Here is a 72,089-nt window from a genome sequence, read left to right as displayed (position 1 = left end):
ACGTGGAGTAAGGGAGACGCCACAGGACAGTACTGAGTGGAAAAGAGTTATTTGGAGCGATGAATCACGCTATACCCTGTGGTAGTCTGAAGGAAGGGTCAGGGTTTATCGAATGCCTGGAGAACTTTACCGGCCATCATGTGTAGTGGCAACAGTGCAGAGCGGAGGAGGTGGTGTTGCCGTAGGGGTGTGCTTTGCGTGGTTAGGATATGGTCCCTTCATTGTGCTTAATAAAACATTAAATCCGGAAGGATGTGAACACATTTTAGAGATTTGTGCAATGTGTACAGTAGAGGAACAGTTCGGAGATTATTGCTGCATGTATCAGCATGAGAATGCACCCTGTCATAAAGCAGCATCCCACATGCAGTGGTTCGTGAACCATAACGATCTTGAAATGGACTGGCCTGCCAAAAGCCCTGACCTGAACCCAATGGAACACCTCGGGAACGAGTTAAAACATGAACTTCTCTCCTGACCCCAGCGCAAAATATCACTACCTCCTCCGGTTTCAGCTTTTGAGGAAGAACGATGTATCATTCCTCCACAAGAAATCAGACATCTCATTGAAAATGTCCCTAGCAGAGTTCAAGCCGCCATAAACTCGAATGGTGGACGCGCTCCGTATCAATATCTACCAATAGGTATTCGGATACTGTTGATCAGATAGTACCGCTCTGACAGCAGGCAGTCCAGAGACTCAATGACTCAAAATAATCAGAAAGCCCACAATAATTGGCGGGAATTATAAATTTAATTTACAATCTCGGTGATAAGCTCATTATTCTCTACTACAAGCACGCTCCTATACATAAAGTTCTTGCTTCTCACCGATAACTATCGTCAAAAGACGAGCAGCAGGGAAACTGCTCACAGACGCATCAAGTCTAATCTGAAGCCTAAACAGTATAAAGCATACAGAACGTTGTAATAAAAATCGTAAAGCCATGCCCGTGATCATCAAAATTAGTCACACGCTTTCCGTTTTGTGCAGCAATACGAGCACTACGATTGCGTTGAAAGAGCTCATGTGGATACGGTGTCGGAAATACAAAATCAGCAATCTTTTATCATGATTCAAGAACTTAATAATATTTTTCTGCAGCAGTCAGCTCCCATGCTGCAAGAAACAGTCGCTCGAAAGAAACGCTGGAGTACGTATCATACACTGGTACTTTTCATTTAAAATAAACACAACACTGAAAGAAATGACGAGAACCTCCTGTAGGCGATAGGAAATGGTGGTATTTCAAAGTGCGACGGGGCAGTAAATAATGAAGTGCGGTTGAAGAGTTCACAGGAATGTGCATATACAAATGTTGGTTAAAAAATTTTATTGCAAATTTTGGCTCTCACGTAAGTCTCAGGGGATGATTTCCACACTTATTGCATTATTACACTGTTCCACACCCGCCCATTAGTTATAGTTTTTGAATTAATTATTCACTCAGACATGAGTACAGTTTATGATAGGGAACAAAAATTAAGCGATTATTATAGCAAAATTAGTTTTTCACGACACAGTTCAATCACTATTTATTGGCGTTGTCCATTTCTTTTACACAATGAAATTAGCAATGGTAAGACGGATTATAGTTTTACTTTAACAATAATTTGACTCCGAGCCCCCAATGGCAGTAATGCAGGCTGCTATAAATGAAAATTACTTAATCAGTTCGAACAGGACCACAAGTCCCACTGTCCTCTATGTTCTAAAAGTTTTGGCGCGAAATCACAGTTCGCCACATGTTCACTTACGACGATATATACCTCGTAAATCGCACTCACACAGACAATCGTAGCACTTCCAGTTCACCAACTATATGCTTGCACACTTATACTATTAAACAATACTCTTTGTCGAAATAAATCGGCGCGAAAAAGAATTCTCAAACGACCACATGGGCCACCCTCAAGTGGGGCTCGCTCGCCATCCACCCTCCAAAACGACTGACCAACGACTGACCCCTGGCCAAGATGGCCCCTCGCTTACATTGGCTCGGGTGTCCATCCCCCTGGTTATTTAAGTACCAATCTCACCAGTTAAGGTTACAAATTTTGATACATACATGCCTCAACAGAAATAAGTACACCATCGGAACCGCGCTGCAGATACATCTTATTTACTATAATTTCTACGATTATTATATCTCCCGTAAATCAAGTTTTAGTTTTTGAGAACTTTCACCACTTAGCGCAAATTTATTTGTTTACATTTGTGCTTCAAAGTTTTTTGACTTAGAACTGCATATAGCACCGTTTTTTAGACGGAATCTATAATGATCTTTATATTGCGCTGCTCAAAATCTTCATATATTTAATAATTTATTAATTATGGGCGATAAATGTTAATAATAATTTGCAAACAATGAAAACTATTGCAAGTTAAATGTATAGTACAACTTAACTAGTGTGATGCCACCCAAAATATTATATAGTGCTGTTCTTTACGTCATGAATTTTCTATGGAATTTTATGAACAATTTTCCCTCAAACTTTGTTTATTGCTCTTTACGGGCTTAAATATTTATGAATCTTAAAATATGACTACGGTCTCGATCCGCTTTGACGAAACGTTTTTAATGAGTACTCGCTCATGCCTGTAAGTTGTTGTTTACTGTTTTTATTAATCTTTCAGTATTAGTGATACTAACCGATTTTGATGTTACTATAACTTTTGCGTCTCGTGACTTGAAATAAAGATCGATCTTTCAGAAGGTGCATATTGCTGACCACAATCCACTGCCACATCGCTCTTCACTGTAAGTTACATAGTTTTTGCGTAATTTGAGAAAAACCAAACAATGCCCCAAGCTGCGGGCCACGTGGTCGCTCGGCGGCGGAGACCATCCCACCGACCGTTGCTAATATCGCGAGGGAGCGCCACGCGCTTCCACGAATCGCGCACCATATAGCGCGCTCGCTCTCCACAAAGCAATCCTTGCGTACTAGAAATATTCATCTAGTAACGGGGGTTTGTACCGTCACAAAGGGAAGCATACACCCTACATTCCACCAATTTTCGCATGTTTTAGTACATACTATATATACCAAAGCTGCAGTAGTACAATGCATTCCTCAAGCATTTTCTAGAGATAGAGAATCAATGTCTTGCGTGCGAAGCCATCATGTCGAAAGTTGACATAGTGAGAACCATGCCTGTAGTGAAATTATAAACCTTAAGAGTCTTACGGGTATGATGAATACAATGCACTAGCCGCCGAGCAGCTTAAGCGAAACGTGTTAAAGCAGCAGTCTATACGTCTCCCTACACTGCGCTCGAATACTATAACGAATAATGTTCTTCGTAAAGGAACAATAGTAACAACAATGTTAGTTAACTTGTCAAACAACAATGTTAATAGCAGTGTTAGACTGGCGGGTATATACACTCCTGGAAATGGAAAAAAGAACACATTGACACCGGTGTGTCAGACTCACCATACTTGCTCCGGACACTGCGAGAGGGCTGTACAAGCAATGATCACACGCACGGCACAGCGGACACACCAGGAACCGCGGTGTTGGCCGTCGAATGGCGCTAGCTGCGCAGCATTTGTGCACCGCCGCCGTCAGTGTCAGCCAGTTTGCCGTGGCATACGGAGCTCCATCGCAGTCTTTAACACTGGTAGCACGCCGCGACAGCGTGGACGTGAACCGTATGTGCAGTTGACGGACTTTGAGCGAGGGCGTATAGTGGGCATGCGGGAGGCCGGGTGGACGTACCGCCGAATTGCTCAACACGTGGGGCGTGAGGTCTCCACAGTACATCGATGTTGTCGCCAGTGGTCGGCGGAAGGTGCACGTGCTCGTCGACCTGGGACCGGACCGCAGCGACGCACGGATGCACGCCAAGACCGTAGGATCCTACGCAGTGCCGTAGGGGACCGCACCGCCACTTCCCAGCAAATTAGGGACACTGTTGCTCCTGGGGTATCGGCGAGGACCATTCGCAACCGTCTCCATGAAGCTGGGCTACGGTCCCGCACACCGTTAGGCCGTCTTCCGCTCACGCCCCAACATCGTGCAGCCCGCCTCCAGTGGTGTCGCGACAGGCGTGAATGGAGGGACGAATGGAGACGTGTCGTCTTCAGTGATGAGAGTAGCTTCTGCCTTGGTGCCAATGATGGTCGTATGCGTGTTTGGCGCTGTGCAGGTGAGCGCCACAATCAGGACTGCATACGACCGAGGCACACAGGGCCAACACCCGGCATCATGGTGTGGGGAGCGATCTCCTACACTGGCCGTACACCACTGGTGATCGTCGAGGGGACACTGAATAGTGCACGGTACATCCAAACCGTCATCGAACCCATTGTTCTACCATTCCTAGACCGGCGAGGGAACTTGCTGTTCCAACAGGACAATGCACGTCTGCATGTATCCCGTGCCACCCAACGTGCTCTAGAAGGTGTAAGTCAACTACCCTGGCCAGCAAGATCTCCGGATCTGTCCCCCATTGAGCGTGTTTGGGACTGGATGAAGCGTCGTCTCACGCGGTCTGCACGTCCAGCACGAACGCTGGTCCAACTGAGGCGCCAGGTGGAAATGGCATGGCAAGCCGTTCCACAGGACTACATCCAGCATCTCTACGATCGTCTCCATGGGAGAATAGCAGCCTGCATTGCTGCGAAAGGTGGATATACACTGTACTAGTGCCGACATTGTGCATGCTCTGTTGCCTGTGTCTATGTGCCTGTGGTTCTGTCAGTGTGATCATGTGATGTATCTGACCCCTGGAATGTGTCAATAAAGTTTCCTCTTCCTGGGACAATGAATTCACGGTGTTCTTATTTCAATTTCCAGGAGTGTATAATCAAGGTGTAACAAGGCACCGTAATGAAATGAAAATTTCTTCAGCGATATGCTCATGCACACATTAAAAAGATGACATACTGAATCCATTGCACTACATATTCTTTGTTGTCACTGGTGAACCGGCAGCATTCGCAGCAGCGTCCATCACAAAGCATGAAATACATGGTACTTTTTGAACGTCGCTTTATGAAAGGCACAGTTTGTTTTGTAATGTTAGCAGAACATACTCTACCTTTACATTTAAAAAGAAGGACAATTTAGAAATAGTTTTTGTAGTAATTCCTGAGTATTTCAATATAGCTACGAACACCGGAGCTGACAACTGATGTAGTAATAGGCAGTGTAGATTAGCACAATCTCCACGAGACGATACTTCTCTCCGGCCTTTTGACATTGTATAGGTATTATCCAGTGTCTTCAGGAAAAGTTTTGGCCAGTTTGGACAGTACCGCTGCTCGACAGCTGGCATTCTCGTATGACACTGAACGGGCTGCTAAAACTTTGAACTTGGACGTCTAAAGAATGTTCAAGAGGGTCATAATATAGACCATCATCTTTATGTTTGTGGCAATAGCTTTTTCAAACTCCTATATGGATATTTTCCAGAAATTTTGGAAGCAAACGTTCTTGTAAACTACGAGAATTCGTATGTCTTGTGCGATACTGCAGTTCAGTGCATAACTATCCAATACCAATGAAAATTCTTTAGCTTCTTCATCTAATCCTTTTGACTGACTCTTAGTGACAATGAATCACAGAATAGTGGATGATTGTCAAGACTGTATGATAAAAGCGACCTGCTCTTCAGCACACTTTCACTTAGAATTCTTCGATTACATCTCGATTTCTTGTTTGGCCTTTTTATGGAGGATTGGCTCTGATCACTATGGGACTTAGCTGCTGAGGTCATCAGTCCCTTAGAACTTAGAACTACTTAAACCTAACTAACCTAAGGACATCACACACATCCATGCCCGAGGCAGGATTCGAACCTGCGACCGTATCGGTCGCGAGGTTCCAGAGTGTAGCGCCTAGAACCGCTCGGCCACTCCGGCCGGCTATGGAGGATTGTTTGATCGTTCCATCTCATACTCTTCTGCAGGACACTTCCCCATATTTGACCATTTTTATTGCGTCCACGGTATTTCAGAACTTAGTACGTTGGTGTTCAGATAGCTCGAATGTTAATCAATCACTGATGTACCAGGGTTGGAACTTAAAAAGTGGCAACTATATATTGACAACCGATACAAAAGAATTACATGTTTTCACCTGTTGAAGTAATCTGGTAATCCTAGGGCTGTAGTATGTGCGACAATGAATGTAGGATTTGAAGGTATTATTCCTTTTGACGTATTCATTTTTCTCCAAAACAGGTCAGTCCGATATTTTGTGGGCTATGACATCAGAGTTTGTTCAACAAAATCGACGTCTGTCGTGCTGAAGATAGTTTTGGATACTAATTTATATTTGTTATTCGTCCATAACACCTTGATTTGTGCTGCCTTTACTTTTAGAGATCTGAAACTGCTCTCATCCGTGATCTTTTAAGCTTCAGATGCTTCTTACCTCTGTCAGTGTTTGAGTCCTCTAAGCGGCTTGGATATATTATGTGCATAGATTACTGTCTGCAGCAATGTTTTAGTTTATTCTGATTCTCAGTGTTGATGTCATGCTGCAGCAACGAGTTAGTATCAGTGCCTTGTACATTCCGTAAAAGCTTTCAAAACCATTTTTCTCTTTTAGCAGTATAACATCTAGCGCCAGCGCGTCAGCCCGAAACTTAACAGCAGAGAAGGCTGCGAGACGACGTCAGCCAAGAGAACGCTAACTAGGACGACACCACGACAGGAGCGGCACCTATAGGAACATAATATAAGCGCTGCTCCAGCTAGCCTCGGCCGTACTAGAAGAGTCACGCTAGAAGACGAGCCGTCATCCACATTCTTTGGTAGTAACTTACGTTTTGGTTGCACGGAAATTGCACACTATGTGATCGAAAGTATCCGAATACCCCCAAAAACATACGTTTTTGATATTAGGAGCATTGTACTGCCACCCAATGCCAGGTACTCCATCTCAGCGACTTCAGAAGTCAATAGACATCGTTTGAGAACACAATGGGGCGCTCCGCGGATCTCACTGACTTCGAACGTGGTCAAATGATTGGGTGTTACTTGTGCCATACGTCTGTACGCGTGATTTACACATTCCTAAATATCACATGGTCCACTGTTTCCGATGTGATAGTGAGGTGGAAACGTGAAGGGACAGGTATAGCGCCGGCCGGGTTGACCGAGTGGTTCTAGGCGCTACAGTCTGGAACCGCACGACCGTTACGGTCGCAGGTTCGAATCCTGCCTCGGGCATGGGTGTGTGTGATGTCCTTGGATTAGTTAGGCTCAAGTAGTTCAAAGTTCTAGGGGACTGATGACCATAGTACTCAGAGCCATTTGAACCATTTGACACGTATGGCACAAAAGAGTACAGGCCGACCTCGTCTGTTGACTGACAGAGTGCCTATAGTTGAACAGGGTCGTAATGTGTAATACGCAAACATCTATCCAGACCACCACACAGGAATTCCTAACTGCATCATTATCTACTGAAGGTACAATGACAGTTAGGCGGGAGGTGAGAAAACTTCGATTTCATGGTCGAGCAGCTGCCAAACGACGCCTCGCTTGGTGTAAGGAGGGTAAACACTGGACGATTGAACAGGTAAAAAACGTTGTGTGGAGTGACGAATCACATTACACAATGTGGTGATCCGATGGCAGTGTGTGGGTATGGTGAATGCTCGGTGAACGTCGTCTGCCAGCGTGTGTAGTGCCAACAGTAAAATTCGGAGGCATTGGTGTTATGGTGTGGTCCTGTTTTTCAAGGAGAGGGCTTACACCCCTTCTTGTTTAGCGTGGCACTATCGCAGCACAGGCCTACGTTGATGTTTTAAGCACCTTCTTGCTTCCCAGTATTGAAGAGCAATTCAGGGATGGTGATTGCATCTTTCAACACGATCGAGCACCTGTTCGTAATGCACGGCCTGTGGCGGAGTGCTTACACGACATCTGGAATGTACTGGCCTGCACAGAGTCCTCACCTGAATCCTATAGAACACCTTTGGGAAGTTTTGGAACGCCGACTTCTTGCCAGGCCTCCCCGCCCGACGTCGATACCACTCCTCAGTCCAGCACTCCATGAAGAATGGGCTACCATTCCTCAAGAAATCTTCCAGCATCTGACTGAAAGTATGCCTTGGAGAATGGAAGATGTCATCAACCCTAATGGTTGGCGAACACCGTATTGAATTCCAGTATTACTGATGGAGGGCGTCACGAACTGTCATTTTGTAACCTCTCCCTCACTTATCGACCTTAATGACAGTGAAAAATTAATCCGCGTGCACCTAATGGAAATTTGGGAAAAGCAATCGTCACTGACGTTAATTTGTCGGTAAAGAGGGAGGAATCGGTTACATATAAATGAAAGGAAAAATGCAAATGAAATTGGTGGAAATTAATTTTGAAAAGGGGTAAAGTTAATAGAGAAAGTAAATGTGCGGTCGTTACGTTAACAATTAATTGGCGTTAATTAGATATTTGAGATTTGGGGAAAATTACGGTCGCCAGTCCCATGGACCACTACTATAATAACTGAAAATGAAAGATTAATGCACATATATTTAGCCCTAAAAGCGTGGCAACTGAAGGTTGGCACGTGTTGTGTGAAAACTGAATGTTTGTTAGAAGTAATAAATTTCTCTACACTCTGACTTAATTTAGCAAAAGAATTAATAAAACCGAAAATTGAGAGTTAATTTAGTGACTGAAATTAGTAGTGAACTTTGTTGCTGAAGCACTACGAAATTCAATAAAATAAGGTTAGTCTTGGGCTACCTCGACAATCATTACAAAAGCTACTTGAATTTACGCAATTTAGAAATAAGAGATTTAACTTTGAACTTTATTAAAATGATACTGATTAACAATAGTAAAATTTAGTACGTACCAAGCTGAGCTGCAGTCACAGGTAATCTAAAATATGGTAAAACAACTCGCATTCTTAATTTGTGCTTGTGTAATCTAAATATTGTAGCCAGCTATGAATACTTTAACTGAACTTTGAAATTAAAGCAGCGAAATGGAATGATATTACTTTAATGCTGGCGTTTGAATTTCAACGACGCTCGGGTTCATTCCGAAAAAGGAAGGGACCCTGCTTGGTAATGCAATTGGGACAATGGGCAACAAAGGTTCATGCTACGTTGCTGTAATTTAGAAACAGTTTGAAATGCTGAGGTCTGCCATACAGTTCTAAAACTTTACGTGCTTCCAGTCTTCCTTGTTGATTGATTGAAGGTTTGAAGTCGTCGATCGAGGAGGTGGCGACAGTCACTCATTGTCGGCCGTCGCTGTTGCAGAAGCTGGATGCTGGCGCGCCTTCTTCTCGACACGGTCACCAGGCGAAACGGGCTCTTGGTGTGCGCCAGCTAATGCTTCCCGTCCGCGACACCGTGCCAGAAACCATCATAGCAAGTCGAGCGCAATTACATGCTGCCAAACCCCGAAAGCGCGGCAACTCGCGGGAGCGTCACACAACACATTTATTCCACCGCCCTGCCCCAGCCAGACTCTGCTCTGCCCGCGCTCCACGCGGCAGAGTTAACACTACCAAAGATCCTGAACATTTTGGTTCTCCACACGACCTATCGAAGTCATCGTTCGATAGCATAGTTTTCCCTAGGCCAGACCCAGCGAAAAATACAAATAATATTTACAAAACAAACCAGTTATACATCGACATAAATGCACATATATATACACTCCTGGAAATGGAAAAAAGAACACATTTACACCGGTGTGTCAGACCCACCATACTTGCTCCGGACACTGCGAGAGGGCTGTACAAGCAATGATCACACGCACGGCACAGCGGACACACCAGGAACCGCGGTGTTGGCCGTCGAATGGCGCTAGCTGCGCAGCATTTGTGCACCGCCGCCGTCAGTGTCAGCCAGTTTGCCGTGGCATACGGAGCTCCATCGTAGTCTTTAACACTGGTAGCATGCCGCGACAGCGTGGACGTGAACCGTATGTGCAGTTGACGGACTTTGAGCGAGGGCGTATAGTGGGCATGCGGGAGGCCGGGTGGACGTACCGCCGAATTGCTCAACACGTGGGGCGTGAGGTCTCCACAGTACATCGATGTTGTCGCCAGTGGTCGGCGGAAGGTGCACGTGCCCGTCGACCTGGGACCGGACCGCAGTGACGCACGGATGCACGCCAAGACCGTAGGATCCTACGCAGTGCCGTAGGGGACCGCACCGCCACTTCCCAGCAAATTAGGGACACTGTTGCTCCTGGGGTATCGGCGAAGACCATTCGCAACCGTCTCCATGAAGCTGGGCTATGGTCCCGCACACCGTTTGGCCGTCTTCCGCTCACGCCCCAACATCGTGCAGCCCGACTCCAGTGGTGTCGCGACAGGCGTGAATGGAGGGACGAATGGAGACGTGTCGTCTTCATCGATGAGAGTCGCTTCTGCCTTGGTGCCAATGATGGTCGTATGCGTGTTTGGCGCCGTGCAGGTGAGCGCCACAATCAGGACTGCATACGACCGAGGCACACAGGGCCAACACCCGGCATCATGGTGTGGGGAGCGATCTCCTACACTGGCCGTACACCACTGGTGATCGTCGAGGGGACACTGAATAGTGCACGGTACATCCAAACCGTCATCGAACCCATCGTTTTACCATTCCTAGACCGGCAAGGGAACTTGCTGTTCCAACAGGACAATGCACGTCCGCATGTATCGCGTGCCACCCAACGTGCTCTAGAAGGTGTAAGTCAACTACCCTTGCCAGCAAGATCTCCGGATCTGTCCCCCATTGAGCATGTTTGGGACTGGATGAAGCGTCGTCTCACGCAGTTTGCACGTCCAGCACGAACGCTGGTCCAACTGAGGCGCCAGGTGGAAATGGCACGGCAAGCCGTTCCACAGGACCACATCCAGCAGCTCTACGATCGTCTCCATGGGAGAATAGCAGCTTGCATTGCTGCGAAAGGTGGATATACACTGTACTAGTGCCGACATTGTGCATGCTCTGTTGCCTGTGTCTATGTGCCTGTGGTTCTGTCAGTGTGATCATGTGATGTATCTGACCCCAGGAATGTGTCAATAAAGTTTCCCCTTCCTGGGACAATGAATTCACGGTGTTCTTATTTCAATTTCCAGGAGTATATATATATATATATATATATATATATATATATATATATATATATATATATATATAGTAAAATAATTACAATATGTAAAGACACAGAAATGTCATATCTTCAGGTAACAAATTAAGGAAAAAAAATTATAGTACAATAGATGGAAATAGCAGGATATGCATTTCTGGCGTTACAATTTTCAGCTAGGTGTCCGGATACTTTTGATCACATATTGTATATATCGAAGGACATTGATTATTTGCATGTCACCAATTGCTTGCGACACCTGTTTATGGAAAGGCAAGTATTGTCAATTCAATGTACTGTAATAAAATCCCTTCGTAATATATTCTTGAATGTTGTCTAGCTATCCGAGAAAACAGCTTCCTAGGCTCCGTATATTAGATGAGTGGGCAGGATTCCACACCTTTTGTTTCCATCTTGCATCTCACACCGTTTTATTTGGAATGTCACCGGATCATTCACCTACAGGGTGACAAAACTCCTAAATCCAACTTTGAAATGATGCTGTGCTGCCTGTTTGTTTCTCTGGCTTCGACTTCCTTTGTTGAATCCAATCTCGATATCTTTATGACAAGTAATTGCAGGAACTGCTAGTTATTCTGATTCCATAGTTTTGTTACTGTTTCACTTTTTCATCTGTAAAATCCGTGACTGTAAACATTGATGACCATTATTTATGAGCAGTCTGGTATTCCATATTTCTTTACTATCGTTGCAAAACTGTAAAATTTTGGCTACACTTTATAGAGTTCATGGCATTTCTGTATGCTGCTATGTTCTATAATATCATATACCTTTCTGTAACCTACCCATAATACACATAATCTCACCAGATTTTTTATTTTTATTTATTTAATTATTTTTTTAGAGGTTGTCTGGAGTGAATACTCTGCTACAAAACAAAGGGGCGATGCTGTATCATTATTCATGTGAGTACCACGATCACGTCGAGTTGACGTTGAGGGACAATCACACGTTCGTTACACAGCTCGCGAAAGGAGGTAACGGAATTGTCTTGGTGCTCGTACAACGTTATGTGTCTATTCAGCGAAGAAATTTACGTTTTCATTTTTTCATCGAAAATCAGGTTACAAACTTTCATATCAGTACATCTCACACCACCATAGTGACATACCTACGTCTATCTAAAGTATGTTATAATAACGACAGCGTTAAAAACATTTAATCCAGATTATTGTGCCCAAAAATTTGTGATCGTAAAAGCGACTTATCACTTTGTGACACCTTCAGCTAGTCAGCGACAGGATGGAATATACAAGACACCATAGTTTACTGATGACTTTTTTGGAGATATCAATAACCAGTGCCAGTCACTGGTTCGAAAATATATTTACTACGCCAATGAGACATTATATTCTAAAAAAAAAAAGAAAAAAAAAAAAAGTAGACCAACGCCGGCATCCGTAACTAAGTTTAACACCCCCTGAAACCTTACCTTGTGTAAGAAGAGTCAGTTCCTGTTTTCTCCCCGCAGGAGGCGTTAGAGTAGTGCGCAGTTACTCAATTGCTTATAATACTGCTCAATAATCAGCTCTAGCTGCCCAATTTCCGCTATGTTTCTGCGTGGGTCTCCTCTACAGTTTTCAATGTCAGTATATCCGTTCTTTTATCTTCAAAAGAGAAATATCCTGAGGAACGAAAGTTTAATACAACTTGCGCTTACATAATTTAAACAATGGAGTTCAAATAAACCCTAAAACGGTGTCACACACTCAGTCTACTCAGTCGGGGTTAATCCGCGTCGCGTCCGTCGCATTCTATAAGCTACACTTGTGCCTCCGGGCACCTCATAGAGCTCAGCATTCTTTTGCTGGGTACGTGCGTAGTGAACCCAGGTTTCCTGAGCTAAGGATGGTTAGCGCTTCCAGCGCTTGTAACCGGAAGCATGCTTCAGCGACCACTGATGGTGCGGCGGTAGAACGTTGTGTCATGGGACTGGGGAACTTGGCTTTACCGTCGGAGTCGCGGGAACGGTACAAACTGTTAAAAAAAAAGTCCTCATTCTTTATGTGTGCTGGGTGTCGATGAGATGCATGTCTGTTGAAGTGGAACAGTCTTTAGCGAGAGACCTCTGGGGAAACTGCCATACCTCAGGCAAGAGGGGGCTCTGCTGGGTGGACATCTGTTACCTCAGCTGCACGTGGTACGCCAATTGAGCCTGTTACTAAATCAAAAACCTCTTGCTGTGGATCGGGTGGGCTGCTGGTGAGCACTCATACTCAACCCAACAAGACAATCCACGAGATTAGATCTCCCGAGAAAGCTGTTCCTAAATTTAGGTACAGTTACAGGGTGTATGGTACGTGGCGGATGGTATCCTGTATCACTGCGAGTCATTTCCCTTCCTGTTCCAGTCTCTAAGAGATCGAGGAGAAAACGACTGCATATATGCTTCTGTACAAGCCCTAAGCTCTCTAATCTTGTATTCGTGGTCCTTACACTAAATGTAAATTGGCGGCTGTCTAAACTTTGTCAGAAGTTCTCGGAAAGAACGTCGCATCCACATTTGTCAAGATGTCCCCGTTCTACACTCAAAAAACTCTAGGTGGTATTACGAGTGGCCTCAAGTCAGTGAAGATGCTTCGAAGTGGTACGTTATTGATGGAAACTGCCACTTGGGGACGATTACAAAAACTTCTTAAATCTACGTTACTGGGTGAATATCTCATAGTACCTGAACTACACGAAACCCTAGATTCCAGCTGTGCGGAGGTGTCATTGGACGACCAAATGGACAAAGACATCCTTGTCTTACAGAAGAATGGTAGACGAAGGCGTTACGAAAGTGCAGAACTTGCTGAAGGAAGAGAATAGAAACCTTCAATGTACACCTGCATTCACTGTCAATTCACGTGTCTTACGCACTCAAGATAAGGCGGGTTTATTACGCTTAAATGTTCGCCAAAATTTTCCAAATCCACTGCGGTTTATCAAGTGCCAAAGATTTGGTCATACTGCGGTTGCGGTTAATAATGATGTTGCTTGTGGGGACTGTGGCCAAGAATCTCTTGAGTCAGGTATAGAAAGAAGATCTTCACCAGTATGTATTAAATACTCGCACTGACATCCAGTTTGGGACCAGAAAGTGCCCCGCCTACAGAGATGAAAAAAAATCAAGAAATTAGGGTTAGGCGTCGTGTAACTCACGCGGGAGCGAAGACTTTGTTTAAAGTCTGCTCCTGTTGCTGCGTGTGCCAGATGACAAGCTCCAGTAGACCTGCATCTGCTAGAGAATCAGTTTCGCAAACTTCTAAGACTGGTATAGTGCTGCCATTGCCTGAAAGTTACCACGTAAAATCAAGGTGCAGTGGAATGGGAAGTAAAGCAACAGTCACGAGATAAGCAGCCACTCCTGCTGCTGACGATGCATGAATTCTTGAAGCGACCCCGACTCAGATGATACAGTTCCTGAGCAGTTCAAAGAAAACTTAAGTCTTACTTTAAATAGGCACCCCACTAATACAATTATAGCTGGTGGTGACTACAGTCTACCCTCAATATGTTGGCTAAAATATATGTATAAAGTCGACTGTAGGCATAAAAAGTTGTGCGAAATTGTACTGAATTCCTCCTCAGAAAATGAATTTGAACAATTATTTCAGGAGGCCCTCGATATGTAAATTCCTATAAAAACGTACCTAAACTCTTAGCAACAAATAATACTGAGAAGGTAGGGAGCATCATGACGGATATAGGGATTAGTGACCACAAAGCTGTTATAGTGAGATTGAATACCGGGAATTCCAACCCCATCAAAAATAAAAATATGTTTAAAAAAGCAACAGATAAAAATTCGCTTAGCGCTCTTCTTAGAGTCAGTCTCCAGTCCTTTCCAATATGACTGTGTATGTTCGAATTCAAAGAAAAAGTAATCACGACCGTTCAGAGATACGTACCAAATAAACTAATAAGAGATGGTAACGATACCACACAATACAGAAAACAGGTCAGAACACTACAGCAGAAGCAACGTAAAACGCATGCTAAGTTTAAAACAACGTAAAATCCCAAAGACTAGCCAAGTTTTACAAGTGCTCGAAATTTTGGGCGAACTTCAATGCGAGATGCTTTTAACAATTTCCACAATGAATCTCTGGGTCGAAAACTGGCAGACCACCTAAAGAGAGTCTGGTCGTACGTAAAAACACCACCAGCAGCAAGACGCAATCAGTAATTCCACTGCGCGATAACAGTGGTGATATCACTGACAACAGTGCCACTGAAGTAGACTTACTGAATACGGTTTTCCGAAATTACTTCGCTAAAGAAGACGAAGTAAATATTCCAGAATTTGAGTCTAGAGCCACTGCCAACAAGAGGAACTTTGAAGTAGATACCCTCGGTGTAGCAAAGCAGCTTAAATAGCTTAATAAAAGCAAGACCTCCTGTCAACATTGTATACCACTCAGGTTCCTATCAGAGTATTCTTATACAATGGCTCCATACTTAGCAATCATACACATTGTGATCAAAAGTATCCGGACACCTAGCTGAAAGTGACATCCAAGTTCGTGGCGCCCTCCATCGGTAATGCGGGAATTCAGTATAATGTTTGCCCACCATTAGCCTTGATGGCAGCTTCCACTCTCGCTCGATCGTGTTGAGAGGTGCAATCGCCATCCTCGAATTGCTCTTCAACAGTGGGATTCAAGAAGGCACTTGAAACATCAATGTAGGCCTTTGCTGTGATAGTGCCACGCAAAACAACAAGGGGTGCAAGTCTCCTCCCTAAAAAACACGACCACACCATAATACCAACGCCTCCGAATTTTACTGTTGGCACTACACACGCTGCAGATGATGTTCACCGGATATTCGCCATAACCACACTTTGCCATCGAATCGCCACATTGTGTACCCTGATACGCCACTCTACTCAACGTTTTTCCACTGTTCAATCGTCAGGTGTTTACGCTCCTTGCACCTACCGAGACGTCGTTTGGCATTACATTTACTGGAGTCATATGTGGCTTATGAGCAGCCGCTTGACCATGAAATCCAAGTTTTCTCACCCCCCTCCTTACTGTCACAGTACCTGCAATGGATCCTGATGCAGTGAGGAATTCCTGTGTGCTGCTCTGAATAGATGTCTGCCTAGTGCACATTACGACCCTCTTCAACTGCCGGCGGTCTCTGTTAGTCAACCGACGAGGCCGACCTTTACGCTTTTGTGCTGTACGTGTCCCTTCACGTTTCCACTTCACTATCACATCGGAACAGTGGACCTTGGGATGCTTAGGAGTGTCGAAATCACTCGTACAGAGGTATGACACAAGTGGCACCAAATCACCACATCACGTTCGAAGCCCTTGAGTTCCGCGGAGCGCCCCATTCTGCTCTCTCACTATGTCAAATGACTACTGAGGTCGCTGATATGGAGTAGGTGGCAGCCCAATGCACCTAATATGAAAAGCTTATGTTTTTGGCGATGTTCGGATACTTTTGACCACGTAGTGTATACATCAGCACGTTCATCGAAGGTCCGTACCTAAAGACTAGAATGTTGCACAGATCACACCCATAACCAAGAAAGAAATTAGGAGTAATCTGCTGAACTACAAGCTCATATCACTACAGCAGATTTGCAGTAGAATTTTGGTACATGTGCTGTGTTCGAACATTATGGATTACCTCGAAGAAAAAAAAATTGACAAATAGTCAGCATGGATTCAGAAAATTACGTTCTCGTGAAACACAACCAGCTTTCTATTCTCACTAAGAAGTAAGTGCTATTGACAGGGGATGTCAAACTGAATCTGTAGTTTTAGATTTCCAGAAGACCTTTGACACCATTCCTCACAAGCGACTTCTCATCACTCTGCGTGCCTCTGGCGTATCGCCTCAGTTGTGCGACTGGATTCGTGATTTCCTGTCAGAAAGGCGACAGTTCGTAGTAATTGACGGAAAATCATTGAGTAAAACAGAAGTAATAATTGGTGTTCCTCAAGGAAGTGTTAGATGTCCTTTACTACTCCTGATATACATAAACGACATAGGAGACAGTCTGAACACCCCTTCACACTTTTAGTATATGATGCTGTCGTTTACCGTCTTGTAAAGTCATTCGATGATCAAAACCAATTGCAAAATGATTTAGACAAGATATCTGTGTGGTGTGAAAAGTGGCTATTGACTCTCAGTAACTGAAAGTGTGAGGTCATCGACATGAGCAGTAGAAGCAATCCGTTAAATTTCGGTTACATGATAAATTACACAAATCTGTGGGCTATAAATTCAACTAAATACTTAGGGATTACAATTAAGAATAACTTAAGGTTGAACTATCACATAGATTACTTTGAGGGGAAAGCAAACGAAAGATTACGATTTATTAGCAGAACACTCAAAGTCCAACAGGTATGGTACAGAGCCCGCTTACACCAAACGTTTCCGCCCTCTTCTCGAGTAGTGCTGTGCGGTGTGGGATTCCCATCAGATTGTCCAGACGGAGGACATCGAAAAACTCCAGAGAATGGTATGTCGTTTTGTATTATCACGATATAGTGGATAGTGTGCCACTGATATGATATGCGAATTGGGGTGGAAATCATTAAAACTGGTGTCTTTAGTTGCGGCAGGATCTTCTCATGAAATTGCAATCACCAACTTTCTCCTCCAATTGTAAAAATAAAATTTTGGCGCCCACCTACGTAGGGGAAATGATCATCAGAATAAAATAATCGAAATCAGTGCTCGAACGGAATAGTTTGTGTGTTTGTTCTTCCAGCGCGCCTTTCGATAGTGGAATGGTAGAGGAAGAGCTTCAAGGTGGTTCGATGAACCCTCTGCCAGGTACTTATTTATGAATTTTAGAGTAATCGTGTTGATGTAGATGTAGAACTCGTACCTTTAAAGGGTACACCAAGTGTCACTAGTCTACCACAAATTACCTTTCTTCTTCAGCAAGGTGCAAAGAGAAAGGGAAGACAAACCTCACGAATAGGTACGGACATACTACTGTGGAATTTACGAGTAAATGGCTTCGGTAATCATGTGGACGAACTAAAGCTCCTAACACAGTCTAGACCAGCGAGTCTGTGGCCTCAGGGGCTATCACCAATACAGAAAACATGACGTAAGTGGCGAAAGGGCTAAGGGCCAAGTGACAATGATCCTCACTGACACACTTCACTCCTCACCTGTCACCCTAACCAGCACACTACAGGCAGTTGCCGCGACTGTGCATTTTGTCTCATTTCAGGTAACACTGTGTTCGAATTACCTTCTGTCACGTTAATCAATGCAAAGCGAGGCACTCTTCTTGCTGATCAGCCAGCCTCCCTTACCTACATCTACATCTACATTTATACTCCGCAAGCCACACAACGGAGTCAGGCGGAGGGCACTTTACGTGCCACTATCATTACCTCCCTTTTCTGTTCCAGTCACGTATGGTTCGCGGGAAGAACGACTGTCTGAAAGCCTCCGTGCGCGCTCGAATCTCTCTAATTTTACATTCGTGAACTGCTCGGGATGTATAAGTAAGGGGAAGCAATATATTCGATACCTCATCCAGAAACACACCCTCTCGAAACCTGGCGAGCAAGCTACACCGCGATGCAGAGCGCCTCTCTTCCAGAGTCTGCCACTTGAGTTTGCTAATCATCTCCGTAACGCTATCACGGTTACCAAATAACCCTGTGACGAAACGCGCCGCTCTTCTTTTGATCTTCTCTATCTCCTCCGTCAACCCGATCTGGTACGGATCCCACACTGATGAGCAATACTCAAGTATAGGTCGAACGAGTGTTTTGTAAGCCACCTCCTTTGTTGATGGACTACATTTTCTAAGGACTCTCCCAATGAATCTCAACATGGTACCCGCCTTACCAACAATTAATCTTATATGATCATTCCACTTCAAATCGTTCCGCACGCATACTCCTAGATATTTTACAGAAGTAACTGCTACCAGTGTTTGTTAAGCTATTATATAATCATAAAATAAAGGATCCTTCTTTCTATGTATTCTCAATACATTACATTTGTCTATATTAAGGGTCAGTTGCCACTCCGTGCACCAAGTGCCTATTCGCTGCAGATCTTCCTGCATTTCGCTACAATTTTCTAATGCTGCAACTTTTCTGTATACTACAGCATCATCCGCGAAAAGCCGCATGGAACTTCCGATACTATCTACTAGGTCATTTATATAAATTGTGAAAAGCTATGGTGCCGTAACACTCCCCTGTGGCACGCCAGAGGTTACTTTAACGTCTGTAGACGCCTCTCCATTGACAACAACATGCTGTGTTCTGTTTGCTAAAAACTCTTCAATCCAGACACACAGCTGGTCTGATATTCCGTAGACTCTTTTTTTGTTTATCAGGTGACAGTGCGGAACTGTATCGAACGCCTTCCGGAAGTCAAGGAAAATAGCATCTACCTGAGAGCCTGTATCTAATATTTTCTGGGTCTCATGAACAAATAAAGCGAGTTGGGTCTCACACGATCGATGTTTCCGGAATCCATGTTGATTCGTACAGAGTAGATTCTGTGTTTCCAAAAACGACATGATACGCGAGCAAAAAACATGTTCTAAAATTCTACATCAAATCGACGTCAGATATATAGGTCTATAGTTTTGCGCATCTACTCGACGACCCTTCTTGAACACTGGGACTACCTGTGCTCTTTTCCAATCATTTGGAACCTTCCGTTCCTCTAGAGACTTCCGGTACACGGCTGTTAGAAGGAGGGCAAGTTCTTTCGCGTACTCTGTGTAGAATCGAATTGGTATCCCGTCAGGTCCAGTGGACTTTCCTCTGTTGAGTGATTTCTATTGCTTTTCTATTCCTTGGACACTTATTTCGATGTCAGCCATTTTTTCGTTTGTGCGAGGATTTAGAGAAGGAACTGCAGTGCGGTCTTCCTCTGCGAAACAACTTTGGAAAAAGGTGTTTAGTATTTCAGCTTTACGCGTGTCATCCTCTGTTTCAATGCCATCATCATCCCGGAGTGTCTTGATATGCTGTTTCGAGCCACTTACTGATTTAACGTAAGATCAGAACTTCCTAGGGTTTTCTGTCAAGTCGGTACATAGAATTTTACTTTCGAATTCACTGAAACCTTCACACATAGCCCTCCTTACGCAAACTTTGACATCATTTAGCTTCTGTTTGAGAGATTTTGGCTGCGTTTAAATTTGCAGTTAAGCTCTCTTTGCTTTCGCATTAGTTTCCTAACTTTGTTTTTGAACCACGGTGGGTTTTTCCGGTCCCTCACAGTTTTACTCGGCACGTACCTGTCTGAAACGCATTTTACAATTGCCATAAACTTTTTCCATAAACACTCAACAGTGACAGTGTCGGAACAGAAATTTTAGTTTTTAATTGTTAGATAGTCTGAAATCTGCCTTCCATTACTCTTGCTAAACAGATAAACCTTCCTCCCTTTTTTTATATTCCTATTAACTTCCATATTCAGGGATGCTGCCACGGCCTTATGATCACTGATTCCCTGTTCTGCACTTACGGAGTCAAAAAGTTTGGGTCTGTTTGTTATCAGTAGGTCCAAGATGTTATCTCCACGAGTCGGTTCTCTGTTTAATTGCTCGAGGTAATTTTCGGATAGTGCACTCAGTATAATGTCACTCGATGCTCTGTCCCTACCAACGGTCCTAAACATCTGAGTGTCCCAGTCTATATCTGGTAAATTGAAATATCCAACTAAGACTATAATATGCTGACAAAATTTATGTTAAATGTATTCCAAATTTTCTCTCATTTGTTTGCAACTAATGCTGCTGAGTCGGGAGGTCGGTAAAAGGAGCCCATTATTAACCTAGCTCGGTTGTTGAGTGTAGCCTCCACCCATAATATTTCACAGGAACCATCCACTTCTAGTTCAGTACAGGATAAACTACTACTAACAGCGACAAACACGCCACCACCGGTTGCATGCAATCTATCATTTCTAAACACCGTCTGTGCCTTTATAAAAATTTCGGCAGAATTTATCTCTGGCTTCAGCCAGCTTTCTGTACCTATAACGATTTCAGCTTCGGTGCTTTCTATCAGCGCTTGAAGTTCCGGTACTTTACCAATGCAGCTTCGACAGTTTACAATTACGATACCGATTGCTGCTTGGTCCACGCATGTCCTGACTTTGCCCCGCACCCTTTGAGGCTGTTGCCCTTTCTGTACTTGCCCGAGGCCATCTAACCTAAAAAAACCGCCCAGTCCACGCCACACAACCCCTGCTACCCGTGTAGCCGCTTGCTGCGTGTAGTGGACTCCTGACCTATCCAGCGGAACCCGAAACCCCACCACCCTATGGCGGAAGTCGAGGAATCTGCAGCCCACACGGTCGCAGAACTGTCTCAGCCTCTGATCAGACCCTCCACTCGGCTCAGTACCAAAGGTCCGCAGTCAGTCCTGTCGACGATGCGGCAGATGGTGAGCTCTGCTCTCATCCCGTTAGCGAGACTGGCAGTCTTCATCAAATCAGATAGCCGCCGGAAGCCAGAGTGGATTTCCTCCGATCCATAGCGACACACATCATTGGTGCCGACATGAGCGACTACCTACAGATGGGTGCACCCTGTACCCTTCATGGCATCCGGAAGGGCCCTTTCCACATCTGGAATGACTCCCCCCGGTATGCACACGGAGTGCACATTGGTTTTCTTCCCCTCTCTTGCTGCCGTAACCCTAAGAGGCCCCATTACGCGCCTGACGTTGGAGCTCCCAACAAGCAGTAAGCCCACCCTCTGCGACTGCCTGGATCTGGCAGACTGAGGGGCAACCTCTGGAACAGGGCAAGCAGCCATCTCCGGCCGAAGATCAGTATCAGCCGGAGACAGAGCCTGAAACCGGTTCGTCAGACAAACTGGAGAGACCTTCCGTTCAGCCCTCCGGAATGTCTTTCGCCCCCTGCCACACCTCGAGACAATCTCCCACTCTACCACAGGTGAGGCATCAGCCTCAATGTGGGCAGTATCCCGGGCAGCCACAATCGTAGTCCGATCAGGGGATGCGTGGGACAAACTGGCCATCCCCGACAAAACCCCATCTGGACCACCACAGTGATGCCCATTGGCAACAGCCTCAAGCTGTGTGACCGAAGCCAACACTGCCTGAAGCTGGGAGCGAAGGGATGCCAACTCAGCCAGCCTCCTCTCCTCCTCTTAGGCGATTTCAGTGTACATGGCACTCTGTGGGGTTGTCACTCCATCCATCCAATAGGTTAAGTGGTTCAAAGTGTGTTAAGATCTGAAACAATATGCCTCCTGAATACGGACATAGTGACACAACGCACATCAGCGGGGCCATTCTCCGCCATTGATCACACAGTTTGCTTTCATGCTGTCACAGATTCTGTCCTGTGGGAAGTGATGGACAATCTCCACTGCAGCGACCTCATTCCTATTTTCCTCCACCTTTTGCAAAGAACTGAACCTGAGTGAAAACCACCCAATTGGATGTTCTGCAAGGCTTTATAGCCAGTCCGTTACATCTGTGTGCCGGGAAAACGTCCGAGAGATTGGTTGGATCACATTACTGATGTGATCCACTCTGTCGCTAATGAATCTGTGACAAAGATATTCGGGAAAAAGATTGTATGTCCATTAGCGGCCATATGGGACAATGTAGACCTGAAAGTCACGCCCATGGAGATCGCACAGACCATGGCACGGTACGTTTACAACATAATATAGTCCATAATTTAAATTCCGAATTTCCACACCTATGATTAAATTCGGTAGAGGGGATAAATTCATTTCGACTATAGTAATGAAGAGGCCTATAACCTTCCCTTCTCCATATGGGAATTGGACACAGTTCGCGAAACCAGCCCAGAGCCGGTCTTTGTACTGTATGGCATGCTGCGACACCTTAATCATGAATCTGAAGTAATCCCTCTTGTATTTTATAATCGGATATGGGGTGGCGGTCTGTATTCCGAATCTTTGAGGGACTCAACAATGATTTCCATTCTAAAACCTGGCGAGGACAGCATACGCCCTAGGAGCTACAGTAGTTTCGCTCTTACCAGTTGTGTCGGAAAGCCGCTAGATACACTCATACCTTCTCTTGAGTCTGGAGTGCAGAAATCTCACAAGCTGCTTCCAGTCAGGGTTCAGAAGATAGCGTCCCGCTCTTGATTCCCTCACCCTACTGGAGGCGGCTCTGAAGTAGGCATTCCTACAAAAGCAGCATTTGACATCACTCTTTTTCGTCACTGAAAAGGCATACGACACCACAATATCATAAATTACGTCAGTTGCGCGAATGGGGGTTCGTGGTCGTCTACCCAGTTTTCAGCCATCCTTCCTTGCCGGAAGTCATTGTAGAGCCTTAGTCAGGAAAGCTATTTCTGATACGCTTAGGCATGTGAACGGCATGCAACACGGTAACGTTTCAGGTGTGACTGTTCGAAACTGCGATCAACAGCACACTGTCCGTAGTGAGGAGCCCTGGCAACTGGTCATTGTTTGTGGATGACTTCTTCATTTACTGTTCCACTTCTAGTCCCACATTATCCACTCGTCAGTTTCAATGAGCACTTCAGAGCTTGGAAGATTGGTCTGCTAAAAGTGGTTCTTGGTTTCTCCCTTGAGAAAACTGTGTATGTTGATTTTAATCGTCATCCTTCTCTTTTTTACATCCTCAGAACTCAGGCTGTGGGATATTGTTTACATCTTTAGGAAACGGCGTGATTCCTGGATCTGATGTTGACGGAAAACTTACTTGGCTGTCACACCAAACGGCGTTGAAAGTAAGAGCCGTTAAAGCGCTGTACATCATATATGTCTGAATGGGAGAAGCTGAGGGGCAGATAGATATTGCTTGCTGCTATTTTATGAGGATTTCGTGCGCTTTCTTCTACATTATGGTTGTATGGTTTATGGCTTGGCACGGACAATGTGCTTGAAGATGCTGGACTCCATACGGCACGAGGATATCAGATTAGCCACAGGTGTCTAAAAAAGGAGCACTATGCCGAGCTTGTATGCAGAGGCAGGCGAATCACCATTATCTGCTTGCCCACGGTACCTTGCGGCTAAACAAGCACTCAAGCTTCGGTCGTTTCCGACATCACTGGCTTTCCCTGTGACTATTAACATTCGTGCAATCCTGGAAGGACTTCTGAGCGAAAGACGAAACCGTTCGGTATACGATCAAAGCAGAATTTGATGGATACAGAAGCGTCTCCAATAAACTTACAGATGCAACGTTGGTGCAAACCATCGACCTGGTTCTTAGTGAGGCCAAAGATAATTTTAGATTTGACAGAGTGCAACAAACTGTGCACTCCTGTAAAGAACAAAGTTTTTACCGTTTTAACTGAGCAATACGGTTTTAACGTGGTATATATTGATGGGTCGAAACAGGATAACATTACTAGCTATCCTGTCGTTTCTCACAACTATCTCTGCAGCCTCCGTTTGCCTCGTGAGTTAGCTGTCTTTGACGCCGAACTCAATGTGACTCCTAAGCTGTGGAGCAAACGAACGTGGTCAGCGTTTGAAATTCCTGATCTGCCCTGATTCACTCAATGCTCTGTACCTAACATATAAGGCCGTCCGGAACATCCAAGACGTCCTGCTCCAGCTGAAAAGACAGGAAAGGAATTCTGCAGTGTCCCAGAACACGTGTGGATTCGGCTGAATGAGTTAGCACACATCGCAGCCAAGGAGGCATGAACCCTTCCAAACGTAATGCACTGTCTTATCTCTCAGCGTGCCGTGCGGTCATCGCTGAGTTGGCCCGTAATGCGTCTTTGGGAGGATGAGTGACGAGTGTCGAGTGACGAGCGTGACAGACAACACGCTCAGATCGATTAAAGGGACTATAACTCAGTGGCGTACCTCTCTCCAGCCAGGTGGAAGCGATGAAGTCTGATTAATGCATCTTCGAATAGGACATTGCGACGCATTGCTTGCTTCTCAGATGTGAACAACCACCTGATTGTAATGCATGTGGCATGCTGACCACAGTTCGCCACACTTCAAATGACTAGTTTATAGCCGGCCGAATTGGCCGCGTGGTTCTGGCGCTGCAGTCTGGAACCGCGAGACCGCTACGGTCGCAGGTTCGAATCCTGCCTCGGGCATGGATGTGTGTGATGTCCTTAGGTTAGTTAGGTTTAACTAGTCTAGGTTCTAGGGGACTAACGACCTCAGCAGTTGAGTGCCATAGTGCTCACAGCCATTTGAACCATTTGAACTAGTTTATATAAAGGTGAGAGGTCAGAAGTCGATTTATTAACAAACCTGCATTCAGTATTAGGTGATGATATTAATATGGCACGTGTTTTACGATTTTGCGTTTTGTCTGCCCTTCCATCTAAGCTTCTAGCTCACAATATTTTAGTATGTGTAGAGAATGATTGGCTCATACAGTTATAATGTTAGTGAGCGGCCAATCGTCTTTTCTGGAGTTTCTTCTAGATGGCTATTCGGATCCGGTTCCAATATTTCAATAGTGTCTTGAATCGCCTCGATGTTTTGTACCGTTCTGTGTGACTGTGTGTTCTAATGCTACAAACAGTGCAAGAGCATAATGTGAGCTATGTTGCTTTTTAGCATATCTTCTTCTTACGTGTTTTAACACCGTTAGTCTCATGCTATAATTGCTTGCGCGCTGATGATCACTGCGTTGAGAGCCCAAAACACACAATAACAACAACAATCTGCTCAGCCGTAGAAACTACTAGTAGACTTCGCCATCACCCCTGGAGCGTCGTCGTTTATGTAGTCACCTTTCAACTTCCAGAATGCATCTGAGGCTCCACCGCACAGAACAAAGAGAGGTGGCACACTTGTAAGATAGTGGACTCTCCTTTTGGAGGACAGCGGTTCACATCTACATGCAGCCATCCAGATTTAAGTTTTATGTGGTTTTCTCAGGAATGGTGAAGACGAATTCCGGAAGGACGTGATCGAATTCCTCCACCGTTCTTCCCCAGCCCAAACGTGTGCCAGTAATCTTCGTTGCCGGGGTATTAACCCCTAACCTTCCTTCCGTTCACTACTTATAAATTTCACTTCGAAATTTAGTTTATCTGTGTTGATTCAGCAGTCATGTTAACCCTCGATATATTTAATGGAATTATAGTAACAATACTAAAAATAATGATTTGTGTTGTACCATCTGGTGACACATACCCTCCCAATATACCTTCAGCACAATGTAATGTATATTTTTCCCGTGTTTGTATGAAATTAGTTAAGCCTAATACTGTACTTTTAGTAGCACCGGTAACTATATCATTCAGTTTTGTTGATGGGTAAGGACAGCAGAGAGACCAAAAAACTATGCTGCTTGCGGTTGCTAGTTCTGGAGGATTTCTTGACACGTTTGGGTATATTACCACTTTTCGTGGTCGTATTCGCTTAGAGACAAAGTCCACTGTGGGATACGAAACTTCGAAAAAGGTGCTTTCTTTTATTGTGGCAAGTTTTTGTGCTATATTTATTGCAGTCATTGGAGGAAATATTTCAATCCACAACACTACGACTCTTGGTACGTGTTTATAGTAACAACCGAGGTGAACAAAATGAAATAATGTTGAACGCTAGACATACGATTACACTAATGTTAAAAGAAAGTTTTCCTTTCTTCATTATTGCAAATACTGTCACATTAATACTTGATAAGCTATCGTGAATAATCCGTTGAAACCTGAAGAACTACTTTCTGTGTAGGCGACTGGAAATCTTCCCTTATACAACCGAAGAGTTATATACTGTTTTTGTTGTTCTTGAAGCTGTATTTTACAAGTTCACTGTAAGTGTGCTTCATGAGTTCGTGTAAAGGCCAGTGCTTCTGCTGTTTATAACGGTGAGATGTACATCACCAAGTTTCCCCGAGAAATCTAAAGAGGTAGTATTTTATTATTCTGATACCATAAGAGGTAGCTGAGCAGTCCATTAAATATTGAGCATGCAGCAGTGTAAATTCCATCCCTTCTACTAATATTTCGGCCGCGTATCTTCCGGCCATCCTTGGAGTGAATTCTCCCGAGTATGGCCGGAAGAAACGCAGCCCAAATAATAAAGAGACGGGATATGCTACGATGTATAACTTAAGTTAAATAAATAATTCATTACACCTTGAGAATTTGAAGCTGCACAGGCTGTGGAGCTTTTGAGAAATTGATCCAAAACACTGGTACACTCTCTTGTGACCAGGAGCTGCGATTTACAACACTTCCTTTCCCTTATGACGATATTTTGGCAAATAGTGCATCTATCCCCTTAATACAAACCAGTTGGATCATGACCGAGTGCTTCAGCTACTGAGACGAGTCAAAAAATTTGAGCTCAAGTGAATGAGATGTGATTTCAAAAATTCGCTTTTAATACAGCAGATACAAAATTTTCAGATGCAAAGCGAAGTTCCAGTCTTTTATACCAAATAAACTGTTTCGCTGTAACGAGCGAAAAATTTCGCAAAATAAGGAAAGTGAAAAATATAGCGGAAGAGGGCATAATCTTTTTAACGTGAGTTACTGAAACGATTTTCATATTCTGAAATTAAACCTGGTGACGCGAGCACATGGAACAGAGACAAAATGTGATCTGTCTTAATGATTCTTCCGTGACTGACTTAACTGACACATGATAACATCGCTATTTACTATGAGTTGTACATATATGAAGAGTACGCTGTAGGCCAGATTAATATAACGCTTCCCTTTAGGTGAATGAATAACTTTTTCTGGGAACTACGCTTCCGGAATGTTGCTGATTCCGTTTTAACGTTCACAACAAGGGCATACACCGCCGTTACCGTGTTGAAAGCACACTCCTGCTCTTGGGTTGCGTCACATGCTTGGGCGGATATTTCTCCTCGAAGGCCTTACGTCAGAAAATTTTACGCCAGTGAAGTGCTCTTGGAAGTCGTGTATCTCGGCCGCATTACATTCCAGCGAAGGAGCAGCCGACGGAACGTTTTATGAATCCTTCGAGAAACGAACGAAATATAACTCGCAATGAGAAAATTTAATCTAGAAAATGTTGAGATTTCTTCGTAGCGGTAAATTTATTCTGCATATTCTATTAATATCTGTCTTCTACTCTAGCTATCTCAAACGTCAAAATCGTCTTGTGAAGGTATTAAGAAAAAATTCTGTCGAAAATTAAATTTTGGAAGATCAGTTAGCTCCCCTAATACGCCACCGTGAAATTAAGCTGTAACCAGTGTACATAAAATATTAATTAAACCTTAAGACCTCAATATATGGGATGGGGAGGATTCTAAGTAACTGCTCCACTAATGCAACGGTGCGCTCGCTTTCTTCCTATCGGCTGAGTCAGCGCCCATCTTTTCTTTTTCACTTTCAGTCAAGAACACGTAAACCCTGTTTGAAAATTTAACACAGCTTATGTGTACGAAAAAGTGCAGCAGATTTTCCAGTAAGGTGGAATGCTAAAATCCTCCCCTGAAATAAGATAAATACCAATGAATGTGTTAGTATGCGAGACGTTTGTGATTATAGACGATAATAAACGCTGAATCACGATAAAATTATTCCTAAGATTTCGCTGACTCCGGCTATATCAGTGTACGTGGCCTGTCATCAATTGTCGATGCTTATGACAACCGTAAATAGCGCAGTATTTTCAATAAAAATCGCTCATCCTTCTCGTGGAAATACATCGCATCGATTCACCCGAGCAGGTCTCGTATCCCTGAGTGGAAAGTTTTGAACGGTGGGAAGTTCCGCGTTTACTTCGTGTCAGCTTCCATGTAGCTTACTGTCTGGCAAAGACAAAAGACTACATAAAACTTCATATTTAACAGTTCGCTACCCATAGGCAGAGCGGTAATTTCGAACTTCACTTTCCATCGAAATGAAAGGTGGGTAGTTAAAATTTAACCTTCGATCGACGTTGGCTGTTACAGACGGAGTAGTAATTTAGCCAGCCAAAAGTAAGAAACAAAACGCGCTGGTCGTTTCGGAGGATCGACTAGATACTCTCCTTAAGTTGATTTATGCAGTGCTGCTTCCGGATAGGAAGCCATCGTCGTACACCTATGATCATTTTACTTGGTGTGGGTCACAAAGTATTCCGAATCAGAAAGCATTGTTAGCTGCACTTGACGAACTGTCATAAATTATCAGCAGTAACAAAGAAAGCAGACACCAACACGAGCAACAAATATGTTTTACCAAACTTGCTTGTGAAACTGCAGACAATAATACCAAATGTATGACTTTAATTGATCAAATGCTATGTATCGTTTGCTGTCATGTAATGAGAAATTCATTGTGGGTTATGTCACAGCAACGAAACATGAGTAGGAATTTTGGTCTTTTGCCCTCGGTAGATTTCTCGAACGTGTTTTTGTTTTTTTAAGAAAATAAATTCTAGATTAGTGAGTCATTTGATGAAAAAAAGTCTCTCAAGATGAATGTTTGTAAGGTTTCCTGAATCTCAATTTTCCTCTGAGGATGTCACACCCACTTAAACGTCCGTGTCGTCCAATCAAAACAACAGCTATAGGCATTATCTACCACGTGAAGAGGAGGGCACCTATCTCACTTCGTAGATGTACGGTGCACTAGACATTACTTTCTGAAGTTGTCTCCACTTTAAGAACGAAGTAATGTTTTATGTTTGCAGGGAAGGAAGCAATATCGGAGTTTAACCTACCGTCAACAGTCACATCATCAGAAAAAGGAGCTGAGGCTAGGAAAGAACTTTGTGTTTGTCTTAAACATTTCAGAGAAATTACGGAAAACCTTATTCTGGATGGTTGGACGTCGATGTGAACAGCTGACCTCCAGATTACGGCCGGCCGCTGTGGACGAGCGGCTCTAGTCGCTTCAGTCCGGAACCGCGCTGTTGCTACGGTCGCAGGTTCGAATCCTGCCTCGGACATGGATCTGTGTGATGTCCTTAGGTTATTTAGGTTTAAGTAGTTTTAAGTGTAGGGGACTGATGACCTCAGATGTTAAGTCCCATACCGCTTAGAGCCATTTGAACTAGATTATGGGCCAACATCTAAGCGCCGCGCCACATCGCAGAGTATTTCTGTTTGCTGGAAAGTATAAAATCCAGTCGTATACATATTCCAATACCTAGCAGAAAGGTATTGTATTTACCGGATTAGTGTCCAAAACTATAGCGAAGGATCTCCTGAAGTCAGGTAATAGGCTCAAACAGATGTACAGTGTAGAGGAGCCCCAAAACTTTAAGTTGAAAATAACACAGAAGAAGCAACATCCTAATCAAAGCATTTTGAAAAAGGTGCCAATGATAGGAGACATTTTAGATTGTATGCGGTACTGACTAGACAGTACGTGCGAGCCACATTTTATAAGAGGGTTCTGTTTATGCATCTACTTTAATGGCTCTACGTATACAAAATACGAAACTTTCACTAATGTTTCCACGGTGAACCTATTCGTAAGGGGCTAAATGAAGTAGTTGGCATTTGAGATTTCAGTAGAAGCAGAACACAAACTGGCTAGTAGGGTCGTTGCTACCTGTATCGCTGTACAACGATGAACAATGACATGGATACAGAAACATCAAATATGTTATCGACACGTTGTAGAGGCTTCCTTTACCTCATTTCTGAGGCAATATTCCAACAAAACAATGACCTACTACATAGTAACTAGAAGTCCCAACGCTGCTTCTAAGCTTGCAAGAAAACATTTCTGCCATTACTGGTTTTTCCCACATGCGGCCTGTTCTCTAATGCGGAGGCATGGTTAGTTTTAAATTCAAATTTACTTGACCTTTTGGCATTTACAACTGAGTGAAAGTAAGTAAGATCTCTCACAGAAGTGTTGTCCTACGTCATATAGTTTATACACTCTTCTTAAAATAAGTGCAATACAGTCACGTTTCATGATTGACTAAGTCTACAGATGTGAAATGACAGAAAGACCAGAATGCTTAGTATATTATTGTTGTCGAAAATTTTATGACTTTCGTTATTAGAACAAATCTTTTATCATTTGGTTTAATTTGATTTCATTTGCAGACATAATTCAATAGCTTACTTGCACAAAAACGTATGATGATTACAAAAAGCTGCAGTTACAGTAATTTCCTAAGTGTGCAGTAGTACTTTCATTTCAGTTAAATGATTTCCCGCTTAAATAGTGTACGTTCGTCCTTCCAGTAGAATATACATCTTCGTTGAAGCAAGGCCATCCTGAACCCTTCGAAACTGTCAAAAGGATACCGAAACTTACACAGATCAATGAATTTAAGCTCTTACTGAAATGATGCAAAACTTGACAACTGCACTCAAATTGAACACAAAAACACTAATCGAGAGCTAACATTGTCACTTTGAGTAAAGAAGGGTTGTCAGCGCTGTTAGTGACACAAACCACAGCGACATCATTCTAACAGTCAGCTACTATCGTGATACGCAAAACATTGAAGATCGACTTCATAGTAGTTACCCCTATTGTCCTTGCAGTCAATATTTCAGTGACGGGTTCGTCTTTATAAACTATAATGCACGATCACATCGCTCCAATTTCTTGAAGATCTTCCTACAAGAGGCAGAAATCAAGGAAACTCAATAGTCAGCACTATCTATTCACATGGATCCTACTGATAATGTTTGGGAACAGTGCGTCATTGTAGGAACCATCGACACACACGGGGAGGACGACGTTGAAGAGTGGAACAGGCCTAAGCTTAAGGATTATTTTGCCGGACCGCGAGACCATCCAACCTAATTCCCCACACATGTTCGCAGATAAAGTTGGTGGTACCAATAGACATCTTCAAGCGCCAACAACGTACTCTAAACCTAGTACACGTAAAGACAAGTAAGTAGTGGTTAAGTGACGAAAATCTCCCAACTGCTCCAAGTATCTGTGAAGTGTGGTACGGTATCGAATTATTTTTCTCAACAATCCAATAATTTGTGCATCTGTTTCATGGAATTCTCCGTTCTCTAAGTAATAAATGGTGTAACGGTATCATGCAGTTGTAAACACGTTATTCGCATTCAGGGGATTTATATAATCCTAGAACCTAGAGCGTAAAAGATAGTAGTTGTTACTCAAAACGTTGTGGAATATCAGCCATTTGTTAAATTAAATTTCTATGTGAAACAATTTTTTTTGGTAGTAATATTTGGAAAACTCCTTTGAGTGGACCGCATCACATATTTCTTACATGTACAATTTCCGATATTTTCACACGTTCTGTTTCTCAGTAGTATCAGTTCTAAGACGTTTTGCAGATGCTCTCAAAGTAATTCATAAATTTACACTTTGTTTTATTTTAGAGACACAGACAACAGTTTCTTATGTACTAATCTTGAATATAGTAGTTTACTAGCAATTTTCAGGTTGCAGTTCATGTATCTACGTATTTCAGTTGTCAATCAGTATTACCTTAGGTTGGGGAGAAACGCGTAACATTAGCTTTGTTGTCAACGAAGCCACTACTTTTCTCTTCATGACCTCTATGTCTAAAGGTTTCAAGAAAATGGTTCAAATGGCTCTGAGCACTATGGGACTCAACATCTTAGGTCATAAGTCCCCTAGAACTTAGAACTAACCTAAGGACATCACACACACCCACGCCCGAGGCAGGATTCGAACCTGCGACCGTAGCAGTCCCGCGGTTCCGGACTGCAGCGCCAGAACCGCACGGCCACCGCGGCCGGCGGTTTCAAGAAGCGCGTGCGCGCGCGTGCGTGTGTGCGTGTGTGTGTGTGTGTGTGTGTGTGTGTGTGTGTGTGTGTGTACGCTTATGTACCAGCTTCACGTCCCATCTTTACTGTCTCAACCCTTTCAATATACACACAGTACTTTTCATTTCGCTCATCACCTTATCGTCTCTTACACTGTTGAAAAATTGTAATATGAGACATAAATGCGAAAACATTCTTTCTATCTTGCTCGAAGTATCGACACCTTTGGCGGGGAACGGATCACAGCTGATGGTTCAGTGGCTTCCTCAGTCGTCTTCTTAATTGGACACATGTGTAATTTTCATTCACACTGCCACAACATGAGGTTTGAGATTTCAAAATAAACTGACTTTTACTAGACGCATTTAACACATTAGAAGTTTTTTGGACCTCTCCGTAAATCACTGACGCTGAGGATGTCATGGAACTGATTTATGACACATCGACAGGTCTCTTCGGTAACTAGAATTTGGCGACGGAAGAACTGGTGTCTGCTATGAGTCAAATCGTCTTAATTGATGGAATAAATCAGCAACAGAAAGCAAAGCCCATGGGCGCACTCGTCTAGTTCCCATCAATGAATACTATAACAGATATCAGCCATGATGACGCAGTAAGAAACGAAACTCTAGACTGAGAGGCTTCGAACTCCAAACTAAAGTTCATGTCCAACATGCAAGAGTATCGTCCACTATTTGAGGCCTCATACAAGGGTGCTTAGACGTTAACTTTATCCCCTGGCCAATATCCTGGATGTCGAGGAGCAGTTACGAGAGTTACAGGCCATCTTGCTCATGAGAGGATGCAATGGTTTTATGACACCTTAATCAACCGAACCAACGCTTGCATCCAAGTAAGAGGGGATGCCACGTCATAATGGTAAGTGGGTTCATGCTGCCAAGTTTTTTGTGAATTTGTCTAGATTTTATCATCACTGAAGTAACATCCCATACCCTCTCAATACGGGCAGTTTTATATCGTTTCCTCCTCTCCTTCTGGGTTCTTCAGTCTTTTTGTCAAGTAAGGTAAGAAAGGGCCTCAGACTTCCTTCACTAAGTTGGAATTATTTCTTTGGAAGGAGGGCTATGTTATTTCTTATATGGCTGTTAAGGATAGGCATGTGTGGATCTTGAAAAGTTCTGTCAGTGTTATGTATGGCAAATCTGGCTCACCGTCGACTTAGATGGATATCTGAGTCAAGTATAAATATTTAGTGTAAAAAATAATGCACATTGAAAAGTATAAAATAAGCATATCGTTCCCTCAAATGAAACGTGTCGGTAATTTAGACTGCATACATTGTTATCATCATGATGTTTTCAATAACTTAACTCCACTTACCAAAATAAAATAACGGTTGCGCGGGAGCAGAGCTGTCACTAGAACCCGCTAAGTCGAGAAAGTAAACAAACCGTCGATATCTGCGACAACTATAGAGACATAAGAAATAATTGTGTTTCCGATCTGGTAACAGTAACCTACGTGATATTGCATGTGACACTAATTTCAAATTTCTCTGCAGTCATGGTACAGATTACTATGACATTTTGGGTGGTAATGATCCGTGTTCGCTTCCCTTGCGGCTTTTCTAGTCACGTGGGCTTCTACTGCTGCAGGCCACGTATTTTATAATGTTCCTTACGTATTTGATTTCTGTTTCCCCTCTCAACTCACCCTCGCATGCCTCCGGTTCTTTTTCCCCTCTCGACAAGCCCTCGCATGCCTCCGGGATGTGAACCATTATTCTATTTGTTTCTCTAGCCCCACTTTTCTGAATATTTTAGTTTCAGTTTTTCCAGGTAATTAAATTAATTATGCTTTTTAGACAAGTCCTTTACTAAAGGAGCATTTTGTATTAGATTTTCCGATTTATTTTTTTGATCGCGTTTCTTGTCACCAAATCTTTTATATTCGATAGCCTGATCCCTAACGTGAATATGTCACTCTTACTGTATGACCAGCGGGATGGGTAACCGTCTCAGTAGACTACTTTTATGGATAATTTCGAGTTTGAAGATGTCGATAAAGCTGGGTTCATTTTTCGGTTCGATTGTTTATACAACTGTCGCTATGCATGTAAAATTACGCACTAGCAACTCTAATGCCTGATCAAGTTTGGTGCTGATTGAGTAACACAGGTTGTTCTTACAGTGTCACACATTTTAGATTCGTAAAATACGCTTATATAATATTTGCGTTTGCAAATTTTGTCTTTGTGATTATTTTGTTGTTTTTGAAGAATGGTGTAGATCGTCCCCCAACCACAGATTTTTAGACTGTTAACTTGTGTTCCCAGCTCGAGAGAATGGTGCAGTTCTCAGTGCACACGGTCCTTTCATACGTCCATCCGTTGGTGATATCGATTACTTTCTCCATCTTTACATTTCTTCTTTGGTAAAAATGTTTGTACTGACAGGATGCAACACTTTATTCAAGACACTGAAAAACGGCGAATGAGCTTTTTGGGATGGAAAATTTTGAATCACGTATAAACCTTTTCATTTGTTCACTGATGTATCCAGTCTATAAAGAGCGTGGTAATTGGTCTTCCGCGTCACCGGATCTTTTTCTGAAACGTTGAATGTGTAGTAAAGTCTACAGAGAAAACGTCAGCACTAGGAAATAATTAGCCTTACCCTCATTGTATATGCCAAGGCAGTCTGAAATGCGCTGCACTTAATAATGAATTAATAATGCATTAATACTGTGGATTCAATGTTTTAATAATAATGAACTCGTCAGTGGAAATTCTGAAAATACGCTCTTAGCTGTTGTAAATTATTCTTGAGTTTTGCAGCATTTAACTATTGCATTAATCTACCTCTGTGGCCGTAATCATTTTTGTGGCGCTTCTTTTGTCAGCTACATACACCACATCCTCTGCAACACCAAAATTCACGCCTATCTGAACCCAAGAATTCGAAATTATTCATACTACTGCTTCTTTAAATTATTACCTATCTTTCTGAAAAAAGATGCTCGTGTGTCTCTACCCTCACCATACCATTGCCGAGTACCTATTCGCTGATTGTGGTAGTCTATGCGAAGACGCTGGAACGGAAACGATCAGCTGTCTATCAGCACTCGACTATGAGGAATACAGCACCACCGTAGCACTATTCTTCGGTGTTCTAGCAGCCTGTCCCATTGTGCGTTTTTGCGCGACGTACTAGCTAAACAGCGGAGGCGACGTCGACTGTTGCGAATTGTAATTTCTTTCATCAATAGTTACCAACCTATTGAGATGCTGCCCTTATTCATCTTTCTGCAGTCAGTACCAGAATACTGAAAATTTGGATGAACGAGCAGCTTAGAATTGAGAGTACACTTCCAGTGCCACTGTGATTCAATGTCGGTGGCTTATAGTACGTCTTGTAGCATTTTTATATCACCTAGCACAACACTGTCGCTAAATAAATGATGTGCAAGAACCCTTAAAGTTAATCTTTAACACGTTTTCCGTTACTTCTTCCGATGCACCAACTGTCTGCGACTGGTGAAATGACGGAATATAGTGAACAGGGTATTTCCGAATCGCAGGGATAGTCGTAGAAACTACACACATCAAAAAAAGTTTTGCATCACCCCGATTACCAGTCTCCTGAAGATAGATGTTGACTGTGGGTATTTTATCACAGACAGTCCCTTTGACTGTTTAGAAATGTCACTAAACCCGCCCAAAGATGTAAGCAACCATGCATGAGCAGCGCCTATGACACGCAGGGGATCCGACAGCCGACCAGTTCCATTCATTCCACCAGGAAGGAGTTACACAACTCGTGTTGTCTATAGTTCAACAATGCCTAGACGGTCATTACCGCGGTCCGGTCGCGTCCGCATCGTTACTTTGTGCCAGGAAGGGATCTCAGCAAGGGAAGAGTCCAGGCGTCTCGGAGTGAGCCAAAGCGATGTTGTTCGGACATGGAGGAGATACAGAGAGACAGGGACTGTCGATGACATGCCTCGCTCAGGCTGCCCAAGGGGTAAAGCTTTTCGTGCAGCCACAGGGCGTCGTGTTACTACTCAAACTGTGCGCAATAGGCTGCACGACGAGCAACTTTTCTCCCGACTTCCATGGCGAGGTGCCGTCTTTGCAACCCCGCCACCATGCAGCGCGGTAGAGATGGGCCGAACAACATGACAAATGGACCGCTCATGACTGGCATCAATTTCTCTTCACCGATGAGTGTCGCATATGCCTTCATCCAGGCAATCGTGCGAGACGTGTTTGGAAGCAGCCTGGTCAGGCTGAAGGCCTTAGACTCACTGTCCAGCTAGTGCAACAAGGAGAAGATTCCTTGATGTTTGGGAGTGAAATTATGTGGAGCTGTCGTACGCCGCTGTTGGTCATGGTAGGTTCCGTAACAGCTTTACGATACGTGAATGCCATTCTCCAACCATATTGGCAGCATATTAGCGAGGCATTCGTCTTCATGGACGACAATTCTCGCCCCCATCGTGCACATATTGTGAATGACTTCCTTCAGACATGAACCATATCGAAAATGCCTGGGATAGACTGAAAAAGGCTGTTTGTGGACCGAGTGACCCACCATCCACTCTGAGGGATCCACGCCGAATCACCGTTGAGGAGTGGGACAGTCTGGACTAATAGTGCACTGATGAACTTGTGGACAGTATGCCAAGATGAATACAGGCCTGCATCAACGCAAGAGGACGTGCTACTGGTTAGTAGAGGTACGGGTGTGTACAGCAATCTGGACCACAATCTCTGAATGTCTCGCTGTATGGTGGTACAACATGGAATGAATGGTTTCTATGAGCAATAAAAAGGGCGGAAATGATGTTTATATTGATCTCTATTCCAATGTTCTTTACAGGTTACGGAACGCCTGGAACCGTGGTGACGCAAAACTTTATTTGTTGTGTTTATTACTCACGTTGATTGCCTCCTTTTGCTAATAACGCGTGAAGATATTTTTCAAAATATATCTGGACCCATATGAAAATGGGGAAGTTTTAATTTCGTTGGATTAGTAGGATCTTGGAACGTAACATATTAATGTATTAACAAATGGCCGATATGGATGCTAACTTGTTCTTCATTCGCGGCTTTTATATTTAAGCCATTTTTAGATCCATTAGGAAATGGCTTAAATATAAATGCCAAGACCGGTTGTGGAATAAAGGACATGACAGCAACTATAGCGGCTGTTCATTAATTCAATGAATACTGCGGACCAAGAGTACTCAATAAAGATTTCAAAACTAACAAAAAATTTGTGAATGACTGATAAGGTAAGTGTGGTGTCGTTCGTAGTACGAGGTCTCGAAAAAATACTGTAACCTTATGACGGCACCACAAGTAAAGACAATCGCTGCCAAAGACAGCAACGAATCGGTGACGGCGTAGACACGCCCCCAAGTGTTTCCCTTTTGCCGTCGCAACTGGAAGATTGTATACGTCCGAGCGCAGTGCTGCTCTGTCTGGTCTCTACGTAATCGCCCTGACTGTGTGATCAGTGACCACGTGTAATCATCGCTTATGACGACAGTATCGTCATGGTGCAGATCCGGTTGTGCGAGAACAGAACAGTTACGGACAGTTGTACTCTGATGTGAAACAGTCCTTCTGCGGCAATGAAGTGTTAATTGTTATAACTCTCATCCACAGCATCAAATACGTGTCATCAGTGTGGATACTAATTCTTATTAAATTTAAGTATTTAATAACTTGCTTATAATTTGTGTGCGTGCTGTTTCTGCTCGACCCTACCTGAAGTAATCTAGTTGCTACAATTCGACATACCAGGAGTAATATGCACGTATATTGTATTCTCAACTGATAAACTGGCAACCATAACATGAGGAGATGAAAAATCATCTGATACAAAAAGAATATTAGTTAGAGTAAACATCTCGGTGAAGGGAACTGGCAAGTGGGCGAGCAGAGCAATCTTAAATAGTCTTATGAATACCCACATCCTGCTGACATGGAATCCAGGGCCTTCGATGTCGTGAATTCATACAGATTTGTATCAAGACCCAATGAATGATCTATATTGCACAACAGAGTTAAATAACTGGGCTCAATGGATACAACTATAATATGTCTCCATCAACGATTATGACCAAATTACAAATATGTACGAGTGAACTGAGTAGAAGAACTAGTGTACCTCAGTATCTCTGTCAACTTACGTTTGCCCGTGGCTCACCTTCTTCATCTTAAATCACTGTACGAGTAGTTACACGTCTCCAGTAGAAACTGATTGGAAGACAGACCAGCGATATTACTGTCTCAATATAGTCGCTGAAAGTGAACTTTTTAATACTTACTGTTCCTGAAATCCATGAACCTATGATAGTAACCGGTAGCAGGTCCATGAGCGAACCGATGTGAGCTCACAAAAACAGTTAACTTCCTAAGTTAGAGTTTAAAGGTGCCATTTTTACAGTTTGCTAAATGGACCTTCAGTTCAGTATCATGCAGTGATATGTTCAATTGCAGATTGTTACGTTTTCCATGCATATCCAATATGCTACTGTAATTACTTTTTAATATAAAAGAATCCGTTGTCTCCCTTGAAGTCTGGTCGGAAACGGTGTATTTTGCTCATTCTTACGCTTGTTAAAACAGCAATGAAATCGTGGTACATAAAATTAAGAAGACAGCCTTCCATGTTTCACAACAACGGCAAGAGGCATACGTAATATACCTTAACGAGAAGTAATGTAGCCCAAGGCAACGTAACGAAATATTCCAATGAATAATTTATTACCACTACAAAGCCGTTTTTTCCGTATGAAAACTCTGTATTGCTCAAGTATGTTGTACTTTACTTACTGTAATTCAGGTAACGATCCCTTAACTAAGTTAAACTTCACGCCGGTAACTGATTAGTCGACTGCCGACGTTTTATATTTCACACAGTTTGGAATAATGTAATATTCTAGTGTTACTAATAGTCTGTTTTAATCTGTAGCTATCTCTCCTTTCGTACTGTGATAAGCATTGTCTAGCTCATTTGGCAACAATTAAAATCAAGGTATCTAATAATGGATAACGGAATACGGTATTTTCGTGTAAAAAGAAAGCGGGAAGGTCGATACTGAAAAGTATCATAATGACGATGGTAGTAATAACTGGGATGGCTATTTCAAATGTTGCATTGATCATGAGAAGGTTATTACTGACCAGTACCTCGACCTGAGTTTGCGGAACTGCAGTTTTTGGAGCGTTAAGTTCTGTGGCTTATAATCTTGGACTAACACGAACATGAAAAGAAAATACTACGAAAATCAGCATAATTAAGGTGTAAACGAGATCTGAATAAAGATGTGCTCATAAAAGTCAGGAAAGGAAGGTGGATAGTGTCTCTTAGTGGCGAGTGGAAAGCTGCTGAATGGGATAAAGGTCTTCTGCATTTTGTTACTGAATGGACAATATACGAGGCGGATCTTTTTAAATTAATTAGTTACTGAATGGGATTCGTATGTAGCTTCAATCCGTGAAAACAGAAAATTACCATTATTGCATGAATAAGGAGAAAAAAATGGCAATACCGTACGGGGAATAAAGAAACAGAAGATATGGAGATTTTGAGAATGAGGTTAAAACTATGTTCATTAGGCAGAAATATATAATAATAATGATAATGTCACACGGGTAAATTTACATTAATAATAAAAAGTGCGCTAACTATGATATTTTTATATTGCTTGCGTCACGATAGTATAGTTTTATTAACTGACGACAGGATGTTGCAATTTTTCTTGTTCTCTTGATTTTATGTCAACGAATCTTGCGGAAATGCTTATAATCCTCACTCCTCAGGTGATCAATACAGTGTTAGTTATTAATATGAAGAGGAGTATAAAAAGAGTTTGCCGATGCACTATCAAGGCTCGAATTGTATTTCTCTCTTCTTTTCTCTGATAGCTGTTTCTTTATTTCGCACGTCACTACAATGTTGCTACGCAAAGCTTTATAAACTTGTTAACGGAGATAGTTGCTGTGATCCCATTCACTACTTCTTGAAGGAGTTTATCAATGTGGTGGAAAGATGTTCTTACGCGAATATGAAACTTCCTTGAATTTATTGGCATAATTTTTGTCGTCATCCCATCAGGATAATGGTTACAGTGCTCCCTCTTTCTGTCAACTTAGCACTTTCATTCACGGCATGGAGTGTTACATGATTGCTCTATTTCTCCGTCTATTTTAATGTGTTCGCTCCTAAAGAATGCCTCACTTTTCACTCTCCTCCTGTCTTGTAATATGTCTACTAACATAGTCTTCTTTACTAGAGATTTCTCGATACTAACAACTGTCTTCGAAACGGATCCACTCGGTTTATTGCTTGCATGCGTTTAGTGATTAATGGTGAAACCAGGTGCAAATATCCTTACAAGCTGCCAATTCGTGTTAGAGATGCCGCGTCAAAAATTTGATCATTGCTGTTTCGTTCTAATTACCTACTCAACCAGATTACATTTGAACGAAATTTCTGTGCCGTTCATGATTATTTTGTTCTAGAGTAATTAAGTAAGTTTTTATTTAGTCATCTGTGCTCAGGCCATACATCTGCCTCAAATGGAAAATCAGATGTGTCTTCGGCGATTTTTGTTTTATCGGAATTAGGCCATGTCCAAGGCATATTTCCCTCCCTTGGACCAGTGTCTTGATCTTTTCTACAAGCCTACTAGACAGAACGCTCTGTGTACCAGGATAGAAAAGGGGATGAGTAATTAAAATGTTGCGCATATATTCCAGTCATCAGTCTAATTTAATGACATATCATGTTAAAAATCACATAGTTCCATTTCACGACAATTTCGTAGAACCACTGTGAATTGGCCGCAGCACCGCGGGAATTAAACGTAGTGAATAACATCTCCTACGTAAGAAAGAAAATCTGCGTGTAGTGTACAGCACAAAATTTAACTATCGTCTGTAGACGGTACTATGCAAGTTTCTTTCGTAGATTTTACTGGGAAGAAAGCCTAACAGTTCGGTAAACGAGACGTAACCGACCGCGACGACAGTCAAGGGGCTCTGGTTCCGACAGCGACCAACAGATCGCAGTGGAATACACTCTCCCTTCTCTTTGCTGTATCGAGTGATCAGAGCTCTGTTACAGGAGCGCTCGGGCACTGTCGTACATGCGCTGTATTTTTTCTTACTTTTAATTCCTTCAGCATTAACATACCTTCTTACTTTGCTAACATGTAAGTTCTTCGAGAAACCTGGATCGTATGTAATGCAGACATGTTCAGAAAAGAAGTTCTGTGCCATCCGAAGAGAGTATGATTGAGAGTAGTAAGATGAATTTAGGTGATTCATTTGATCAAATCCTGCTGTTTGAGTGTAAGCTGAAGCAAAAATAAAGCCTCACAGCAATGTATGAATTCTTGAGTCATTAAAGGGGATTCAGGAAAAGCTACAGAAAAAATCTAAGCTGTATAAAAACCAAAGAAACGAAACTCCAAAACTCATTGGAAGGGGAAGGGAAAAAAGTTATGTCCTACTTTGAATTTGGTGCCACACAAATAACGTAATAGTGGCATACTTTGCTTCCCACTACATTAATTTGTTACAATGACCTATACACTGTTGTTAACCTTACATATATTTGCGCAGATATCATAATTTGTGCAAGTTAGGATGCTTCGCAATTCCTTGCAACATTTATTTGTTAATAATAGGAAATAAGTTTTCGAAGGTTATTCTGTAAGAAATTCAAACAACTTATCGCTACATACCAAAGGATGATAGAACAATTTTCAATGTATACCAGTCCAAACGGAAGTTTTCTCTTTGTAACAGAGATACATGTTAATAACCTCACTATCAGTGTATGGGTCTCCTTAGTTTTAATCATATATTACCTCATCAGATAGTGTTGGAACAGTATTTCTCATCTCCTTTCTTGACTTTCGTAGAGAGATTTCTATTCCCATTTCCTACTGTGTAAACTGAATCTTTATGTAGAGATCCGAACTATAGTGACTGCCGCAGTAGACACCAATTTTATATACACAGAGCTTAAGTCACTCATATTTTACAGCATGGAAAGCTTTTTCTACAACTGCACGGCGCAATAATATTCTCGTCAACCTACAGGATACAATTTATGGAGTCCTGGGAAAAATACATAATGACAGTCTTGCCGAAAGTTTTGTACTTAACACGTTACTCAAATTAAGTACATTAACCTTTTGATAGAAAACTATTTAGAAAACAAAAAATTCCACTATTTATTCTCTAAATGGTGTCCGCAGCTCGTAGTTTAGTGGCTAGTATTGCTGCCTCTACATCACGAGGTACCGGATTCGATTCCCAACAGGGTCGGGGATTTCCTCCGCCCGGTGGCTGGGTGTTTGTGTTGTCCTCGTTATTTAATCATCATTCGGGAAAGTGGCGAGACTGGACAGTGAAAAGATTAGGAATTTATACAGGCGCTGATAACAGCGCAGTTGAGCGCCCCACAAACCAAATATCATCATCATCATCATCATCATCATCTAAAGGGCGCAATTTGTTATAATCGCTGATGGGAGAAACGTTCATTTCGTCCTGTCTTTTCATTACCTGTCTGAGATTTTACGTAGTCTGAACAAATTGGTTCAAATGGCTCTGAGCACTATGGGACTTAACATCTGCGGTCATCAGTCCCCTAGAACTTAGAACTACTTAAACCTAACTAACCTAAGGACATCACACACATCCATGCCCGAGGCAGGATTCGAACCTGCGACCGTAGCAGTCATGCGGTTCCGGACTGAGCGCCTAGAACCGCTAGACCACCGCGGCCGGCTAGTCTGAACAGAAACATAGGAAGTGCACACTATGTAATTTCCCGGATGCAACTTCTGAACCTCGCAGGCTACGCCACAAAATGCCTCTGTACTTGTGAACCCAGGAAAAATTCAAAATACCCCAGAAACTCGTCTCTTTATCATTACAACGTTTCCGTTTGATATGCTGTGCTCAGATACTTGAAGTTAACAACTTAATAAGGATTAACTTTACTGTCGTTTTCAAGTTTCTACACAAATGACCGTTTGTCAGCGATGGTTCTAGATTTTTCGGTAGATTTTCTTCACCGTCACAAGGTGAACAAAGAAGTTCTACGTAAGTCCCTGGTAATGTTCAAGTTATCCTAAACTTCTTCCTGTCGCCTTTCTTGTTTTAATGTTTGTATGTAGATTGCAATTGCGCCATCTGTGTGTTTGTAAAGGAGTCGATTATAGCACTCTTGAAGCCATTAGGCATCTATCATCTTGCGGCAATTTATGGAAGCAAAAGTCGGGATTTGGGAGATCCTATAGGAAAATTCTGTGTTTCACAATAAACCTGTTGTCTCTGTCTCCATATTATCCATCCATTCTAACCAATTGTCTAGTTCATTTAAGAGGTTTCCCTCTTCACTCTGGCTACTTTTGCAATATTTTTTTCCGTTTTTAAGCGTCTCCTTGTAGCAACAGGAAAACGGTCCCGGAACGAATTATAAAGGGTGCCCCGAAATTATTCGTTCAAATTAATACAGGTGGCAGAGAACATCAAAACAAATATATAAAGTCATTGTATATATGGTTCCCATACTCCCATCTCTCCCACCCACCATAAACCTTGGACCTTGTCGTCGGTGGGGTGGATTGCGTGCCTCAGCGATACAGATATCTGCACCGTAGGTGCAACCATAACAGAAAGGTATATGTTAAGATGGCAAACAAATGTGTGGTTCCTGAAGTGGGACATCAGCCATTTCAGTAGTTGCAGGGGAGACAGTCTCAATGACTGTCTGACGTAGCCTTGTAACGCCCACCAAAACGATCTTCTTGTGCTGATACTGCGAACGGCTGAAAGCAAGGGGAAACTACAGCTGTAATTTCTCCCGAGGGCGTGCAGCTCTACTGTAACGTTAAATGATGGCATCCTCTTGGGTAAAATATTCTGGAGTTGAAATTAAAATAGTCCCCCATTCAGATCTCTGCGCGGTGCCTACTCAAGAGGATATCATCAGGGGAAACAAAATTGGCGTTCAACGGGTCGGAGAATGGAATGTTAGATCCCTTAATTGGGCAGGTACGTTTGTAAATTTAGAAAGGAAATCGGATAGATTGAAGTTAAATATAGTGGGAATTAGTGAAGTTCGGTGGCAAAAGGAACAGGACTTCTGGTCAGGCGAATACAGTTCTATAAATACAAAGCCACATAAGCATAATGCAGGAGTGGGTTTAACAGTGAATAAGAAAATTTGAATGCTTGGTAGGCTAGTATGAACAGCATAGTGAACGCATCATAATAGCCAAGACAGACGCAAAGACCACACCTATTACGGAAATACAAGTTTATACGCCAACTAGCTCCGCAGATGATGAAGAGACTGAAGATATCTATAATGAGAAAAAAAAGTATTCAAGTAGTTAAGGGAAACGAGAATTTAATTGCGATGGGGGACTGGAATTCCATAGTAGGGAAAGGAAGAGAAGGAAAAATAGTGTTTGAATATGGTCTTGGAGAAAGGACAGAATGAGGAAGGATCCTGGTAGAATTTTGCGCAGAGCATAATTTAACTATCTCCTAACACTCAGTTTAAGAATCATGAAAGAAGAATGTATATGTGGAACGGACCTGGAGCCTCCGGAACGTTCCAGATTGATTATGTAATGGTAAACAGAGATTTCGGAACCACATTTTAAATTGTAAAACATTTCCAGGGGCTGATGTCTACACTAACAACTGTTTATTGATTATGGACTGTGGGTTAAAACTCAAGACTTCGCAAACAGGTAGGAATTTTCAGAAATGAGGCCTTGATGAGTGAAAGAACCAGAGGTTGTTGAGAGTTTTAGAGGGAGCATTAGGCAACGGTTGACTACAACAGCGGAAAAGACTGCAGTGGAAGACTAATGGATAGCTTTAATACATGAAATACCGAGCGAGGCGGCGCAGTGGCTAGCACGCTGAACTCGCATTCGGGAGGACGACGGTTCAATCCCGTCTCTGGCTATTCTGATTTAGGTTTTCCGTGATTTCCCTAAATGGCTTCAGGCAAATGCTACGATGGTTCCTTCGAAAGGGCACGGCCGACTTCCTTACCCGTCCTTTCCTAATCCGATGAGACCGATGACCTCGCTGTCTTGTCTCCTCCCCCCAAAACAACCCAACCCAATACATGAAATAGTGGAGGCAGCAGCAGCAGCAGCAGCAGCAACAACAGCAACAACGCGGACGATGTGCACATAATGTAGTTTATCGTGATAATTACAGCAATGCCATTCACAGGAACTGCTCCATTGCTCGACCGCTGGCCTGTACGCACAGAGCACATCGTCGGACCATCGACTGTCGTGTCCGTTCGAAGATTCCAGCTTGTGCGCAGTGGTACCAGCAGCAATGGCATTTCGAGTGACGAGGACTACTACTGTTTCCATGACGGTTTCTTACACCAGCTGCTTCATATGCCACCAAAGGAAGAAATCCAGACACGTGAGGTCAGGCGCACTGGGTGGACATGACACAGGGTCACCTCGGCCAATCCATCGACTCCCGAAAGTGGCTCTCAGGTGATTCCCCACAGCAATGCTGAAATGGGATGGGGCCCTATCATGCTGGAAGTACTTTCTTTGTCTAACATTCAGAGGTACATCCTCCAGCTGTTACGGCGACGCATTTTCCACTAAGATGCTATGTCTCCGTCTGTTGAGACGGAATGCAAGAATTTACGATCCAGTCAACCTATCACCGAGAATGATGGCCCACACATGAGAAACGAATCGGTGACCAATACTTCTTGGATAACATGTGCTGAAAACATGAGAATTGTGAGTACTTAAACAGCCTTCACGAGTAAACAAAGAATGGTGGTGTACAAGACCTCGACCAAAAAAAAGGGGTGCTATAAATAGGAATGTTGTAAAAGCCATTGTGCGAACTGCACTCGTTGGGGAAAATCTTCAGGTGTTAGTGCTACCACGCGACAAAAATGGAAAGTATGAAGCTGCTGCTCATGTAGCGCATTCCACACAAGGCTATGTCTGACGCCAAGGATGTCTGTAGTAAGTAGTGTACTTGTAGATGATGTGTCTTCAAAATGTCGCCGACACTCGTCTTCCGTTTTGGGATTTTACACTATTCGATTTTACCTATATGAAGCATAATTGCACGGAGAGTGCCTCTTTCACTTATCAGGCGATCAGACATCCGAATGTTTGGTGTTATGGAGCCCGTCGGTTGAGAAACTGATATTAATACTCTCTCACTGCTGCTCGTCCTTTTCCTTCGTAGACCCGTACACCAGATACATTTGAACAATTTAAGCATACGTAAACCGCTAGGTGTTCAGTGCTGTTGTTATAAGGAAGTAATGAGTGCGACTGAATCGGCGTGCTTACAAGGAAGTCAGCTATGTTGTTAAAAAATTGTAAATCTGTGGTAAGTTCTATGGGACCAAACTGCTGAGGTCATCGGTCCCTAGGCTTACACACTACTTACTCTAACTTAAACTAACTTACGCTATGGACAACACAAACACCTATGCCCGAGGGAGGACTCGAACCTCCGACGGAGGGAGCCGCGAGAACCGTGGCAAGACGCCTCAAACCGCGCGGCCTTTGTCGTTACAGGGCGGTGAATATTTAGAATGAATCGGTACGTTTCCAAGCACCTATCCGTCCACAGAGCAGTTTTGAAGATCAGTACACATTCCCACTTAACGACACCGACACAATAGCTTTCGTCAACACCACTGACAAAATGTTTCCTAACATCGCAAGCCGAGTACAGAGACCATATGTTCCATAGCGAAATATATTTGTTTTGATGTTCTGCCTCCTGTGTTAATTTGAACAAATAGTTTCGGAACACCCTCTATACGTTTCTTTCTATTGTTTCACTTCTTTCCTTTTGAGTGTGTAGACTGTTCTTAAGCATCCTAGAGTTTTCTATTTCATTTTTGTTTTAGTACGTCTTCAGCGGACATAATCTCATGCTCGACACTTCTTAAGTTTTAATCAATTGATTTTGAGATTTCGACAGATATAAGACACTAAGAATGATTCTGGGAGATTGTTGGTTTGGTATCCCTGAGAGAATACGATGACTGTGACGCTGTTTCCACCGCAAATTATAACGAACGTCACGCTTGCTTTCAGCTTCGTTCTCCGATATACATCATACAAATATTTACATACGCACTGGTCGGAACGTACGAGTCGCAGAATGATGACGGTGACTTTTCTGCATAGATAAAATGAATTTTTTGAGTCGTATTGGTCATTCGGAACAGAGAAACTCTTTATGTTAAGACGTTATAGTGAGCATGGGATGGCACCTCAAGAATAATAATAGAGAAAGAGAGAGAGAGAGAGAGAGAGAGAGAGAGAGAGAGGCCGGGGGCGTGGGCACGAGATTTTGTTGTGACAACCTGTAGACACTATCTTGGTTAAATTAAACCGAATGATGAACAGGCATGAGAAGGGCTGTCCCATTCCATTTGAAGATATGCGGTGTATAACGCCCGAATGTAGCTGTTAGATGCGGTGTATGGAGCAAGTGTAGTGCCTGCATCTGAGCAGTCAGTTACATAACGATGTATGGCGCACAGCGAAGCGTATCCCACGACAGGATCGGAGTATTATTCGACTAGGTCTGGCGAATAGTTGGATGACAACAGTTGAAATCCGGGTAGAGGCTACAGGCAGAGTGCCACCACAAACCGTCGGGAATTGATAAATCTAAGCTGGATTTAGATCTTGAATACTTTGCTTTGTTCGTTGCTAACACTGCATCACAGAAAACAGGCAGTTGCACGGTGTAGACGCAGTGACAAACGGCTCATTCCATGGCATTGATTCGTGTTCAGTGATGGGTGTCGCTCCTTTTTGTGCCTTGATGATGACGATTTGTGGTTTGTGGGCCTCTCAACAGCGCGGTTACTAAGCGCCCGTACAAATTCCCAGCCCTTGCATAGTCCAGTCTCGTCATTTCTCCGAATGATGATGTAATAGTAAGGACGGAATAAACACCCGGTTCCTGGGGGAGAGTAAATCATCGACCAGGCCGGGAATCGAGCCAGGAATCCCGTTATCCAGAGGCAGCAACGATAACCACTGGACTAAGAGCTTCGGACTTGTGCCCTGACATAAATATCTTGGGGAAGGTCTCAAGAAGCAGCGATTTTCTAGGCTCATATCTCCCTAACTTCTGGTGGAATCCTGGTGTGTGTGTGTGTGTGTGTGTGTGTGTGTGTGTGTGTGTATGTATGTGGAGGGAGGGGGGGGGGGCATCTGACCGAGAACCCGAGAAAATTGTGGTCTACTGGTCGTATGTGACATAGCTAAGATATTTTAAGGCTTCCATCCAGTTACTCGTTGACCAGTATGGTCTGTCAATTGAAGGTAGCAAGACAAAAGCCGAAGTCTTAAATGTCGTGCTTAAAATTCGTTCACGCCGGAGAATGATACAAACATACTGCCATTTGACAGTCGCACACAGTCCCGTATGGACGACATGGTGATAAGACCCTTGGCTAGAGAAATGACTGAAAGAGTTAACAACAAATAAGTCGCCAGGTACGGATGGAACACTAGTTCGCTTTTACAATGAATGCTCTACGGCATTGGCCCATTACTTAGCTCGCATTTATCGCGCATCTCTCGTCCAGCGTAGAGTCCCAAGCGAGTGGAAAAATGCAAAGGTCACTCATATCTACAAAAAGAGTGAACGAATTGGCCCGCAAAATTATAGACGAACATCCACAACATCGAAGAACTACGGATTTCCGTAACATATTCTTAGTTCGAATATAGTACATTTTCTAGGGACCGAATAACTTACGTCCACGAATCAAGACGGTTTCAGAAATCACCGCTTGAGCAAAACTCAGCTTGCCCTTTTCTCACACGATATACTGCGAACTATGGATGAAGGGCAACTGACATATTCCAGACGTCTAGATTTCGGAAAAACATCTGTCACGGTGCCCGACAGCATATTGTTAACGAAGGTATGAGTATATGGAATAGGTTCCCAGATGTGTGAGTGGGTTGAGGACTTATTCAGTAATAGAAATCAGTATGTTGTCCTCGACGGCGAGTGTTCATCAGAGACAAGCCTATCCCCAGCAGTAGCCCAGGGAGGTGTGATAGGATAACTTATTTTCTGTATACGTATATAATTTTGTGGACGCAGTCGGCAGCAATCTGTGATTACTGTCTCATGATGCTGTTTTGTACTGTACGGTATCAAAGTTAAGTGACTGTAGGAAGATACAAGACGAATTCGACAAAATTTCTAGTTGGTGAGATGGATGGCATCTGGAATGAAACGTAGAAAAATGTTAGTTGGTGCGCCTGAGTTGGGAAAACAAACCTCTAATGTTGCGAAACAGCATTATTAGTCTCCTGTCTGACAGAGTCACGTCGTTCAAATACCTGGGCGTCACGTTACAGAGCTGAATGAAATAGAACGAGAATGCTAGGATTGTGGTAGGCAAGACAAATTATCGACATCGGTTTATTCGGAGAATTTTAGGAACGTGTGGTTGATCTGCAATGAAGACCGCAAGTAGAACGGTCGTGTGACCTATTTTGAGTCCTTCTCGGGTGTTTGGAATCCGCACCAGGTCGGATTAAAGGAAGAGATCGAGTGATTCTGAAGTGGGGTGCTAGATTTGATACCGGCAGTGTCGAACAGCACGTAGATATTACGGAGATGCTTCGGGAGCTCAAATAGGACACTCTGTGTGGAAGGAGATGTTCTTTCCGAGGGAAAATGTTTAGGAAATTTGGAGAACCGGCATTTAAAACTAATTGCAGAACGATTCTACTGCTGCCAACATAATATTTCTCGTAATGTCCATGAAGATAATGTACGAGAAATTAGGGCCCATGCAGAAGTGTATAGACACTCTTATTTCCCTCGCTCTGTTAGTGAGTGGAACAGTAAACGTAATGGCTAGTAGTGGTATAAGGTTCATATGGCTGTGAGCACTATGGGACTTAACATCTGAGGTCATCAGAACCCTAGAACTTAGAACTATTTAAATCGAACTAACCTAAGGACATCACACACATCCATGCCCAAGGCAGGATTCGAACCTTCGACTATAGCAGCCGCGTGGTTAGGAATTAATTGTCAAATACTGTGCTATGTCTGAAATATGTAAGGAAGCCACCGGACGGCAGTGGTATAAGGTACACTCTGTCACGCACCGTACGGTGGCTTGCGAATTATATATGTAGATTTAGACGTAGATGTGGGAAGAATGTTAAACACCCGTTAAGACGAATGCGCAAAATGGCAAACTGCAGCGAGATAATTTCACACCATAAGTGCCTAGAGAAATTTACTCATGTTTTACTGACCCGCCCTGTTCTCTGATTGATCACTTTATACAAAATGCAGTGGAAAGACTTCGTATTGTTTTATACCATCCTGCAACTAGCAGTATTCACTAACAGACACAGGATGTCAGACATGGCAAAAAATTCTTGAAGTTGACATTCGAAAGCTTATTGTTACCATACCGCAAGATATACAGGAGTGTATTTGTTCCTGCGGAAGTGACACCTAATACTGATGTTGATAATGTGCACCAGTTCCAGATGGAATGATAACGTAAACAGTAATTACCTATCGTGTTATGCACATCTCTTTGATAAAAACTGGGATGGTTCTTCATGGAGTAACACTTCCTATTTCCGCCAGTGTATAATAGGTACCTTAAGCAAATTCTGATAACAGGCGTACAAAATGATATGTACATAACATTGTCTCACTTCACTGTTGAACCTTCCCTCATTCTCTTCCGTTAACGGTTTGTATTTCAGAAGATTTCCTCCGTACATCGTATAATGTTGGGAATATAAGATGGCAGTCAGATTTGAGTGCTGTTAATGAATCCCTGGCACGAAGCTCGAGACGTGTCGATGCTGACACTCTGAAGGGGCACGGCACCCCACTGCTCTCGCTCCACCTCTGGATCTGCGTTTTGTTACCCATTTGCTACCTGCCCCAGCTCCTTTTTCAGATTTATCAAACAAATGGAGCAGGTACGGCGAACGTATGCTTTTATGAAAATACAAATCTGACGCCGACCGCGGAACAGGTCGCATCTGCATCGAGATAGCAATCGCGCCTAGGCCGAACAGCGGAATAAACAACGGAGCGAATACCGTGCGCTGCGCCTCGGCCTTATATACTGCAGCGGCCGGCCGAGCCAGCCTGCGACGTCACGACTGCAAAAAGAGCAAAGCCGCCTGCAAAATGCCTTCACCGCAGACTGCAGCCCATGTAACCACCAGGACCACTGACGCCACGCCGCTCGCTGTGGCCATCCTTGCTTCCAATGTACCCGCGGCAGCCCCTCTTAAACAAAATTCTGGAATAAAACTGTTTGAGGATTAAACTTTCTGTGTCTAGCCTGAAGAGAATAAAAAGTTTCAATATTTCCTCATTTCTCAGTCAAAAACCATCCGTTTTCGTTCCAATACAGATGATACAGAGCATCCTTCCACCGAAAGCAAGGACATGTTTTACAACTTCATGGTTTAAACAAGAGTAACAAAGACTTTTCTGCCAGAAACATATTTGCCTTCACAATAAACAAATCACATACTAGACTACGAATATAGTGGGTATTAATTATTTCCTAAATGTCTTTAGTGCCAAATTATCCGTTGAAGTAACAGTTATGCCCATCTTTATAAAATGAGGTAACGGTGGAATATTAGTATTTGACGTCCCATCCATTTTATGGTCATTAGAGACAAATCAATAGCTCGACTGGTTCAAGGATTGGGAAGGGAAGCGGCTGTGATTGTTTCGCCGGAACATACAGACGTTCGGGTCTTGTAGTTTAGAGAAATCGCGGAAAACACGAATGAGGACATGTACCCAGATCCTCTTAAATACAATTCCCGCGTCTTAATTACACTGCCACCTCACTCAGTATCTTTCTCATAAGGATAACTTATAAAAATAACCTTTTGTTGTCATTGGTATCTTCTTTTCTTGCATGTCCCATTTTAGTAATATATACTTTCCTTTGGCAGCGGTGTTAAGGAGTCAGTTTGCCAAGTGTCGGTAGTCTAATTAGGTAAAGTTATTACTACCTCATTTTCTACGTTGCACTAACATAATATTAAATAAATGTACTTTCTAACTGCATTACGAAGGAGGTAAGACAAAGTAAACATTGCAATAACTTCCTCGTTGCAGAATACTCTTTGCTTGCCTAGTGTAAATATTTAACAATTTGAAATGGCTGGTTCAAATGGCTCTGAGCACTGTGGGACTTAACATCTGTGGTCATCAGTCCCCTATAACTTAGAACTACTTAAACCTAACTAACATAAGGACATCACACACTTCCATGCCCGAGGCAGGATTCGAACCTGCGACCGTAGCAGTCTCGCGGTTCCGGACTGAGCGCCTAGAACCGCTAGACCATCAACAATTTGAAAACGAGATTTAATTGCTGAAGTGCTTCGTCTTAGCACAACAAAAGTGAAGGTTACGGAACAGTTTGTTCTCAGTAAGAAGCATTCTTTCTTGCGCAATATCAAGTTATTTTACGAGGTTCACTTATGTCGAAAAAAAGGAAAGAAGAGTGACTACACCAGTTACAGAGTTATTAATATTGCGGCAAAATTTGAAACAAAGTAATAGGAACAAGTGGCAACTGTATTAAAACCTGAGAGACCTTCGGCTTTATCTTTGTGTGTTTGTGAGAAAAAAGTTATCTGCGCTCCTTTTCTCTCTAGTGTGTGGCTTCGTCGACTCTTTCTTGTATGTAAAAGTTTCATAGCTCTTGGAACGTGAACGACCTGTCTAACGTTCGTTCTCTGGCGCTAACCCTGTGTCTACAGTGATTCTGGCTGTTGCGTTGCCGTCTTCATATTCCAAACAGGCCAACAAGTATGTATAAACTGATTATCACTTAGCCCAAAACAAAGCTCTGATACGTAATTTCAATAAAGAAGAATGTGGATTGGAGTAGACGAAGAAACTTTCGAGTATTTTATCTGTGTTAAATTTCAACCCGTAATCGCTTGTAACCTAAGAAGCAGAGGCGAAGCTACCCTACAATATAGGACGATGAATTTATCCCACATTTGTTGAGAACAGAAAGGTAGAAATTTTATTAGTTAGGGATTCAGTTAAATGGTACATATTCACTTTACAGAATCTTATCTGGTTTTTATATATAGGTGAATGATGACCATTTACACATCAACTTACGTAACAGAAAACAACATTGATGTTACTAACACAGGTATGTAACACATTTTTATTTTTTTATTTATTCATTCATTCACTAATTCAAAAAATATTTCCAGATTGTGGGGGACAGAAAAAACACAAAACAATTAAGTAACACAACACAGTGAAAATGCAATATTATTTTGGTTTATACATAAATTTTAGCTTTATCGCCAAAAGAGCTTGCACTAACTGCAGTAGTGGCACTGTCTTATTTCAAGTCTCTTGTATCTCAAATGTTCCAAAAATTCGTCTACTGAACGGAAGCTGTAATCTAATGAGTATGCCGTTAAGGTTTTGCAAAAGAGTGTGAATGATATGATTTTTACCCTACGTGGAAGATTATTGTAAAATTGTATACCATTGTTTATTGTGGAACTTTTTTAGGTTGATGTCCTTACTGAGTAGACATGAAGCTTTACCTTTTATCTCGTATCCTGCTCATGGATATTAAAGTTATCGTTTATATCTTTTATTTCTAACATACTTAAAGATTTATAGTGTGTACAATCAGGGATGTGGGAGGATTGACGACTTTTGAAGGAGGAGTTTGCAAGAATCTGTTTGTCGAGCATGTATTAAATAAGGTGCAAGTATCTAAACTAAAATAGTTCGGTAGTGTATGGAGGGTGTCCCGCAATGATTTTTTTCAGTTTAATTTTTAATGCTGCTTTTGTACTTGTCAGGCATTCAAAGTAAATGGGTAAGTGATCAAAGATTTGGGTAGCGACATTATTCGCCTCTTTCTGGGTAAAAGACAGTTTTAAAAAAGATGAATGCATCTCATTTTTTCTTCCGGCATTGTAAGCATGCATTTCAGTATTCTATCTGATCTCCACTGGATTATTTACGACATATTTCATGACAGAAAATTTTGTTCTGTGACTCGTAGTTAAAATATCTAACTTCTTAAACCGCTGTCTGTAAGATAATGTAGCGCTAACTTTACATATTACGATTAAGGCATGCTTTTGTGGAATAAAACATTTCTTTCTTGAAGTAGAGTGAGCCCAGAAAGAATTTATATAACACTAGTAAATAAAAGTAGTCACAGCATGTTACCTTTATGATTTGTTTCTCTCCAAGTCTTGCATTAACACGAAGTGCCATGCGGCTGAGCTGATTTGATTAAGAACCGCTAAAGCCATGTCATAGAAATATGACTCATATCTGAACTATCCTAAATGGACATTACAGTCTGTATCTTACTGTGTGTTTGGACTTACAAAACACAAGAACTCTTACGCTTTTTCATAATGATGAGCATAAAATTCCTGACGCTCTTAGGAGTAGCTAATCACCTGCAAGGCGCTACACTGACGTACCGCAGCAATGAACTAGAACATTCCCATCTGTGAAAAGAAAATGGCCTCTCTCTCTTGTGAAGCTGAGATGAATTGATTACTGACCTCCAGAATCGACAAAACGCGTAGTATCTGGACAGAAATTCCTGAAAAAGTTCTCAGCGAAACGAATGGGAAGCGGGGTTAGATATGGACTAAATACGTGTCATAGCGCCGTAATTCACTTGTATTCCAGTAGGCCTAAAATTAAATCGATTCTCACACTCACTCGTAGCGCCGATTACTGAGTGAAGAAACACGATTGTTAACTGTTATCGTGTGCTATATGGAACAGTTCTCTCTAGGAGCTGTGGAACAAGCCACTGCGATACTGAATATATATTTTTTGCTTTGACCACAACTGTGTATGATAATTTAGAGGGATCCGCTTCACTTGCACTATCTATTTATTCAAACCACAACTGGTTTCTAGTTTTTAAAAACCCCATCTTCATGTGTATGAAATTATTGTATATGGTAATGCGCAAACGCGGTTAGGCCAGTCAGTGCTAGGGCTCCAGATCAGTGTAACTTGGCGGAAACTGTCCGCCGTCGGGTTGGTTGACTGGTTGATTTGGGGGAAAGAACCAAGCAGCAAGGTCATTTGCCCCATCTGATTAAAGAACAATCGGGAACGAAGTCGCCCGTGCCCTTTCAAGGAACCAGCCCGGCATCTCCCTGAAGTGATTTAGGGAAATCACGGAAAACCTAAATCAGGATGGCCCGACGCAGGTTTGAAGCGACCACGACTTACTGTGTCTCATACACTGTAGATAGGATTTTCAAATCCTGAAACCCGTCATGGTTTGAGTCTCTCTTTAACTATCATACCTCTCAGGTACGGATGTCCTACATACCATACCATACCTGTGTACACTAGAGTAATCCTTGTCTCTTATGACTAGTGTAGAGTGGGGATGCGTAATGTTTAATAGTGTTGACTAATTTTCAGGACGGGCAAGGAAGTGTTATACGCCCTCTGTTGTTTTTGCTCAACATAACCAATTTAGGGGACAATCCTTGCAGCCCTCTTAGACTGTTTGCAGATGATGCATTTATTTACCGTCTTATGAAGTCATCAGATGATCAAAATAAATTGTGAAACATTTCAAACAAGATATCTGTATGGTGCGAAAAGAGTCAATTGACTCTAAATAACGAAAAGTGTGAAGTCATGCACATGAATACGAAAAGAAATGGGCTCAATTACGGTTAGAGGATAAAACACACGAATTTAACTAAATACTTAGGAATTACAATTACGAATATCTTAAAATGGAACGAACACACAGATACTGTTGTGTGAAAGCAAACCTAAGACTCCGATTTATTGACAGATCACTCAGAAAATGCAACAGGGCTACTAAAGAGACTGCTTACACTACGCTTGTACACCCTCTTCTGACGGGGTTATTGCTGTGCTTTGTGGGATCCGCGTGAGATAGGATCGACGGAGGACATTGTTTCGTATCATCGAAAAATAGAGTGCGACGAATATGATACACGAATTCGGGTGGCGACCATTGAAAACAAAAGCGTTTTCCGTTGCGGCAGGATCTTTCTGTCACCAACTTTCTCCTCAGTGTTTGAAAATAATTTGTTGCCGGCCACATACATAGGAACGGTGGAGAAATTGTTTAAAGGTGGTTCTGCCAGGCACTGAATTGTGAACTGCAGGGTAATCATGTAGATGTCTTTCTTCTCTTGTGGTCTTCAGTCCTGAGACTGGTTTGATGCTACTCTATCCTGTGCAAGCTTCTTCATCTCCCAGTACTTACTGCAACCTACATCCTTCTGAATCTGCTTAGTGTATTCATGTCTTGGTCTCCCTCTAAGATTTTTACCCTCCACGCTGCCCTCCAATGCTAAATTTGCGATCCCTTGATGCCTCAGAACATGTCCTACCGACCGGTCCCTTTTTCTTATGTAGATGTGGATGTAGATATTTAAATTCCTGCGCGCGTATGTTGATTAGGTTACCATGAATAACTTTAGGTAAATGTATAAAAGGTTTTCTCACTAAGATCACGACCTCTCTCCTTCCTTATACCTAAGCTTGCGCTTTATCTCAAAGGATCTCAACGTACTGGAGGCGTCAAATTTTGACCTTACATGCTTCTTTATTTTTATGAATTTAGTGGCACTATTGCTCGTTTGAGGTTGTGAGCAATGATTCTGATGATAGAGGAGCAACACGATGACATAATCACTCTTTTGAGGTCCAAACGAAGAACACTTGAATCACTATGAGGAGTTACATATGGACATTAAGGAGGGCGTCACCACTATCTGCACAGCAGGTGGGAATCAGGTTAAACCCCAGCAGCCGTCATATTTTAGTTCAGATCGTCTGCGTATAATATTTATGTGGCATGACGCTAACACACTGTATGTATAATGTAGTTGCTTTGCCGTCAAGCGAAAGTATTGAATTTGACAAAACCTAAAATTGGTGGAAGGTAGAGCATAAGAGTAGGATTTAGCGTCCCGTCGATGGTAAGGTTATCAGAGACGTAACTGAAACCGAAAACATTCCTGACATTTACCTGAAGGGACTTCATGGAAGACTTTGATCTCGACGGCCGAACGGGGACTGGAGCCACCATCCTCCCGAATACGAGTCCAGTTTCTTACCGCTGCATCACCCCGCTCCATACATTAGATCCGAGCCTCTTGTCCGTCTGTATCGATCTAATCGTGGAAGTGATCTAAAACCCTTTAAAAGTGAAATGAATATGTAGTGGTAATTGAAAATTTTAACCTGAGGGCGACTCAGACCAATATTTTCAACCCATCACAGACTGTCAAATTAATCATTAAGCTAACTAAACATTTCTCCAGGGCAGACTGAAACTCTGAATTTTTAACACTGTTTCCCCATACGATTTCCTAACATTACTACTGTAGATGGTAGGTATGTGGGAATTTCAGTGCATTTAATTAATTTCATCCTTTAAGAGCGTTTTGGAAGTATGATTTTGGTTTTTTCGATGACAACCAAGTGTCGTATGTTGTCATTATTATCGTCAGCAGTAACTAAATTAATGAAGAAACAGAAGAAACTTAGGACCTACCGGTGAGAAGCGCCCACTGAACAGTAACACGCTGGATGTAGAATATATAATAATGCGTAATAATACACGAAAACTGTTTTCGATGGAGCTAACTGGTACTGTGCTAAAGAAACAAATAGTAGTCGCACTGAAGTCCCCAGCGGGTCATTGTGACTTCAGTTGCCCGTGGCGTTCCTAATTCATTTCACACTGCTGTCGAAAAGATTTACTCTCACAATCCTTCTCATTTCTATCATTTCGCTCTGTCATCGATGATATCTACTTTGAAAACACGATAAAACATAAAATACGTTCCTCATCTCTTCAAGAGCAATTGTATATAAATTTATTAATCGGATTTCGACAACTCAATAGCCCACCACATCTGCTCCTAGATAAGGAGGGATTCTTAAACTAAACCATTCACTTTTATTTTTAAAGTCGTTCCAAATGTAACGTATACGCCGGTCGCGGTGGCCTAGCGGTTCTAGGCGCTTCAGTCCGGAACCGTGCGACTGTTACGGTCGCAGGTTCGAATCCGGCTTCGGGTATGGATGTGTGTGATGTCCTTAGGTTAAATAGGTTTAAGTAGTTCTACGTTCTAGGGGACTGATGACCTCAGATGTTTAGTCCCATAGTGCTCAGAGCCATTTGAACCATTTGTAACGTATACAGATAAAGTGTCAGACTTTCCCAATGAAAAGGGCTATTCAAAAAGATGGAAAAGATATCAGACGTTTATTGCTTCCAAATTACAAGAGACAGAAACACAATTACAACGTTCCTGGAAAGAGAGAAGTTCAAATTTTTATGCATTCAATGAGGACACTATGTGTTGCACGACGAACATCAAAACGGTGGCTCATTCCTAACCACATACTAGGCAGTTAGTCTCTCGTTATCGAATTCACAGCTTCAGCAATGCTATGTCACAGAATTTCAAGATTGTAAGGCATTGGAGGGATAAAAACGCGGTCTCTTTCGTAACCCACAGATAAACGTCAAGAGGTAAGAGGTCTGGAGACATGGGAGGCCGCCGGAGAAGTAGTTCATCTTCACCTCCTCCTTATCCTATCAAACGCCCTGGAATGGTGTTAATCAGGTATCCTCGGATGTGCTTGGAGAAATGAGGCGGGGCACCATCTTGTATGAAGATAAAGTCATCTAAATCATCTTCATGTTGAGGAAACAACCAGTTTTGAAGCATGTCTAGATAAGTTACTGATGTCACAGTTTTCTTCAAGAAGAAGAAGAAGAAAGCATAGCGCCAATACGGCCGGGATTGGAACGTTCAAATTTAAACTGTTGACTGTCCAGGACCGTTGGAATTATGGTGTTACGTTTTGTAGTTTAGAAGATAAGATTCTGAAAACTGTGCCTTCTTTTTGAATAACCCTGTAGAAGGAGACCAATATTAAGTGGTCCAGTGGTAGGACAGCTCACGCCGCGGGAATTTGAGTGAGTGGTGGAATGACTCACCAATACGACCCAAATTAAAGCAGTGATATAGATTTATAAACAGCGGGATGCTCACTACGATCCTCTCCAGACACCATCATATGCATCTAATTTTTCAAGGACTGGGTATGACGCCATTAGCTGACTACTCGCCTATGTTATTGTAAAATGAAGTCAACCATAAAAACGTATTTCTCAACAACCAAATAAGCTTTTTACACATGGATGATGTCAGGTCTCACATAGCACTCTGATGCACTCAACGAATCGTCCCGTTACTTAATATATCGCATCAAAGTGCAGAGTGCTACCAATACCCTCTCCATGGTATCCCAGCACCTACGTAGTATAGGACCTGCTAAGGGGACAGGGAGAAGGATTCATATGACAGACCGAGGACACCTTCTACATGGATAGCAAAAAAGGCAAAAATGTTTATATGCACTTCGAATCTGAGCGGTTGACAGGTAAGTGGGAAGATGGTATTGAAGAAATACGTGATGTCAGATATATGCGAGTCATTTCACGCTACAAAATTACTGTCGACCAAATGAAAACTGCAACAGTAAGAGAACCTCTGAACTCATTAGAGCTCAGCTATGCTTTCAACAGGTTGAAAAACAACAAGGTGCAAGAATGAGACTTTCACTCTGCAGCGGAGTGTGCGCTGGTGTGAAACTTCCTGGCAGATTGAAACTGTGTGCCGGACCGAGACTCGAATCTTCAGTCTCTACACACATACTTCCATATATGACACAGCAGTAACTGTGATATCATAACTGAAGAATACCATTGCCGTGGACTCTCAACTATAAGCGACTCTCAGTTATAAGCGAAATTACGATGGGACTCACGTTGGACAAGCAACCGTATTATTCGTTCCGAAGCATCACCACGTGCGCGCACCGCAAAGAAGAGGACCCTGTTAGGTATTTCCTTCGGCAGCCAAGTGGGAGACTGGGTGGTTTCAGGGCATCATCGTAAACTCTCTCCGCGAGTGGAGTTATTGTAGTCAGAAAATACGTTCTTAACGATAGTGGAAGGGGATCGCTTTAGATGAAGAAAAACACGAATGTCTCACATCCAGGACTGGAGCGGCGATACGCAAGGCAACTAGTGCAAGAAGGAGCGTGCACGCTGAGCAAGACGGGTTGTTGACCACTTCGTTTGCCTAATTATGTCTCAGTCTGTTCTTAATCGCTTTCTGTCACATTCGAAAATCTGAACTGTGGGTCTCTTGTGACCGTAGAGTAAAGAAATAATGTGCAATCGTCAGGATTGCCGCTTATCGTGGATTTTTGACCACCTCATTGTTTACCGCGGCAATTGGCTAAACTACAATACGTCTGCATGAAATGCTGCTTGTTATTAATATCGGTAAATACACAGTAAAATATAAACATATAAATATATAATTTATTTATGGTAAGGAAGGTGCCTTGCCGGCCAGTGTGGCCGAGCGGTTCTAGGTGCTTCAGTCTGTAACCGCGCGACTGCTACGGTCGCAGGTTCGAATCCTGCCTCGGGCACGGATGTGTGTGGCGTCCTTAGGTTAGTTAGGTTTAAGTAGTTCTAAGTTCCAGGGGACTGATGACCTCAGCAGTTAGTCTCATAGTGCTCAGAGCCATTTGAACCATTTGAAGGTGCCTCTAGTCGTTTACTTGGCAAACCCAAGTACAACTAATGACACTGAAGAATGAACACAAATACTCCTAAGCACACTGCTGTTTATGCCGTCCATTAGTGCATGAGCTTTGAGTCCAGATATGCTAATAAGGCTTGTGACATGCCACATATAAAAAGTAACGATTTACTTTTTTGAAAGCGTTCCGTACCTCAGTTGGTAAAAACGGAACCCTTCTGGGATCACGTTTTTGTCCATCTGGGAAGACCGCTTTTTCTCAGGAACGGGTTGAGTTGTCACGTTGAAATTTGTGTCTAAACTAAGGTCTACGATCCCTTAGCTACGAACAGAATTTAAGATTTTAAGCCAATGCAGTCAACACATACCGTCGTACGTGTCACAAATTTTTAAACTGCGAACTCTGTCATCTAAACCTATAGATGAATCTGGAGGCTGTTTGCGGAAATAATCACAGTATTTTGGTAAAACAAGCTTGAGCTCTCCGGTGATACGATATAGAGTGATGGTTTATGTTTTGTTTTATTACCTCCGTTTATTTTCGCATCTGTGATGCACTGCAAATACCTGATCAACAGTGAAAATGTCGACGGAATGCGCTGTGTGACTTGTTTGGAAACAAACGTTTTCCATTAGCCCGCGGTATTCGCGTTGACAACAGTAACGCCTGGTTTACGCCTCGCCATCAAGCTTGCATTCAGTATTGGTCGGTTCTGCTTCGTAATGTGTTTCTCCTGCAGTGTTACTTCTATGTTAACAGTCGCTGTATCATCTGCCATAATCATTACGGCCAGTACTTTGAAAAGTACCTGTAAGAGAACAGGTCTGCAGTTGTTATTCACACCATACTCGCAGAAAAGATAGAAAATACTGCCATAAAAATGTACGTCTGCCGTCTGAGGCTTGTTACGCAACTCTGATTAGTGTTGAACGTTTACGTCTACATCTATATTTTTAAGTCGCACACTACCTTGAGGTGCGTGGAGGAGGGTACTTCTGATACTACTGTCTCTGCCTGCCCTCTTTTTTTCTCTTCCGTCCATGAATGGTGTATAGGACAGGTAACTGTCGGTAAATGTCTACACTTATGTGTTCCAATGTATCCGATTTTGAGAGACATATGAGAATGTACTTAATATGTTTTCTATGTCTTCCCGGAACACACTATCTGAATTTCCATAGCAAATTTGCTTGATGCCCAACTTCTCTGTTGTAGCGTCTGTTACTGCAGTCTGTTGAGCATTTCCGTTGCTCTGTTACGCCCAGTAAGCAATTCCGTGACAAAACGCGCCGCTGTTCTTTGGATCTTCCCCATCTTTTCTATTAACCCTACTTCGTTGGTTGGATTACTTTGGGGAGGGGACCAAACAACGAAGTCATTGGCCCCATCTTAGTAGGGAAGGATAAGGAAGAGAGTCGGCCGTGCCCTTTCAAAGGAACCATCCCGGCATTTACTTGAAGGGATTAGGGAAGTTACGGTAAACCTAAATCAGGATGGCCGGAAGCGGGTTTGAACCGTCGTTCTCCCGAATGCGAGTCCACTGCGCCTACTTAGTAATGGTCCCAGACCTATGAACAGTACTCAAGAATGAGTCGAATGAATATTTTCTAAGATGCCTCTTTCGTGGATGAATTACGTTTCCTTAAGATGTTCGAAAATGTTCAAATATGTGTGAAATCTTATGGGACTTAACTGCTAAGGTCATCAGTCCCTAAGCTTACACACTACTTAACCTAAATTATCCTAAGGACAAACACACACACCCCCATACCCGAGGGAGGACTCGAACCTGCGCCGGGACCAGCCGCACAGTCCGTGACTGCAGCGCCTGAGACCGCTCGGCTAATCCCGCGTGGCGTTTCCTTAAGACTCTCGTAAACAATTTCAGCCTTGCATTCGCTTTCCGTACTAAATATTTTATAAGGTAGGGGGGGGGGCGGTTGAAAGTAATGCCCCAGAAATTTTTGTGTGCATCTCTTAAAGATTTTTTATTAAAATTAATCTTCTACATCCTAGATCTTGATGTCTACAAATTTGTAGCCCTCTACCGCCATAGGGCTCTGAATTGTAGAGTACATGGCGGTTTGTAATGTAACTATGTCGGTGCGTGAGAAACAGCGTGTCCTAATCGAGTTTCGAATTCGAAGAGTTCGTCCACACATGGAGAACCCTCTCCATCAGCATGACAATGACAGACCACACATGCGCTCTGCAACATCGGCAACCAATGGTTCAAATGGCCCTGAGCACTATGGGACTTAACTTCTGAGGTCATCAGTCCCCTAGAACTTAGAACTACTTAAACCTAACTAACCTAAGGACATCACACACATCCATGCCCGAGGCAGGATTCGAACCTGCGACCGTAGCGGTTGCTCGGTTCCAGACTGTAGCGCCTAGAATCGCTCGGCCACCCCGGCCGGCCATCGGCAACAAACCGACGCCTTGGGTTCACTGTCACCGATCATCCTCCATAAAGTCCCAACTTGGTCCCATCCGATTTTCATCCGTTTCCAAAACTTAAGGAACACCATCGAAGGCTTCACTTCGATAGTGATGAAGCGGTGCAAGCCGACGTAAGATTGTGATTCCGTCAACAAAATCAGATGTTCTTCAGTGACAGTATCAACAGACTGGTCTGGCGATATGTGTACGTCGCCTGGTTGACTATTTTCGGAAATAAATATATAGAAATGACGAACAAAGACATAAAATGTTAATAATGTATGTTTTATTCAAAAAGCTTTAAGAGTTTTCACATCACTTTTCAGCACGTCCTCGCATTTCCACTTTAGTTCGCTCAGGACGGTTATTTTTAGGTATTTTTTGGTGGTTACTATTCCAGTTGTTTATTATCAATATTGTAATCGAGCAACAGTCGATCTGTTTGCCTTTTTATGTGCAATATGCGATACACCGAAGCGTCAAAGAAACGGGTATAGACATGCATATTCAAATACAGAGATACGTAAACCGAGAGAATACAGCACTGCGGTCGGACACGGCTCTATAAGACAACAAGTGTATGGCCAATGCCGGCCAGTGCGGCCGAGCGGTTCTAGGCACTTCTGTCCGCAACCGCGCTACTGCTACGGTCGCAGGTTCGAATCCTGCCTCGGGCATGGATGTGTGTGATGTCCTTAGGTTAGTTAGGTTTAAGTAGTTCTAAGTTCTAGGGGACTGATGACCTCAGATGTTAAGTCCCATAGTGCTCAGAGCCATTTTTTTGTCTGGCCAGTAGTTGGATCGCTTACAGCTGTTACAATGGCAGGTTAACAACATTTAAGTGAGTTTGAACACGGTGTTATAGTCGGCGCACGAGCGATGACACACAGCATCTCCGAGGTAGCGATGAAGTGGGGATTTCCTCGTACGACCATTTCATGAGCGTACCGTGAATATCAGGAATCCGGTAAAACATCAAATCTCCGACATCGCTGCAGCCGGAAAAAGGTCCTGCAAGAACGGGGCAAACGACGACTGAAGGGAATCATTCGACGTGACAGAAAAGCAACCCTTCTGAAAACTGCTGAATATCTCAGTGCTGGGTCATCAACAAGTGTCTGTGTACGAACCATTCAACGAAACATCATCGATATGGGCTTTCGGTGCAGAAAGCCCACTCGTGTGCCATTTATTAACGCACGACACTAAGCTTTACGCCTCGCCTGGGCCCGTCAACACTGCCATTGGACTGTTGATGAGTGGAAACATGTTGCCTGGTTGGACGATCCTCAATTCATATTGTATAGAGCGGATGGACGTGTACGGGTATGGAGACAACCTCATGAATCCATGAACCCTGCATGTCAGCAGAATACCGCTCAAGCTGGTGGAGGCTCTGTAATGATGTAGGGCGTGTGCATTTGGAGTGATATGGGACCCGTGATACGGCTAGATACGACTGACGGGTGACACGTTCGTAAGAATCCTGTCTGATCAACTGCATCCATTCAAGTCCATTGTGCATTCCGACGGACTTGGCAATTCCAGCAGGACAGTGCGACACCCCTCACTTCCAGAATTGCTACATAGTGGCTGCAGCCACTCTTCTGACTTAACACTTCCACTCGGAACCAAACTCTACTGACACGATTCGTGGTGTCAGTTCTCTCCAGGACTACTTTAGACAGTAGTCGAGTCCATGCCACGTCGTGTTGCAACACTTCTGCGTGCTCGCGGGGGCGCTAAGCGATATTAGGCAGGTGTACCTGTTTATTTGGCTCTGCCGTACTTTATCGTGTGTTCAGGTTTAGCTGCCAGTCCCTACGCAGATCGTCCATCCTTCACAGGTCACCGCCGGCCCGTGTGGCCGTGCGGTTCTAGGCGCGTCAGTCTGGAACCGCGAGACCGCTACGGTCGTAGGTTCGAATCCTGCCTCGGGCGTGTATGTGTGTGATGTCCTTAGGTTGGTTAGGTTTAAGTAGTTCTAAGTTCTAGGGGACTGATGACCTCAGCTGTTAAGTCCAATAGTGCTCAGAGCCATTTCAACCATCTTTTTACAGGTGACCTGCATTTCGCCACACTCCTCTTGCCACCATCCTACAGATCACTGAATTGTCCGCTAATAGACTCACTGAGCCTTCAGTGTTGTCCACTATATGATCACTATAAACTGTAAACGGTAACGGCCCTGTAACACTCTTGTGGTACTCCAAAAATCACTTTTACATGTTCTGTTTGCATGGAAGTACTGAATCCAATCATAATTCTGGTCCAATACTCAGTAAGTTCCCATGTTTTCGCTAAACGACAGCCAGGGATTTATCGAATGCCTTTCAGAAGTCAAAGAACTCATTATCAGCTTTAATCTGTGGTGTCTTGAATTTCGTGGACGAAGAAAGCGAGCGAATTGAGTTTCGCAAGATCTCAGTTTGTGAGATCTATGATAATTTTTGTGCAAGAGATTTTCGTTATCCAAACATAGCGTAACACGTCAGCATTAAAATGTTAAATAACTCTGCAGCAAACTGACTACAGCAATACAGGCCTATAATTATTTGCATGTGTTGTTAGATTTTTCTTGAAAACAGTAATGGCCTGATCTCTTTTGCTTTTGTTATACCTTCTTATTAGGTCCAGCAACTTTCAATAAACTACTGCTAGAAGAGAAGAAAGTTTCTTCGCATAATCTCCATAGAAACTGACTGGTTTCTTATCCCATTGAGTTGCGTAGCCACTTTTGAGCAGTGTTAGTTGATTTTGTCTTCAGCCGTCGCTTATCTTAGTGTCTGCCATTTCGGCATTATGCTGTCTACCGCTGTGAAACAATGTCGAAATATCGAATTCTGTTTCGGTCAGATCGGTCACTGAGAGACTGAATAAATGATTTCGATCCGTGTACTGGGTTTACACATGACCAAAACGTCTTTGGATTTTTAGTCATTTCATTTGGAAAAATTTTAGTTTCAGATTTATAAAATGCTTCTTCCAATACGATCGTCATGGCTTCATTCAGATTCAGTTTTTGTATTAGGCTTTGACTTCGCTTAAGCCGTAGATGTTATTTTCTGTGTTTAGTATATCCGTTATGGGTGACTAACTGCAATTGTGATTTAAAGTGTCTATTTATTTGGGAACATATGTGCAACCAGTCGCTTTTGTGGTTTTTTGATAAAATTTATTTTACCATAAATTTATTTTGGAGCCAGCGCAGTGTTATCATCAGATGGAAGTGTTATAGGAATATTATATCGTGGACTAAGTTAAGTCAGATGCTGTAGTGATGGTGCTGGCGACAATGACTGAAAAGTTATCGTAAGGAAACGTTTATGAAAAAAAGGGCTTCCTACGTTTTAGGTACTTAACGTGTACTGAATCACGTTCTGCATAGCAAAACTGTTTCCATTATGTACATTATCAGGTAAAACGCACAAATATACACAGTATTTAGCTGCACTTCATTTTACACTTATTCACAGAAGGTAAACACTGGATGTTGCTATAAAGAATATGAATGTGATAGAAAGCACATTTTGCTACATCATGAGCTTTGACCTGAGATGCACTGTGCTATAGTATAAATAATACAGGTACACATACACTCCTGGAAATGGAAAAAAGAACACATTGACACCGGTGTGTCAGACCCACCATATTTGCTCCGGACACTGCGAGAGGGCTGTACAAGCAATGATCACACGCACGGCACAGCGGACACACCAGGAACCGCGGTGTTGGCCGTCGAATGGCGCTGGCTGCGCAGCATTTGTGCACCGCCGCCGTCAGTGTCTGCCAGTTTGCCGTGGCATACGGAGCTCCATCGCAGTCTTTAACACTGGTAGCATGCCGCGACAGCGTGGACGTGAACCGTATGTGCAGTTGACGGACTTTGAGCGAGGGCGTATAGTGGGCATGCGGGAGGCCGGGTGGACGTACCGCCGAATTGCTCAACACGTGGGGCGTGAGGTCTCCACAGTACATCGATGTTGTCGCCAGTGGTCGGCGGAAGGTGCACGTGCCCGTCGACCTAGGACCGGACCGCAGCGACGCACGGATGCACGCCAAGACCGTAGGATCCTACGCAGTGCCGTAGGGGACCGCACCGCCACTTCCCAGCAAATTAGGGACACTGTTGCTCCTGGGATATCGGCGAGGACCATTCGCAACCGTCTCCATGAAGCTGGGCTAGGGTCCCGCACACCGTTAGGCCGTCTTCCGCTCACGCCCCAACATCGTGCAGCCCGCCTCCAGTGGTGTCGCGACAGGCGTGAATGGAGGGACGAATGGAGACGTGTCGTCTTCAACGATGAGAGTCGCTTCTGCCTTGGTGCCAATGATGGTCGTATGCGTGTTTGGCGCCGTGCAGGTGAGCGCCACAATCAGGACTGCATACGACCGAGGCACGCAGGGCCAACACCCGGCATCATGGTGTGGGGAGCGATCTCCTACACTGGCCGTACACCACTGGTGATCGTCGAGGGGACACTGAATAGTGCACGGTACATCCAAACCGTCATCGAACCCATCGTTCTACCATTCCTAGACCGGCAAGGGAACTTGCTGTTCCAACAGGACAATGCACGTCCGCATGTATCCCGTGCCACCCAACGTGCTCTAGAAGGTGTAAGTCAACTACCCTGGCCAGCAAGATCTCCGGATCTGTCCCCCATTGAGCATGTTTGGGACTGGATGAAGAGTCGTCTCACGCGGTCTGCACGTCCAGCACGAACGCTGGTCCAACTGAGGCGCCAGGTGGAAATGGCATGGCAAGCCGTTCCACAGGACTACATCCAGCATCTCTACGATCGTCTCCATGGGAGAATAGCAGCCTGCATTGCTGCGAAAGGTGGATATACACTGTACTAGTGCCGACATTGTGCATGCTCTGTTGCCTGTGTCTATGTGCCTGTGGTTCTGTCAGTGTGATCATGTGATGTATCTGACCCCAGGAATGTGTCAATAAAGTTTCCCCTTCCTGGGACAATGAATTCACGGTGTTCTTATTTCAATTTCCAGGAGTGTATATTTAAGTGAATCTTGCTAGTTGCTGGAGTGTCCTTATACTAACAAAATACATGTAATATGGATTAAAACTTCCACAAAAGGTAAAAACAGAGTGAAATATTTACTTTGTAATTAAAGGTTGGATGAGTTACAGAATGCTATAGATGTTAAACGACTAGGAGAATATTATTTATGCTGGAGGATGAATATGTCTTCGTTCCCTTTGCTTTCGCAGCAACTTTCTCACACACCTACTGAACCACGGTCTCACAACCTCGCAAATTGTGCAAAACGTTTTAGGGTTATTCATTTTTGTCGTCAAAGGTGATTATTTGATGTTGACTACTTAAATACTCTGGAAATACGATATGTCACTCCTGCTAACCAACGATGTTTACCTACCTTCTTTAACATTTCTTGTAATTCCCGTAGACTGTGACGATATCAATGATTTATGATTACTGGTGGACTCCTCGAAATTAACTCATTCAAAAATGCGCCTCTGTTATGAGTCTGAGACATTGGCTTCAAGTGTCGGTTCTTTAACTATTTATTCGAAGTAACTTCAGACATGACTTTCAGAACAATCTCACAAAATTCGCTGTCTCTGGGACCAGTTGTAATTGAATGAACCTCACTTTCTCTAACTTTCAGCCTGAAGTAGCTCCATATTGAATTAGCACGATTAGCAAAATTGCTGGTGATATTCTTCATGTTGCCTCTGGAGCGATCTGCCACTACAGCTCGTGACGCAAGCGGTCTGCGAAAGTATTTTAATACTGTGTGTAAGCCCCTTTCATTATTTCATGTTACTATGCAGGCCTCTTCATAGCTGCGAGGATGTTTTATCGGAAATACAGAGGAGTGGGTTAAGAAAAGGGGAACAACCGAATAAATTACAATTACAGTATTACTCAGTACGTTTCACCCACGAGCATGTGCCTCTTATACAAAAATACATAGAAAATATCCCAGAACGGCCTCCGAAATTTTGTAGGAGGACTTAAAGCTAAACGTGTGCACTCGTAAGCGCTCTTACGGAATTTCGTGGATGGTACTTCTTGTACGACTGTCGGTTCCCTCATTCCCTGTTTCATTCGTAAATGGCATGTGGGAAGAGAAACCTCCATCTGAGCTTTTAATTTCTTTGATTTTTTTTGGCGTAATTATCGTGGGAGACATAGGTGGGAAGATCTGCTATGTTTCTCGACTTTTCTTGGAACGCTCGTTCCGAGATTATAACACTAGACATTTACGTGATGTACAACGTCTCTATTCTAGTGGCTACCACTGGAGATAGTTAACTATCTTCATAACAAACTCCGATACGTACGTCGCAGGATGTTCGGTTCCATCATACTCTCTATCTAAATTGACGTACTTGTTTCACCTTGAAAAGCATCGGAAGCGAAGTGGAATACTGTCCTTGGCGAGTACGTGACCCGAAATGAAGAAACTGTTCCCCTTACTAGAATTTCAATGAAGTAAGTCTTTGCGTACTTCTCCGGGTGTGATAATGTCTCATCTTGCATGTTGGAATTTTCTACTTGACTTGTTCTAGGGTCGATTGACGATTTGCGGGGACACTGGTTGCTTCCAACGACAACTGCAAATACTTGTGGAGATGAAATCGCCGTTCACAGGACTTTTCATCGATGAGTGTTAGGTCACAAAAGAAATGTGACGTGTAAAAAAACACAGTTTCTAATAATGTTCTGTTGAATATTACAAGAAGCTGAAATCGTTATAGGTACGGAAAGCTGGCTGAAGCCAGAGATAAATTCTGCCGAAATTTTTACAAAGGCACAGATGGTGTTTAGAAAGGATACATTGCATGCAACCGGTGGTGGCGTGTTTGTCGCTGTTAGTAGTTATCCAGTTGTGAAGTAGAAGTGGATAGCTCCTGTGAATTATTATGGGTGGAGGCTACACTCAACAACCGAGCTAGTTTAGAATTGGCTCCTTTTACCGATTTCCCGACTCAGAAGCATTAGTGGCAGAACAACAAAGAAAATCTGGAATACATTTCTCATAAATTTCCTCAGGATGTTATAGTCTTAGGTGGAGATTTCAATTTACCAAATATAGACTGGGACACTCAGATGTTTAGGACGGGTGGTAGGGACAGAGCATCGAGTGACATTATACTGAGTGCACTATCCGAAAATTACCTCGAGCAATTAAACAGAGAACCGACTCGTGGAGATAACATCTTGGACCTACTGACAACAAACAGACCCAAACTTTTCGACTCTGTAAGCGCAGAACAGGGAATCAGTGATCATAAGCATCCCTGAATATGGAAGTAAATAGGAATATAAAAAAAAAGGGAGAAGGTTCATCTGTTTAGCTAGAGTAATAGAAGGCAGATTTCAGACTACCTAACAGATCAAAACGAAAATTTCTGTTCCGACACTGACAATGTTGAGTATTTGTGGAAAAAGTTCAAGGCAATCGTAAAATGCGTTTTAGACAGGTACGTGCCGAGTAAAACTGTGAGGGACGGGAAAAACCCACCGTTGTTCAACAACAAAGTTAGGAAACTACTGCGAAAGCAAAGAGAGCTACACTGCAAGCTTAAACGCAGCCAAAACCTCTCAGACAAACAGAAGCTAAACGATGTCAAAGTTAGCGTAAGGAGGGCTATGCGTGAAGGGTTCAGTGAATTCGAAAGTAAAATTCTATATACCGACTTGACAAAAAATCCTAAGAAGTTCTGGTCTTGCGTTAAATCAGTAAGTGGCTCGAAACAGCACATCCAGACAGTCTCGGATGATGATGACATTGAAACAGAGGATGACACGCTTAAAGCTGAAATACTAAATACCTTTATCCAAAGCTGTTTTACAGAGGATGACCGCACTGCACTTCCTTCTCTAAATCCTCGCACAAGCGAAAAAATGGCTGACAACGAAATATGTGTCCATGGAATAGCAAAGCAACTGAGATCACTCAACAGAGGAAAGTCCACTGGACGCGACGGGATACCAATTCAATTCTACACAGAGTACGTGAAACAACTTGCCCCCCTTCTAACAGCCGTGTACCGCAAGTCTCTAGAGGAACGGAAGGTTCCAAATGATTGGAAAACAGCACAGGTAGTCCCAGTCTTCAAGAAGGATCGTCGAGCAGATGCGCAAAACTATAGACCTATATCTGACATCGATCTGTTGTAGAATTTTAGAACATGTTTTTTGC

The sequence above is a fragment of the Schistocerca serialis genome, chromosome 3, assembly GCF_023864345.2.
Source record: "Schistocerca serialis cubense isolate TAMUIC-IGC-003099 chromosome 3, iqSchSeri2.2, whole genome shotgun sequence".
NCBI lineage: Eukaryota > Metazoa > Arthropoda > Insecta > Orthoptera > Acrididae > Schistocerca > Schistocerca serialis.
Note: the sequence above shows the minus strand (reverse complement) of the source record.